At 39.5% G+C, this 60,948-nt stretch overlaps 1 long non-coding RNA gene across 1 annotated transcript; it reads right to left on the bottom strand.

The window, feature by feature from the left end:
* Positions 1-8,513: 8,513 nt before the first annotated feature.
* LOC132101939 (uncharacterized) lies at positions 8,514-44,689 on the bottom strand. The gene is made up of 3 exons (XR_009423246.1): positions 44,369-44,689; positions 8,890-9,030; positions 8,514-8,773 (listed from the first exon to the last, which is right to left on the bottom strand). It is a non-coding gene; the product is annotated as an uncharacterized LOC132101939 (long non-coding RNA).
* Positions 44,690-60,948: the final 16,259 nt, after the last annotated feature.

Below are 60,948 nucleotides of genomic sequence, written 5' to 3'. Positions count from 1 at the left end.
AGAGCTTCTAACAGCTTACACGCAGGCAGATGGCATCTCTGAAAGATTTAGTAACACATGTCTAGTGAGTTTCCCTTTGGGGAGCACCTTAGCCCATTTATAGCCTGTTCTTTTAGCACATTCTTCTCAGCTGTGTACTGAATACAGCTCACACTGCAGCAGTAAAACTTATTAAGCCATTGACAACATCAGTGTAAATCCATAAAAACGTGTGTCATAAATCATAATTGTCCACCGGGAGCTTGTCATTGTGTCATTTTTAATTTGTGAGCGGTGTCGAATCTACATTAGTCTTAGTGAATTTGTGTTTGTTTGTCTGAGAAAAATATGAAAGATGAAATGGTGCGTTTTTACAAGCTCACGGTGAACCCCTAAACTGTCTTTTTAGATTTTACACCATTCAGTCACTTGGAAACAAACACCCTGTAATGTTACATCCATCACACCATCCTACAGTAGACTTCTGCTTCTGTTTTAAAACCCTGAGGTTATATTTGAAGTTTCTAGATGAGTAGAGGTGTTACTCTAAAACCAACTTTCAATTTGTATCCATTCTTGATGAGATAAGCCCGGCAACAGTCTCAGAGGTGTGAACGGAGGCGCTGTGAAAGTAAATCAACATTTAGCTCTCATCGCATCGATTGCTGGCTGTGAATCTGCTTTGTTTATGACATTGAAGCCCATTGATTGCAAACAACCGACTCTACGCATGCAGACCAAAACCCTCCAGTACAGCGTAGGCAAGAACTGTTGAGCCAGAGGGGAGCACTTATTGATGGGCCGGCAAATGCTAAAGTCATTTTAATTGATCAGCCTCGGAGCACAGCAGCCCATCCTTCGATGGGAGATGTGTTGGTCCGGGGGGGTGGAACTTGAGAGCCATTAGGGTCTAAGGGAGTGTGAACAGATTACTGTGGCTGGTTAAGCTTTAAAAGAACACTGATCGCTGTGATTAGCTCTTCACTGGGAACACTGTGAGATCACTGACACTTGCCAAACTCGTGGAAGGGTGAAACGCCATACTGCTGGTTCCTCGGAGCACAACAGATCAATGTGCCACTGTCTGTTTCCTGTAACGCTGCTTGTTGTTCTGACAATGGGTCACAAGACTAATTTTGTTAATAGCCATTTACTGTAGTATACTGAGAAAGAGGCTTTAGCATAGTGTCAAAATATTATTGATAGAGCAATCACTGGCAACATTGGCAATAAGTTAATTTATTTTAACAAATTGTAACATTGTAAGACACACTTTCCAAAAAAAATATAAACATGTAGCAGGCAAGCCTAATTTCTGACTCAGAAAGATTCTGTAATTTTTTTTTCCTATCATTTACCGAATTAAAAAACTAAAAAGGAACAGATCGAATATTGTCAGTTTGGACTGAAGTCAATATCCTTATGGTGATGGCCTTGGGTAATACATGTAACCATAGCGACAAATAATTTTCATAATATAAAGTCTTTAAGGTGTTAATTTTTATTCATAACCATTTCAGAAAGCTCATACTGCTTTAAAGTCAGCATGAAAATTGTTCTAAATGCATGTTATTAATTTTATTGTAAACGATTCATCCAAATGTTTCATTTTTTATAATTATTTTTGACCTCATCATTTTAACCAAAATGATATAACTTGATCTTCTGGTGAAATGACAGCCTTCTCAAATTATTTCATCAGCATAAACTGGTCCTTTCTACTTCTACAAATAATTTACCCACAATGAAAATTCTGCCATCATTTATTCATTCTCATGTCTTTCGGAACCTCTATGACTTTTTCTTCACATTCGTCAAAGTAAGATTTTTACGGCATAATGACTTTCGCATTTTAGTATGCTATAGTATGGCTTAAGACCACTTATGGAAGACTTATTTGTTGTAGAATTTGATTCTATTGAAGAATTTGATTCTATTGGAGAATTTGATATTGAAGACGTCTGATAATCATCAAGTTATGCAAGTGTTGGGGAGTAAATAAAAACAGGATTTTAATTGAAAGGTGAACTACTGCTATATCACACGCAAAAAGCGCTGTCAACTGTATTCTAAGTCAGTCAGAAAAGTCTATTTTAAGTCAGAATAAGACAAAATATCAGGAAACTTTTCAACGGAACAAAAGGAACTATTTGACTAAGTCTGATAATTCTGATGTTATTTATGGAAAACAGAACCATTAGGGAATCTGTCACGCTCTACCTATCTTTGGTTTTATTTCAATGCATTTCATTCTTCATAATACTTCATGAATGACAGAATGCTACAAGATGTCCAAGCTGCTGAGGACTTTTCAAGTTGACTGAAAAATTTGGAGTGGGAACAAGACAGTGACTGAAATGCCAAGCAGTTACCTTCAGTAACAAGGGCCTCAATCATAATGTGCGTGACTCACTTTCAAGTAGCTGTTGAAAGAGCAAATGGATATGAGGAGAGAGTAAAAAGAATGTTTCCTCTAATTTCCTGTCCTTTACCTCCATAACTGTAGCTTTCTGCTCTCTCACTTTTTATAATAATGAGCTCACCTTGATACCCTGCCATTGGATCACAATAGTTATATGGAAGAAAAAAAGAGACAGTCTAAGTTTGTATGAGACAAAGAGAAAAATATCATGTCTATACTTCTCTGAGCCGATTCTGAGCTGTCTGAGAGTTGTCAGGATACAATTGATTCATGTGCAAATGTTCTCCATTCCCCAGTTCACAGTCAGAGTATATAAAACTCACTTTTCCCTCGACGAGAATGACAGCGTGCAGCCAGCGAAGGCAACAAAGCTGTCAAGTACAGCTGTCTGCACAGTGAAGGATCATATTTATTTACTGACGATACGTTAACAGACTAAACACTGGGGTATCCAGTCAGTTTGGAGAGAGGATGCTAATGAAGTTATGCGAGATACTCAGCAGGAGTAATCATTTATTGCTTGTGTTGTGAGCACTTACTCAATTAAAACTGTCACATAACTCCTAAAGGGAAATGGAGAATTGAGTTTTAAATTAGCAAAAAGCTTGCTTCAAATAGTAGAAAAAAAAGAAATTCACATTTATTTGTAAAAACTGATTTGATTTTAATTCTAGAATGAATAAATAGAGTATAAAAAAAAAATAATTATATATATATATATATATATATATATATATATATATATATCTCATGGGTGACAATGACATTTACCATTTCTTTGGGTTCAGATTTCATGTATGTGATTATTTATTTATTATTTATTTAATTAATTACTATGTAAATGTCAAAATTACCTATATAAATCATTATTTTGCTCTTTTTCAAACACAAAGTTTTATATATTATAACAAAAAAAAGTTATATTATATATTTTCTACTAAATTATATTATATTATTATAATTAAGATTATTTCTATTATATTAACAAACCATGTATTTCCGAAAAAAAGGTTTTGTGATGATTTCAGTTAAAAGAAAAGACAATTATAAAAATACACATTTTAAGTAATCAATTTATTTTCTATCACATATTAGCCCTCTTACAAAGTGTAAACAACTGAATTAATGTTTTAAATAATCCAGGAGTTGGCGTCCCAAACTTTAGACTATGGTTTTCACTACCTCAAAAGAATGTGGTGTAAATTCTGCATAAAAGTCTCAAATAGGAAACATTAGACAAACTTTATCCATTCATGTAGGTTTTTTGAGGTCATGCGTTTAAGTGATCTGTCTGTAACAATAAAACACACACACACACACACACACACATACATATATACACATACATACTGTACATACATACATATATATATGTATTCATGACTATGAAAATTGTAGAGTCACACTGAAGGCATCAAGGGCTATTAGAAGGAGAGTGATGGGGTGCTGCGCCAGATGACCTGGCCTCCACAGTCACCGGACCTGAACCCAATCGAGATGGTTTAGGGGTGAGCTGGACCGCAGACAGAAGGCAAAAGGGCCAACAAGTGCTAAGCATCTCTCTGGGAACTCCTTCAAGACTGTTGGAAGACCAGAATATGACATATTTTCAGTTTTTTCACACTTGTATATAATTCCATATATAATTCCACATGTGTTAATTCATAGTTTTGATGCCTTCAGTGTGAATCTACAATTTTCATGTATGTATATATATATATATATAAACATATATACACACACACACACACACACACACTGATACCTTTATAAAAGAACACACTAAACCATAGACATCAAATCAGACCATAACCTGTATAAGTCACTTGCCATCAAAAGAAGCAGAAGCAACAGCTTGGATGATCTTCTAACACAGAGTGCACAACCCCTAGAGTGACAACTATCCTCCCAGATAGAAAACTAGTGCCCTGTGGTTAATGTAATAATCTCTCTGGATCAGGCCCTCTTAAATGGTGGGAGTAATAACACTTGTAACTGTATTTGAGCACTGAAGAGCAGGAACAGCATGATGCTTGGCATTTGAGAGGCACAAGAGTTTAATCTTACTCTGAAAGAAAAAAAAAACATCTTCCTATCTTCTTCATATCATACTGAATTAGTGTACTTCCCCACTGGCATCCATTAGAGAAGGTGACCACAGTGTTTGTTCCAGGCTATTAGATCTTATCCATTTAGCGGACCCTACCGGGAGGAGTCCGTTTGGAGATGAGGATACACACAGAGAGGTGGCCGCTCCCCTGCTCTGATCGAGGCAGAGAGGACAAGAGACCACCAGCTGACATGGGTAACAGCTTTCACAGAACAGCTTACACTGTGTATAGACTCAGATATAATGAGAATGGTGAGGGGTCAGATAATCTTAGAGGAAGCAGATTAAATAGTGATTATTTGCTGAAAAGTCTTCTGTTAGAACCAAACCACAGCACGAGGAAGATTCATGCTGTGCAGATGATAAGAGCCATCATACTGCAGTTCATTTTATGTGCAATTAAGAAATGTTAATTCTTGTTTGTTCATTATGTGTACAGCACAGAGTTATTTGTCTAATTAGGTTCTTTGTATTGAGGCAAAGTCAAAATCGTACAACTGGATCCATTGGTGATACATTAAATATGCATTGATAATTGAATTAAAGCTAATATTTTACAGTTAACCTTACACAATAGTTCAGTGTCTTAAAATAAAATGAGCCATGAATATGACCTCCTTCAGCAAACTCAAATAAAATAAGGAATTAATAAAGAAAATAAAGAATGTGAACATCTTTGTGTCCACGTTCTCCGATGCCAGGGGATTCTGAACTTCCTTGTGATATGATTTAGCTAGATCACTGAAATCCAAGATCTCATATTGTGATCTTTGAAATGAAGGGCTTTTTCCCCCAATTGTATCTGAACCACTCATTCTGGCCCCCAAAGATCAGAGGCTGCGTTTCAGAGATTGTGCACACATCAAAGGCCTTTTGGACAAGATAATCCACCTAACTAGGTAATAATGCTATTTTCTCCTCGCAAAACATGTTTTCAATGAAATTATCACCACTGGATTTCAAGCAAAGGGCTTTGGAGCTTCCGTTTCTGATAGCAGTTAGTGTTCAGGAAGAGTGCAAAGCTCTCTTTCAAGTAATTTAAGACAAAAAATATCTCAGTACCTTGTTGAGCCATCCAAATGTATTAGAAGAGGAAGGAAAGCAGCAAAGCTGCCACTCCATAAAGCAATTATCCCCTTTCTTTACTCCATTTCAGATTTAGATGCAAAAATTATGATTACAATTGTTCAACGGGGTAGTGTTTCACAAAGATTACCAGAAAAAAAAAGCAAATGGATGTTTGTGCCAATTTACTCCTATTTCCTGGAACAAAAAAAAAAATGTATCACTTTGAGTCTTACAGTAAATAAGCACCTCAAGGAGACTCTCCTTCGGCCAGCTGAAACATATAAGTGATGAATAACTATTGTCAGTTAAGAGCTATAGCGGCAAGGCCAAAAAGTAGGACAGTTTTGTGTTGTGTGCGGGTGAAGATATGCCAAATGACCCCAGCAGGACCTTCTATTCTCTCATTTCACTCCCATATTTGCCATCACTTCCTCCACAATGCTGTGCAAATAATACCCAAAATTAGGTGACACATGTTCATACCCCTTCCTAGCATATTAGAAACTAGTCAAACACTGTGAGTGATGAGATGGCCTTTCATTTCCTTATTCAAATCAGGGAAATTGATTGCTTGGGACACCGACAACATGACTGTTGGAAAGGAAGCCGTTTAGATTCACAGTCCATGTTCTCATATTTATAGAAATGTGTTAATTGAAATGAGGAATGGCATTTTGGCATTTACCATTTCTCACAATATTGTAAATATAAAAGTTTATTTGAAGGAACACTCTACTGTGCAAATGTTTCTCGCGTGCTGAACCGCAGGTTATGTAAGGAGTAGGAGACCGTGTCTAGAAAAGTTCACAGACCGTTCTCTATATTTCATGTCAAGATCTAAACAACACTCCCACTCCAATCAAGCTCTTATTTTTAGACATGATCCTGTCCATCATTTCCTGTTACAGTCATCATTAGCACCTCTCTATTCCAGCATGATGACTGCCAACTGTTCTCTTCCGCAAGCCTCCAAACAGAAGCTCTGACCCACGACTACACATGTCAGCCACAAACAAACACATGCACAAAATGTGTGTGGCCCAGACTACATACTGTACATGCCACCTCAGACATGTTTAGTACATGCTAGACAAAAATGGCTTTGATCAACATAAAAAAAGGTTCACATAAAGGGTGAAGAAACTAATATGCATAGCATTAAGGGGAAGAAACTGATATCTGCAGAGCTTGTAAGCAAAAAAAACATGTCATTGCCACCCCACTGAGCATGTACTGTAACAAATAAACACTGAACATATCTAATATTTCATATGCATCACATTCATTAATAGCATACATAGCCAGTCAAGAATCCAAAGAAATGACAGAGCACCCACAAAAAAATACCACAATATATCCTCCATTTAACCAACCAAACTCTCTGATTGGTGGATGATAATAAAACACACAAATGCCTGTTTAGAGTGGCTAGTTAAATTAAACAACAATGATTTAGCAACACTTGTAAGTGGTAAAGCTACACTATTATAAAATTACCATTATTCTACTTATTTTACCAGCTTTTAGATAGTATCATCTGAACAAGAATATTAGACACTCTAGAGTAAAGCAAAACCTTTCAGCTGTTATGAAACAGCCTCTCATGCAAACAACTCTCAATTAGAGACCTCGACCACATTTCAAAGTACAACTCTGAAAAGTTCATGATAGTGACATTCAGGAAGCCGGCCCGGCTTTCAATCACTGCACTCGAGTGCCTATTTTCCTGCTTCCATATAGATCGGTAAACAAATCATTCTAAAATTATGCCGGGATGGCTCATTTTCTTATTGACTCCTGTGTGCAGCTATTTTAATCATTACCTAATTGTCTAGCTGCTCTATCGACAGCGTGGCGGCCCTGCCCTAGTGATTTGTGCTGACACTGCCAGGGGCCCATTGGATCTGGGTTAACCTTTTGATGTCCATCGACGCTCTGTGCACTGATGATGATTGATCGAGGTGGCCCTTGCCTTTAGATAATACCTAATCAGCGTTCGGAGTAATTTGTGTAAATGAGACCTCATTATTGATGATGGCAACTTCAGAAGCATTCATGCACACTAATGCCGGGTCACCAATGGATCTGCAAGAAAACTTTGTTCCAGAACGTCAAAAGAATGTAGAGGCGAAACGTTCAGGTTGTCCATGTTCAGACTGCAATGAACCAGGCTGATTTCTCTCTGCTTGAAAGTTACAAAGGTACAAATTCTCTCAAATCACATGATGCACGCAAATCACACATACAGAAATCTAATGAGCTCTTTATGGGCAAATACTTTTTTTTACAGCAACCACACAAAGAAAGATTCAACTCAACATTATTCATTTTATAAAACCACTTAATCACCACACGCATTTTGCTGGCCATCATCTCCATATTCCTCTCAATATGCCTTAAAATTCACTCCATTATGTGACTCCCTTATCTTTTTGAAGTTATCGGCTGGTGAACTGTGGCATAAATGACTTTCTCTTTCCTAAGACTACTTATTTAAGAAATCATTTTGTCAGCAGCCAGATTGAAATAAGTGTGGTGAAGTATTAAAATGATAATAGGTAGTACATGTTCTTTTGCTGTATAGTCATTCGCTAAAACCTGGATAATAAAAAGCTACTATTTAATATATCCTTTCTCGAAAGCAAGTCAATCTCCAGGTAACAATGACGAGAGAGAGCTTTTAGAGATAATGAATTAATCTGATTTCTTAAAGGGACAGTTCAACCAAATATGTAAACTTTTGTCATCATTACTCACCCTCATGTTGTTTCAGAACTATTACTTTTTTTTTCTTTGCATAATACAAAAGAAATTATGAAGAATGCTGGTAACCAAAACGTTTTAGTGACCCTTGATCTTCATTGTATGAAAATCATATCGGGTATCATTGTCGGGTGAACTACTCTTTTATGAGCGATCCATGCACTTATTGAGGGCAAGAATGCACTGATGACAATAACAGAAGATAACAAACTTGCCTTAGTGAGATGACAAAGGTGGAAGTCTGCCATATATGATATGATCTCTGTGTGCTGGGCAGCATCTGAGGTTCGACTGTAATCTCATAAAGGATGTTCACATGTGTTCGTATGCTGGAGGGCTCTTGTATCCGCTCCAGTCTGGCTCCTGAAGATGGAGCTCTGCTCCAGCAATTTGGGTGCAGGGCTCGGCCACCACCCCAATGCTCTCAGGACCTGATGATGATTGATCATGTTGTTTTCTTCATTACTTTAAACCCAATCAGTGCTTGCTGTAATTTGAGTAATGATAGCTCATTATTGCCAGTTGCACATTTAAGGGCTTAATTTACCCTTCTCTGTTGCACCTTTGGGACATCTGCATACGGCGGACACCTTCGGGATAAGGGATCGATAATTCTCCACCTTCCTCTTTTTAACTAGAATCCCCCCTCCCCCCATTTAAGAATCCTTTTTGAAATTTGCAGCTTGGACTGTTGGACTGTGTAAAGACAAAAAGAAAATGCATATTTTCATTTTGAGTTCTGTACAAATTTGAAGTAGTTAAGTATAGTTTGTGGAAAGGCTGAAATGACAGGAAAAACCACAAACTTTCAATCACAATAAATACACATTAGCCTACCTTTCAGACTTTTGGGGTAAGAATTTTTTTTTTAGATAAATTAATACTTTTATTTAGCAAGGATACATGTTGATCAAAAGTGACAGTTAAAACATTTATACTGTAACAATATATTTCAGTGAAATAATGTATGTCAAATAAATGCAGTTTTTTAGAAATTTCTATTTATCCAAAAATCCCGGGAAAAAAAAAATCAGTTTCCACAAAAATATTAAGCAGCACAAATGTTTTCAACATTGATAATAATGAGAAAAATTCACATTTATTTATTTGGGCACATAAATAATAAATACACAACATTTTATAGCATTTTGTAAATCTGAAATGGTCAAAGGCAATTTCAGTTCGGATATTTTAATGAGCAATGTGTTATACACAACCTGTTAAACAATTACACTGATCAAGCATGCAGATGTTCGGTGTTGTTAATTAATGATGAAAAGTAATTGGATTATGGAGTCCATAACACTGTTTATCAGCCTTTGTGCAAACTCCATAATGTATGTTAAATATCACAGCACATGACCTCCACCTTACATTCAATGGCAGACAAACTAAGGGGACAGCACATACTGTAAATCCACAAGCATTAACATTTTCATCAGTTTCCTGGCAAGGTATCAACTTGTTCACACATTCATGTATTTCAAGAGCTACTGAAAAAGTATTCATGCAGGTATCTACATTTCAGCTCCTTCAATTCAAAGACTAACACAGTAAATCATTTAGCAAAAGCTTGGAACTGCGTTTCCTGCAAACTGAGGCTCGGATGCAGTAGAAAAGAGTGTGTCAGCGAGGTGGGAAAAGAGGGGTCATGCGTTACACACCAGGATCAGAATCAACAGAAGATTTGGTATCAGAGGAACCCTTCATCATCCAGGAATCTTTGTGAGATTGGGGTGACTCATCATGCTAAAGCATTATTGCTGCCCTGATTTTGCTTTGAGATCCTAGTGTTTTGGCACCCAAGCACACTTTCAGGCATAATAAATCACAAAGAATAGGGGAAAAAAGGTGAAAACACAATAGGGAAGCAAAATTATCTCCCTATCTATTTACATATAACTGCTGTTTAAGCTATGTAAAGAATTTCATGTTGAATATGCCTGTGGTGGAATAATAGTCTGTGGCAAAACAAACCATCCTGAAAAAGAAATATCATAGTTCTTTAAAGAAATAGTTCACTCAAACATTTAACATCATTTACTCCAGTCATTCCAAACCAATATACTAAACAAAACATGAATTAACATGCTGGTCACTTAATGCACTATGATGAAGGTGAATAAGGGCTGGGGCTGTTACAGTATGCTACAAAATGAAAAAATAAATAAATAAAACGTGGTCCATACAACTTGTGTGCTACTTGATTTACTAACCAAACTGATTTGGTTTTTCCATCCAAAAATGAAAATTGATAATTTACTTCATTGATTCATCAACTGGGATCGTATATTGCTCCTTCAGGTTTGTTTTGCACGGTTTCTGAAGAGTCAACTTCTAGGTAACTATCCACTTTCATTATATGGACTCACAGAGATGGGTTCTTTTTAATAAATAAATTCTAATTCAACAAATTCTCTGTTCGTGTTCCCCCCCCAAAAAAACAACTGGTCATACAACCGGGATAGCATGAGGGTTATTAAATGAGGAGGAAAATTTTTTGGTCTGTGTCAGATGTTGGCTTCAGAAGACTTAGAACATAAAGCAAAAATTGTATGGATAATTTTAATGATTGAAGCCGGGTTTGGAATCGCATGAAGGTTAGTAAATAACATCAGAATTTTCATTTTTGGGCAAACTCCTTTAATGATTTGTACTGTTGAAGCTGCACCATGATATAAACACCACTCACCAAATTATTTATGTCAAAAAAGAAAGGGCTTCAAAGTGCTTAACACGGGTACAGGTGTCTTAAACAAACAATGGTCTCTTTGAAAGTACTCAAAACAACTGTGATCCTGTGGGGCGCTGATGTCCTAAATTGCAGCAGAAGAATGGAGCTTTCTATCCGTGCTCGGGTAACTATGATACCATTCTCTGCATACAGTCATTGCTGCCCTTTTCATCTTCCTGCCTTCAGAGAATTCCTCTAGAAAATGTTGCCTCCTTTCTTCTGCTGAAAATTTCAGTTCATCAAAAGAGAGGTGTATCTAAGTCCTGATATTGTGGCCACGGCCATGTACAGTATCATTAAAGGGTAAAATGCGGAGGGCCTACAGATAGGGCATGTCCAAGGACACGCACAAACACATTCAAATACACACTCAACACATACACAGAGGGGCATTTGATGTTATCATTTGTCAATGTTTGAAGCCAGATCCTTGTTATCAGAGTGCTGTTCTGGGCTCCATTTCTTAGCTTTTTGAGAGCAGGTCAGGGGCTTTCATGTGAGAGGCATCTCTGCAGACGCCTGCCGAGAATGACCACAGCTTCAGTGCTGCATATCTTCCCCAAACGCCCATGTTCACAGATAATATAAATATATAACCATGTGGCAACCGTAGCAAGTGCACAAGAACACCACTGTATTTGTACTTGACAAGACGTTTTGACACATTCTGAAGATTAAAATTGGAAGATTAAATGTGTCAGTTTAATGAAACCAACTGAACTATGCAGACAGCTAAATACCTTTTTATTGAAGAAAATTATTTCAGATAGTATCACATTCTTCACATTGTAGAAGCCAGACTGCATTTATTTGACCAAAATACAGTAAAAAAAAATGTAAGATTATAAATTATAAAAATGTGCATTTACGAAACAAAATCTCATTTTCTTTTAAAAATGTATTTTATTTCTGTAACGGTAAAGCTTAATTTTCAATTCCAATATGCGGATTAAATTTCTTATTATTATCAGTGACAAAAACATTGTCATTCCACCTACTATTTATCTTAATATCTTGCTTAAAAGCTGAAAAAAGAAATATTAAACCAAAAAAAAAAAAAATGTTTTCTCTTTAACACTTTTCCTTAATGTTTGCATAATACTGAAATGCTTAATACTGAATTATTTAATACTAAACTTTTTTATGCTTTAGAAGACTTAGAACTTAGAAGAATCAGAGATGCACCGATTACAATTTTCTTGGCCGATTCCGCCCGATTTCTTTTGTTAGTGTGATCTGCCGATACCGATTTTTTTGCAGATTCAGATTTTTTTCCCCTAAGAGATATAATTGACAGCATATACAAACAAAAATCTACTTTTCTTTAACGCAAAGTTTCATAAAAAAAAAAAAAAAAAAAAAAAAAACACATAATGCTCAGTGGTAGAGCATTGCGTTAGCAGTACAAAAGGTCATGGGTTCATTTGCCAGGGAACAAACTACTGGTAAAAAATATATATAATTATGTATAGCCTGAATGCACTGTAAGTCGCTTTGGATAAAAGCGTCTGCTAAATACATAAATGTAAATGTAAAAAAGGAAACACAAGTAAAAAGAGTTGCCAAGAACCTTTTATGGAAAACTTTAAATGTGATTTTCTTAATATTAAGATTTTTTCGCACCCTCAGAATCCAGATATTCAAATAGTTGTATCCGGGCCAAATATTGTCCTATCCTAACAAACCATACATCAATAGAAAGCTTATTAATTCAGTAAATGTATAAATCCTATTGGAAAAATTTACCCTTACGACTGGTTTTGTGATCCGGAGTCAGTTATGGCTGCTACTTTGCAGAAATCATAGATATTTTATATTTATAATATATCCTTTTGTGGTCAACAAAAGCAAGTCAATCATATGGGTTTGGTGAGTAAATCTTGACAGAATTTACATTTTGGGAACTATACCCTTAAATCTACCATTTCAAATCTAACAAAACTTCATCCAAACAGAATTTAAACTGTGATACAGGGGTAAAAGTTATCGAAAAGCATAAAAGATTAGTGCATGTATTTTTCTGCCTATAAGTCGCATCAGTCCAAAAATACGTCATGAGGAAAAAAACATATATAAGTCGCACTGGACTATAAGTCGCATTTATTTAGTACCAAGAGAAAGCCCTCTCGTGGCTGTAGACGGTAATGTTTTCTCTTGGTTCATGTCAAATTAATTTTGATAAATAAGTCCACCAGTCAAACTATGAAAAAAAGTGTGACTTATAGTTAGCATTATGCTCTTATTTAAACCTCGCCGCTCAACTTTCACATTTCACAGGCCTCAGAAATCAACCAATTACAGGCTATGAAAGTAGTCATGTGACCCCCCTCCATACTGATGTGGTTATTTCTTGTTTTAGATTAGCCTTGCAAAGCTAGAAGAGCCATGGCTGGGGAGGGCCTGCAATGACACAGCACTATAAAAGCACAGGGCTGGAATAAAGGGGAACTGAAATAACTCAGACATAAAAGTCTGCAATAAAATATATTTTTTATTTCCCTTTTTACGCACAAGAAAACTTAAGCAAGGCTAATCTACGGTAAGAAGTTACAAGCTTGAAAATCTTTCCCCTGTGTTTGTACCATAAAATAATTGGTGTTTAGGCCTATTTCACACTAGGAATTTGAACCATATGTGCCTTCAACGAGTCCCCTGAGAAAGGCAAGAGAGGGAGAAAAGGGGGGGGGGGGGGAAGAAAGAGAGCGAGGAAGGAAAAAAAGAGAAAGTTTATGGGTTGGATTTTCTATTTGACTGTAATCACTTCTCTGGAGGCCCATTGGAGTCCCCAGGCCAAAGAAAACAGTTATGATTGGAAAGTGATACAGCATGCTCACATGCTGATATGATGGCTAGAATGTTCTTTTCCTAAGCTGTACTCTTCTTTTACATCTCCTGTAACTTTGTGCTCCAACTTCTCTTCCATGAGGGAGTAGATGCAGAGGAAAAGGAAAAGAAAGAGGGGGGTCGAGTTAAAAAGTCTGGTCTCTTAAACCCTTGAGCTGCCCCGGGCTGTTTTCTCTCTTGTTAATGACCACCTATCACCCCCTCACTCCTTTCACAAAGATTTACAAGATAAGTGAAGGTCAAATTACCATGAAATGATTTGGGTTCCTCCAGAATGTCAGGTGGTATTAGTGTGAGGAACGTGCATCTATAATCTTTCAACTATTTTCTGACTACAAAACAGAAACACAGAGTCGACTCCAGGGGGAACTGGTATAGGTAAGGAAGCACCCGCGTTTTCCAGCCAAATACTAGTCAGAGTATAACAAGTAAATCTCCTACATGTGTGAGTCAAGACAGAGAGAGCGAGACAGAGCAGTCCAAACACAATATGCATTTTTGCTTATAAAAAAACTATTCTGACTTGAAATGTGAAACCAGATTTTCAGAAGTTCACCTCTTTCTTCCAGCCACATGAGGAACAGACTCTTTCGTTCAACCCTGAAATGATTCCATGTGCTTCTCTCATTGGCCCAGCACAGCCATCTGCCAGCCATACCAGTCCTAGCTGCAGGACCCCACTGAACATTAACTTTTTTTATTTATTTTTTATAACATTGGTTATTTCACAGTGTTACAGGTGGATGTTAGCTACTTCACATTTGCACTACTGTTCAAAACACTTTTTAAAAGAAATGAATACCTTTATTTAACAAAGTTAAATTAATTTGATCAAAAGTGACAGTTAAAACTTTTAAATTGTAACAAAAAATTATGTTCTTTTGAAGTTTGATTCATCAAAGCATCCTGCAAAATAGCCTATATCCTAGTTTCCACAAAAAATAAATAAAATTAAAAAGCACAAGTTTAAAGCACAGTGTTTCTCTTGTTTGGCTTTAAACTAGTTTAAATCACTGCGTCATATGTGTTCATCACTGAATTTAAGCACTGGATCTCACAGCGCTGTTTAGTGCTCGCTTGACCAAGTAAATTATTATTTTCTAGTGAGCTCACGCCGCGCGGCAGTTTGAACTTTGATCCGAGCGAATAAACAGTCCGTGTGACTCGCTTCAAATGAGTCGCGCTGTTTCGTTCCACTTTTGGTGCATAAACTTTATATCGAACATTTATCAAACTCTTCATATAGATTTATCAAGGAAAATTATATTGTGATAATTATAGTTACCGAATTATCGCCCAGCCCAACGTAAATATATCAAAACTTAATTTTTGATTAGTAATATGTTTTTAAAGAAATTAAAACCTTTATTTAGCAAAGTTAAATTAAATTGATCAAAAGTGACAGTAAAAACTTTTATATTGTTACAAAAAAATAGTTTTTTTGAAGTTCTATTCATCAAAGTATCCTGCAAAATAGCTTTATTTCCACAATAGTTTCCAAAAAAAGTAAGATAAAAAAAATAAGCAGAATTGTGCATATTTAATTTATGTCTGTGATAAAAATGTATTAAGATAGAAAACTGTTGTTTTAATTTGTAATAATATTTCACAATTTTTATTCAATTTTTCATCTTATTGCTGTTTTACCTATATTTTTGAGCCTTGGGGAGCATAAGAGGCTTCTTTCAAAAACACCAAACTTTTAAACAATTTTGGCAGATGCATTTGGCAGATGCTTTTCTTTCAGGCGACTTAGCGTTCAAAGTACATATTTTATCAGCTGCATTAGAGTTACAGCTCATTAGAGTACAAAACTCAAATTAATTGAGAACTCCAATTGAATTGGGTTTGAATACAAGGAAGCAGAATTAAAAGTTACATTCAACTAAATTAATAAAAAATAAAAATCCAAGAATACATTTTATAGTGTCTAACTAGACAACTAAACCCTGTCATGCAGGCCCTGGGCAGGGGCGGACTGGCCATCTGTGTGATCTGGAGAATCATGGAACGGCCGGTACTCCAGGACGACCGGCGGGCCGGCCCACCACCCACCACGCACGCAGTCATCACCTCATTCAGACTATAAGTCGCAACTTAGTATAAGTCGCATAAGTCCAAAAATACGTCATGATGAGGAAAAAAACATATAAATCGCACTGGATTGTAAGTCGCATTTATTTAAAAGCAAGAACCAAGAGAAAACATTACCGTCTACAGCCGCAAGAGGGCTCTCTATGTTTTCAGTGTATACAGGAGCACTGAGCAGCATATAGCGCCCTCTCGCGGCTGGAGACGGTAATGTTTTCTCTTGGTTCATTTCTCTTAGTTCACGTCAAATTAATTTTGATAAATAAGTCGCACCTGACTATAAGTCGCAAGACCAGCTAAACTATGAAAAAAAAGTGTGACTTATAGTCAGGGAAATACAGTAAGTATGGAACATGAGAGGAGAAAGAGTTACTTGCTAGGGATGATGTTAGGAAGTGATATTCAGGTTGCTACATTTTTAATGATTACAGTAGTTAAAACAGCTAAACCTCAACATTTTAGCTGTAAAATGCCACATGCAGTAGCTACTATTAAGAAATATGTTGTGCTTTTACTTTTAAAAATGTTGGTAACGTTACAGTTAATTCTTACAAAAGATTTTGAATCCAGAAGTTACATTTGTAATGGTGTATTTTCATTTAGATGTGGTATTATTTGTGCAGTAAGAATAATTACTGCATAAATTAAGATTATTAAGTAATAAATTCATTTTAAGACAGCATGGAATAGATTGTATAATATGCTGTTAAAATCTATTCCATGCTATCTGGGAATAAAACCTGTTTTTTTTTTATCCATTTCATCATTTGTTTATTCAGGTTGAGATTAAACCAAGAGCAGAGAAAGACACTCATTCCAGCTCAACTTTAAATTACTTTTAAGCGCCCCAAGTCAGATATTCACATCCTAGAGGTTTTTTTTTTTTTTTTTTGTCAAACCACCCTCATAAGAAGACAAAATACCTGACAGTAAAAAGAGTGTTTAAATTGAGTGTTTAAATCAACAGTACACAAAGATGGCGCAGACAGACTGTTGTCGAGTTTCTCCGCGCCGATTGCTTTGGGCCGGTTTTAGTCAAAGTCCAGGGCCGTTTTTTATTCCCAGTCCATCCCTGGCCCTGGGAATCGAACCCATGACTCTATTGATAGAACATGAGGAACACTCAACATGGAATGCTTTCACAACCTGAGCATATATTTCTTCACTGCTAATTATATTTCATTTTCTCTAAATTATTTCTCCTCACAGACCAAAAACAGCAAATTGTGCTTAAAAGATCTCCAACACATGAATTATTTACTCTCGCAGCAGTTCGGTTCAGCACGGATCCAGACTACGAAAGCAGGTCACCACAAGGTAATTGGAGTTAACAGATGCTTCAATTCCCACACACTGAAATCATTAATACACAATTGCAACCAGAAGGACATGCATTCTCTAAGTATAGATTCATTACGGTGAGAACGAGGGATGAAATTATATTCACACGCTCTTCCCCTCCCAAAACCCTCCAAAAGAGGTCTACGCTATAAATACATGGATGCACAAGCAAATGCAGTGTAACAAAGTGTAATGGCGATAATCAAAGGGGCCTTCTGAACGTCACATCGCCTGCAGTACAGTACCTCACAAAGTCCTGTACTGCTGAAACCTAGTTCTTCTAGGTGTATGAAAGCACTCTTGACAGACTTGAACTGACAGAACCTACCTAACAGCTTGTATAAAGGCCAACCGTGTGTTGGCAGTCTGCCGCTAAGTGAGTACCATCTAACGTGCTCGATGCCTCATATCTCTCGCTGCCTGCTCTGTGCCATCACTGTGAGTAAACATACAGTAATGGTGATATAGCCTGCGTGCCCGCTGATGTACAGTAGTTCAGGCACAGACGGATAGCAACAATTACAGGCCCACATGCTACGTTTAAGCGCAACTTAAAACGTTAGGATGGGAGAGCAGAGAGAAAAAGGACCGGTATGGGCTTTTTCATACATGTAAGGCATAAATTATGTCCAATGGTGCGAGCGCAATGCCACTGTTGAACAGCCAGTCAATGGAGAGGGCAGGGAGAGGCAATGGAGCGCGGTAATGTGTAATCTTACTACTCAATGGGCTGTGCCCAGCAACGGGGCTCCGAATGCTGGAAGTGTCAGAGAGATAAATAGCAGAGTGTCCCCCTCGAAAAACATGATTAATACCCTAGCTAGTGACGCTGCAGAAGATGAAGTGGGAGCAGCTGGCTCAAGCAGCGCAGGCACGCAGGGAGAAGTGGGGGAGAGAGACGGGAGCGAGCGCAGCGGAGCAGAGAGGGCAAAGAGGAGGACACACCGGCAGCCAGGGGGAGGGAGGAGAGGCAAGGGCACCCCAGGCCGCGGAGTGAGGAGAGACCCCTTCGTAGCCCCGGCAGAGGCACCAGAACCGTCTCATCCGCCGCCAATCTCCATTCATTATACACCTATAGAGGTGCAGATATAAAGGAATATTTCGGCCACAAACACAAATTCTGTCATCATTTACTCACACACAGTCGCTTCCAAACCTGTATGACTGACTTTCTTCTGTTGAGAACTGAAGAAGATGCTTTGAACAATGTTTCAGTTGTTGCTGTCCACACATTGAAAGTCAATGCAGAGCAAAACAACCTCAATGACATTCATTGTATGTATTCAAACGGGTTTGAATGAACATGCGGGGGAAAATATGGGTGAACTATCCCTTTAATTCAAGAGCATTTATAAACACTTTTAAACTTCTATGCCACTGCAGCTGTAGGGGTCATTCAGACAAAAATGTGAAAATGAAGGCAGTGGAATGAAAAGATATGCAAGGTCTAGCAGATACATTTTTTAAGCTGAACTTTTAACTTTTCCATTTTGAATGAAGTGTCGTGCCAGATTCAGCTAAAGACGCAAGATGCGAATGCAACAGTAAAACACGTTCCTCTAACACGTTTTTAATAGACGAAAATGAAAAAGCAGCAAAGTGAATTCAAAAAGGCAAGGTCTATTTTTTTTTTTTAAGTTTAACTTCTTTTAACTTGAAAACCAAATTTTTAGAAAGGTGTGTCATGTGCAGATATTAAAAAAAAAAACCTGAAAACAACAGTATAACCCATCCGTCTAGCATATGGTTACATAGAAACGCAGCGCAGTGAAAAAAACAAACAAACAATGCAATGGGTATATAGCCTATAGAAAAGTTTTTTTGGGGGGGGATTAAGAGTTGAATATCCTAATTTGAGTGCCACATTTTTATAAAGGTCTGTCATGCATAAAACACTGCAAAAGACGTGAATGCAACAGTAAACCATGTCTGTCTAGGGCATTTTTCAATAAGTGATTAAAACCTGAGTAGTGAAACACAAGGAAAAATGCTACAAACATATTGTTTTTTAAAAGTAGAATATCTTTTAACTTAAATGCCATGTTTTTAGAAAGGTGTGTGGGAAGGGAAGCAAGGGGGGGAAAAGTGTTTAGTGCATGATTATATCAGAAAACAGCATGAAAAACAGCACAGTGGACTGCAAAAAAGCAATCTCTAGAAAGGCTTTGCTTTTTATTAAGTTTAACAACTTTTAACTTGAGTGCCACATTTTTAGAAAGACACGCATGATGCAAAAAAAAAAAAAAAAAGCGCAGGAGTCAAAAGTTTGACTAGTGCATTTACATAAAAAAAATGTAAAAAGCAACGTTCACAAAAACGTTCTGTATGAACAGCTAATATTGCAGGAGAGTAAATTACGGAGCACAAGAAGATGCTTTTACATGCAGACCATTATGTTACCTCAACATTTGAGTGACATAAAAACACACAGAGTGATTTCATATGCCGTACCCCTGAGCCTGATGTGGACTCTCTCACAGATAAACAAGTTGAGTTCCCAGTTCTGTCCTGTTGTAAGTAAACATGTCGAGGGGCGGGCCACTTTTTCATGGTTCAGGGACCCCCACCCTCCCCGCAGACAATTAACTTTTGCGGTGTAATGAGATGATTGATAAGCTGGAAGTTTGCGCTTTAAGAAGATATTAATCATTCCCTCTGGTAATTTTAATCCTGCGTTCCATCAACCCCAGATGCTGAGGATCACCTTCCTGGCAAACAAAGGGCGGCCGCAGTGCTAGTGCAGTCATTTTGTTCTAGTTTAACTTTATTTTGCGCTGGTTTGTTCCTCCCATCTGTTCGCGCCAGCCTCGCCAGCCCACGTTGCACGTCGATAAACCGAGGAAGCAGCATGTGGGAGTGCGCTTGTGAGTGTGTGTGTGTAAACTTTAGAAAAAAACAGGCGTCTTTGAAATGGTAAACCGAATCCTCTAGGTTTGTGACTATCTGTTGTGCTGACACCAGCCCACCGTATAAGCGCAAACATGCATACACACAAACAGTGATGTTACCACATGGTGTGGGCAATATGTCTCAGAAAAGCACAGTTTGGCATTTGAACTGCTCTTTAGAATAGGGAGCATGTAGTTCCACTGCAGGGTAGAGTTGGACGGGGGAAGCCTGCATCCTTGACATCCCTTTTAAAGCCTGAGAGAGAAAAACAATCTCTGATTTGTTCATGTTCGCTGCCTTCATTAAGTGTCAATGTTAGATCAACTGACCTGAGGGAACACCACATTTTGGAGTGAATTCCAAAAGTGGAGTAGCTGCGAACTGCTTTAATAGCATAATATGGACAAAAATAGCCATAAGGATATTTACTTTAGCCTTGAATCGTACAGTCCAACTGCATACAAATTACATTTATGCTAAAACCTCCATTCAGTTCAAATGAAAATATCTCAGGTAAAGCACTCAGAACGATGCAAATAATTCAGTAATACAGTATAATGTCTAAGGGGGAAAAACCAACACTGAGTAAATTGCTGTAATGTAGCGCCATCATGTTAAAGAGCCGTCAATCTAGATTCTAGAAGACTAGTTTAATTGAACAGCCAGACACAGAGAGACACGATCACTCGAAATTAAATTAACATGAACAACATCAGCTGCAGAGAAATCATATCGAAGACTTTAAATGTCCTACAGCTAATTATTCTTAAAAAAAAAAAACTTGATTTTAGGCCCTAATCACATATACCCCACTAAGTGCTTTGTACACTTACCCCCTAAAGTTGTGTTTTGACAAGTGTCAAGCAGACCTGCTTAATCAGGTGCAAAATTAATAGCAACAAAATGACAGACATTTCCTCATCTTGTTTAAAGTTTTTCTTCCAAAGTTACTGAAAAGGTCTCTGGGAACAAGAACAGATCCAAATTACTAGTCTGGACGCAGGGGCCTTCATTTGATAGGGCCATCCCTGGAGGGGATGATAGGAGACATACCTAAAAAGCAGTGGGACTGCACTGCCTTTTACCACCATTAATTGCAACCAGTATATAAAAAAAAAGCAATTTAATTTTACACGAGGCTGGCCTCATCTGTTATCAGTCCTGCACTTGCGCAGAGTACAGAGAGGTAATAGAGGTTTTCAGGGGCTATTCCCTGCATATTATCTAATAATGATGAATGAACAGCCCTGGAAGTGACAGCTGTTTGGATGCTTTGTTTGCAGTGGAGCATCTATTTGTAACTTTCCTCAGAAAACATCCATTTGACTTTGAGAACAAGGTGCTAGACTACAGTAGATTCACTAAGACAGGCTGTTAAAAGGGTCAATGATATGTACTGTCAAGAGAATCTATGATAAAATAAAAATAAAAAAATACAAATAAAAAAGTTTACAGAATAATACAGAATAAGTAACATCCTAAATTTTACATGTGACATAATAACGACAAGGGCCTGAAAATAGCATAAACGTAACTCATGAGTCCATCTACCCAAATTCCTCATTTATGTTTGTTTGAACAGTCCAGGTGCACGCTGTTATGTGGAGCATAAGATCCGTGACTGTAAAACCCCTATAATCCCTCCTGAGCAATCCTGGACAAAAGACGGTGAAATATTTCACTCTGTCGCTCATGAATCTCTGTCAAGATTCGACTTCATGGGCAATCAAAGCCTGGCGCATAAGGGATCAGGCTGTTAAGATAATCAAGGATGATGACGTGTAGGAGGTCAAGAAGAACGTATTGAACTGCAGAGGTCACGTTATTTCATGGCTGCCACGACTGTGCCAGGTGTTCGGATGGGGGGTGGGTGGCAGAAAAGCCATTTCAAAATTATAGTTATGGCATCATCTTAAACTACCAGTGATCCCTTAAGTTATGCATGTATGCTTACACATTTGAGAATGACTGTGCTTCTACAGCCCACTGTCATATTCACAGGCTTGTTTTTCTTTGGCACTGACTGCAAAGTCGAAGGAGTGCAATTTCAGCGGCATTGACAGGGCTTTTAAAACATGCCTCTGTTGAAGTGTGGTTTAAGAGAAAACAATAAGCCCCCTCAACGGCCCTCATTATCTGTGACTGCCTCTGCTATGGCCAACATGCTCTGACACACTACTAAAAGACAATTAATCCTAATAATCACGGCACCACAGCATCATTCCTCATTCTGGCAGGCCTCTTTCCTCCGAAGGGTTGACTGGGGAGGTGTTGAACCTTGGATTGGTGGCACACAGATGAACCCACCGCAGATGCTGGGAGAACAAGCTGGCCGGATGAAAAATTTCAAACGAAATGTGTGTCATCATGAATGCCTTTGTTCTGCTGAATCATTCATGGCTGTGAACAGACTCAACAGTGAATCAGTACTCTTAGCTGTAATGATGACACGTGTTTGTAAAGTGCAATCAATCTGGTTTATTCGATGTGAAAGGGTTATTCGTTATTTTGACTTTGAGATGATAGGCCGAAGTCACTTATTGCAGGTGATGTGCCCAAATGGGTTAAAGCAGGTAAAGCTACCCTGTACATATTTAAAAACTCACAGTTTCTCATTCCGTGTCATGGTGGTGTACAAAACGTTCAAACGTATTTTCAAAATATATTTAAATATTAATAAAATGAAGAGATCAAATCATAGGACCGTGACGTCACCCGGTATGGCGCAGCCGGGGCCCCACCCTGGAGCCAGGCCCGGGGTTGGGGCTCGTATGCGAGCGCCTGGTGGCCGGGCCTCCCCCCACGGGGTCCGGCCGGGCTCAGCCCGAAGGAGCGAAGTGGGGCCGCCTTCCCGTGGGCTCACCACCTACAGGAGGGACCGTAAGGGGCCGGTGCTTAGAAAATCGGGCAGCAGTCAAAGGCGGGGGCCTCGACAGCCCGATCCCTGGACACGGAAACTAGCTCTAGGGACGTGGAACGTCACCTCACTGGCGGGGAAGGAGCCCGAGATTGTGCGTGAGGTTGAGAGGTTCCGACTAGCGATAGTCGGGCTCACCTCTACGCACAGCTTGGGCTCTGGAACCACACTCCTCGAGAGAGGATGGACTCTTCACCACTCTGGAGTTGCCCATGGTGAGAGGCGGCGGGCTGGTGTGGGTTTGCTTATAGCCCCCCAGCTCAGCTGCCATGTGTTGGAGTTTACCCCGGTGAACGAGAGGGTCGCTTCCCTGCGCCTTAGGGTCGGGGATAGGTCTCTCACTGTTGTTTGTGCCTACGGGCCGAACGGCAGTGCAGAGTACCCGGCCTTCTTGGAGTCTCTGGTAGGGGTGCTGGAAAGTGCTCCGACTGGGGATTCCGTCGTTTTACTGGGGGACTTCAACGCCCACGTGGGCAACGACAGTGATACCTGGAGGGGCGTGATTGGGAGGAACGGCCCCCCTGATCTGAACCCGAGCGGTGTTCAGTTATTGGACTTCTGTGCTAGTTACAGCTTGTCCATAACGAACACCATGTTCAAGCATAAGGGTGTCCATCAGTACACGTGGCACCAGGACACCCTAGGCCGTAGGTCGATGATCGACTTTGTGGTCATTTCATCTGACCTCCGGCCGTATGTCTTGGACATTTGGGTGAAGAGAGGGGCGGAGCTGTCAACTGATCACCACCTGGTGGTGAGTTGGATCCGATGGCGGGGGAGGAAGCTGGACAGACTCGGCAGACCCAAACGTACTGTGAGGGTCTGCTGGGAATGTTTGGCCGAGTCTCCTGTCAGAGAGATCTTCAACTCCCACCTCCGGCAGAGCTTCGACCGGATCCCAAGGGAGGCTGGAGATATTGAGTCTGAGTGGACCATGTTCTCCACCTCCATTGTCGAAGCGGCCGCTCGGAGCTGTAGCCGTAAGGTCTCCGGTGCCTGTCGAGGCGGCAATCCCCGAACCCGGTGGTGGACACCGGAAGTAAGGGATGCTGTCAAGCTGAAGAAGGAGTCCTATCGGGCCTGGTTGGCTTGTGGGACTCCTGAGGCAGCTGACAGGTACCGGCAGGCCAAGCTGACTGCAGCCCGGGTGGTTGTGGAGGCAAAAACTCGGGCCTGGGAGGAGTTCGATGAGGTCATGGAGAAGGACTATCGGTCGGCCTCGAAGAGATTCTGGCAAACCGTCCGGCGCCTCAGGAGAGGGAAGCAGTGCCCTACCAACGCTGTTTACAGTAGAGGTGGGGAGCTGTTGACCTCAACTGGGGATGTCGTTGGACGGTGGAAGGAATACTTCGAGGATCTCCTCAATCCCGCTGTCACGTCTTCCATTGAGGAAGCAGAGGCTGAGGGCTCAGATGTGGACTCGTCCATCACCCAAGCTGAAGTCACCGAGGTAGTCAAGAAACTCCTCGGTGGCAAGGCACCGGGGGTGGATGAGATCCGCCCTGAGTACCTCAAGTCTCTGGATGTTGTGGGGCTGTCTTGGCTGACACGCCTCTGCAGCATCGCGTGGCAGTCGGGGACGGTGCCTCTGGGATGGCAGACCGGGGTGGTGGTCCCTCTTTTTAAGAAGGGGGACCGGAGGGTGTGTTCCAACTACAGGGGGATCACACTTCTCAGCCTCCCTGGGAAAGTCTATGCCAGGGTACTGGAGAGGAGAATCCGGCCGATAGTAGAACCTCAGATTCAGGAGGAACAGTGTGGTTTTCGTCCAGGCCGTGGAACACTGGACCAGCTCTATACCCTCTACAGCAGCGGTTCTCAATTGCAGTCCTCGCGCCCCACTGCTCTGCACATTTTGAACGTTTCTCTTAGAGCTTCAGACATTTGTTCTATTCGAAAATAAGTGCCCTGCGAAGTGGTCATCACAGGATATTCAGCCATGATTCCAGTTCGAAGTGAACGTAGCTATATGTTCCAATCAAAGTGCATTGAAGTGTGACGTGAATTTAAATTGTATTGATTTACAGAGGTATATGATGTCACAGTTGTCCATGTTTAAAGACGCTGCACAGCACAAATCAGTGAATGAATGTTTCGATGTGAGGTAAACTTCAACAGATTTCCCCTGCTCAGAGATTAGGGAGCAATGAACAATTAGAACACAGTTCATGCACGGAGTTCATTTCTAACGAGCTGATTATCTGAATCAGGTGTGTCAACAAAGAGAAACGTGCAAAATATGCAGAGCAGTGGGGCGCGAGGACTGGAATTGAGAACCGCTGCTCTACAGGGTGCTGGAGGGTTCATGGGAGTTTGCCCAACCAGTCCACATGTGCTTTGTGGATTTGGAGAAGGCATTCGACTGTGTCCCTCGCGGCGGCCTGTGGAGGGTGCTCCGGGAGTATGGGGTCCGGGGCCCTTTGCTAAGGGCTATCCGGTCCCTGTACGACCGGAGCAGGAGCTTGGTTCGTATTGCCAGCAGTAAGTCAGACTTGTTCCCGGTGCGTGTTGGACTCCGGCAGGGCTGCCCTTTGTCGCCGGTTCTGTTCATGATTTTTATGGACAGAATTTCTAGGCGCAGTCAGGGGCCGGAGGGGATCAGGTTTGGTGACAACACGATTTCGTCTCTGCTCTTTGCGGATGATGTTGTCGTGTTGGCCTCATCAAGCCAGGACCTTCAGCATGCACTGGGACGGTTTGCAGCCGAGTGTGAAGCAGCTGGGATGAGAATCAGCACCTCCAAATCCGAGGCCATGGTCCTCAGTCGGAAAAGGGTGGCTTGCCCTCTTCAGGTTGGTGGAGAGTTCTTGCCTCAAGTGGAGGAGTTTAAGTATCTTGGGGTCTTGTTCACGAGTGAGGGGAGGATGGAACGGGAGATTAACAGACGGATCGGTGCAGCTTCTGCAGTAATGCGGTCGATGTACCGGTCTGTCGTGGTGAAGAAAGAGCTGAGCCGCAAGGCGAAGCTCTCGATTTACCGGTCAATCTACGTTCCTACTCTCACCTATGGTCATGAGCTTTGGGTCATGACAGAAAGGACAAGATCCCGGATACAGGCGGCCGAAATGAGCTTTCTCCGCAGGGTGGCTGGGCGATCCCTTAGAGATAGGGTGAGAAGCTCAGTCACCCGGGAGGAGCTCAGAGTAGAGCCGCTGCTCCTCCACATCGAGAGGGGTCAGCTGAGGTGGCTCGGGCATCTGTTTCGGATGCCTCCTGGACGCCTTCCCGGGAAGGTGTTCCGGGCGCGTCCCACTGGGAAGAGACCACAGGGAAGACCTAGGACACGCTGGAGAGACTATGTCTCCCGGCTGGCCTGGGAACACCTCGGTGTCCCCCCAGAAGAGCTGGAGGAAGTGCATTCACACATACAGTGTGTGTTTATAAATTAGGGCATGCTACTAGTCAATCCGACTAGTCAAATATAATGCTCTGCCACGACGCTTTAAGCTTGAAATCAACTAGTTGCTGGTACTATAGAGGGCGCAACAGGATAAGAATGAATGACTTCCACATTTACGCTCTGTTTCCAAACAGTTAAAATGACAAATAAATGCATACTCTGAAAGCACTCCACAAGACCTTTGATTATATTACTGGATGCTCGAAATTGAGCTGGAGAATACATGTTTTAAACAGCATATTGTACAGATAAGTTAATCGCCATTCTAATCTAATGCGCTGCTGCACTCTAACAAACACACATAGGCTACAGACAGTAGCTAGTACATCACGCGAAGATCGCGGCATTGCACGCACAGAATCATTCAGCATGGAAATGTACTGTCAACACAGTTCTGATTTCTGAATAAAATAGCTTAGAAAGGTTCTTGCATATATTTCTTAACTAAATCCCACAGCTTCACTACTAGTAGAGAGACTCTGCCAGGTAGAATTAGTTCACACACGCAATCGCTCTCACTAATGCATTCATATAAATGTAATCTTTACTGTGCTACTTTATCTATATCAGATTTAGAACGAGCAGAAATCTGTGAGAAATATAATGACCCAAAGAGAAAAGAACTGATAAAAAATGAGCTGTTATAGGAGAAACAGCCACGTGGGCAGCGCTGTTTCACATACCATAGCTGTGCACAAGGGGTTTGAGCTCCAGGTTCAGGCTTATTAGTTCATTAATGACATTATTAGTGACTAGTCAACTTTGTGTGTATATATATATATATATATATATATATTTAGAATTATCAATGTTGGCAACAGTTGTGCTGCCAAATATATTTCTGGAACTGCAATACTTTCTTTTAGGATTCTTTGATGAATAAAAAGTAAAACAACAACAACAGCAACAACTTTTATTCAAAATATAAATATTTTCTAAAAATATAAATCTTTGCTATCACTTCTTAACAATTTAACACATTCTGAATACAAGTTTTAATTTATAAAAATCTATAAAAATAAAAACAAATTTACTGACCCCAAACTTTTGAACTGTACAACATACTGTGTATGTTGTTAGAAAACATTTCTATTTGAAATAAATGCTATTCTTTTTAACTTTTAGAGTAGCACATCAGTTCCAGTACTAATAATAAATCAGCATATTAGAATGTTTTCTGAAGGATCACAGGAATAAATTAGATTTAAATGTTCATTAAAATAGAAAAACTTTATTTTACATCATAATAATATTTCACAATATTATTTTTTCCCTGTATTTTTGATCAAATAAATACAGCCTATCAAATAAATAAGAAACTCCTATAAAAAAAAACATTCAAAATTGTTCTATATGATATTTAAACTGTATGTGTGCGTGATTGATGAGAGTCAATGATGATAAAAGAATCAAGATTTTTGGTTGAAATATTCCCTTAATGTTTTGTCTTCACTAGTTTATTTTAAATTGTCCCGTGGTGTGACATATATTTTTTTATTAATAAAAAAATAAAAATATACATACATAATAATTTAATCCTGTCTATCCACACCTCTGTCTGTCTATCTTTCCATCCATCTATCTGTCTACCCATCTATCCATCTAATCATCTATAAACCAAATTATTAGCAAAACACTTTAAAAAAAATGGCATTAGGTACCACATTATAGGAGTTGTCAGCTTCCCAAAAGTAACTCATGTTAACTATCCAATTGCTTGCAGGATTTACTACAGCTAAATTAAGTTTATATATATATATATATTAATTTGTATAGGTAATCAGCATGTTTTTTGTCCAGTTTTAGGAACTGCGCTACAGCATCTCAGATAATTAAAAACTTATTTTAAAACAAGTTTATTTTAATACATCACTACAGGGATTATTGCATCTGAGTTATTGTCTATGGAATGGCACAACAGCTTGTGGCTGAGTACAGCTCTCACTGTTTAAGGAGCATTGTGTGTTAGCAGGGGACTGGCATTGTGAGTTGTAACAATCAAGCAGATGCTGGGGGCTTCGAAAACGAAAAAAATAAAAATAAAAATCATCATCATAGTGTAGCAATTATGTGTGAGCAGCTCTGCAACATAGTCTCAGTCGCTGTCTCTCTCAGCAACCCACACAACAAGCTCATTAAGGCCTGCTTACATAGTCAGTCTTATTTAGGCTTGAAAAATTTATGTACTCGCACCTGGAATCACACAGCCATTCATTCTGCCTCAGCGGCCCGCATGCCCCATCTAGGCACTCTCGGCTTTAAAATAGAGGGCGATATATAGTCACCTCTGTTTAGTTTTTAAGCAACACGCATCTCGCTCTGCCTCTCCCTCTCTCTCACTCTTTTTTTCCTGAAGAGTTACAGCAGGAGCTAGCATATTAATCACACTCACAGTCGCTAATGCTAACAATCAGTCAATGTGCTTGGCCAGGCTCTCCATCTCCTGTGACAGCGAGTTTTGTCCTGAGGCCTACCGATTCGTCCTGCCATAGTTGCCTGTAGGACAAAATACACAAGCGCAGTCTCAACGTCAGTACTCTGTGGATCTAAGCACAGACTTACATTTTATTCGAATATTCGTCGCCTTAGCTTAAAGACTAAACTCTCAATGGGGCTGTGCTGGGAATTTTACTGATAATAGCACGCAGAGAAAAACGTGTTATCATTTGTTCCTTTAAATGTGCATTTTGGATAATCTTCGCTCATGTCTTGTGCCTTTTTACGAAATGTGTTTTGCTCCGAGGAAGCCTCTTCTATCCGTCTTTATAGTTTAGGCACAGCTCAACACATCAAAGATTCAACCATTGTCTTTGAACAATATATTTCCAGACCCCAACAGCTGTCTGGTTACAGAGGAAGAAAAGCACATGCTGAGATATTCCTAGACTGCCATCCAAGTGTCTCGTATGAGGCAGGACTGGCATGTTTGCATTCGCACAGGAAGAACGCGGCTCTTTTCTGACAGCTTCAAGCTGACAACTGTAACAGTGACACAAATCATATGAAATCAGTGCCTGGCTCTTTCCTCTCACAGAGAGAAAGAGAGGGAGACTAACAGAGGGAGGGAGCTGTGGATGGGGTACAGCCATGGACGACAGCCTGTGGTGAGCACTGTAATGGATGGAAGCATGTATGTGTGCATATTTGGCACTGATTTTTTTTCTCTCTCTCCCGCCTTCCCTCGCTTAAATCTGGGTGCTAATTATTGGGCTTCACATAGCGTAAAATGTACAGCTGTGGTGACTGTCAGTGCTCCATGGGCTGTTAAGTTTGTGTGCATTTTGACAGTGGGTGGGTTTACCCCCCACCCACAACCTCCACCGCCACTGCCTCCCTTTCCCTCTCCATCACTCAGTGCAGAAAAACTACAGAATTTCACCGGCATGCCAGCCTCAATCAGCCGGATTTTTCCCCTCCTTTCTCTCTTCTGTGAGTATCTCACAGTTGCATATAAACCAAAGGACAGCTCAGGCAGGAGCAATATGGAAAGTGAGAGAACTTGCCTGAAGGGAAAAGAGAGGAGCTCAGAGATAACAGCGATCAATTACAACTTTTTTACAACATATCTGGCTGTGCAGAACAGCTCCAGTAGGGAAAAAAAGAAAGACATCCAGGGTTATGATAACCCAGCAAGGAAACTGTCACAGCGCACCGTCAATCTGAATTCGTAGAACTTTTGAGCCAAGCACTAGATTCACCGAAGACAGATGCATGCTGAAATAAATGATCATATAGCATGGAAAACTGCTATAGGATTTGAGCCAGATTGCTCACTCTGGGGAATAAACTTCATAGAGCAGCTTGACGTTGATTTTGATTACTTTATTTCTGAGGTGTTCCAGATGTTCTGATTTGTGATTGGGTAATCTTGCTAGGGGAAAACTGGGGGTGGGTTCCAAAAGAGGCCTGAGTGTTTGCATTTGGAACCAATTATGAAGCCACCTAAGTCTAAATATCAGCTTTCAGTATTCACATAACATCATTACACACTTAACACCTTTATTTCATTATTTAGAGGGGCCTGGAATACCAATGGCTTACAAATGACTAATGTTTTTTGTAGATGGCAAATAAAAGTGTCATGATATAATTTGCAGCCCAGGAAAGGTGGAATATTGCTGCATTTTCTCTCTACGGTCTTTTTTTTTTAGTGAAAAAGCATTTCTGTTCAAGCCATATATATAGATTCCTAATTGTACTTGCAAATCCTTATTCCGTAATTATTGCATGATTGCATTTCAAATAAAAGAAGTGTATAATTATAAAACACCAAAAAAAAAAAAAAAATAGATGGAGTTCCACACCATAGGCCATACCATTTACAAAATCCATATTCCAAGTCAGCTCAACAAATCTTTTGCGCAGAATTAAAAAAAAAGGTGTATGAAAATAGATATCACAGCTTATTAAATTGTAGCGACATTCTATCCATTTATCAACTCCTTTTAGTTAAGCTGGCCAATGTTCTAATTTGTTTCCTTGTTTTAATTTTTTTCAAAATTCGTCTATATTGGGTTTTATTGATAGCTTCTTAGGTTTTAAGCTTAAGCACTTCAACGTAAACCAAATTTCACTTTATTTTAAAAATTGTTTTGAAATGTTTAATGGTTTTTAATTAATAAGTGATACGCCTGCAATCAAAAAAAGACTTTTTTTTCCACACAATTTAATACATAGTAAAATTCCAGCAATTGTATTCTCAATCAATTATACCAGTGGTTCCCAATCCTGATCCTAGAGAACCCCCAACACTGCAGATTTTAGATGTCTCCCTACTCAAACACACGATTCAACTCATCAACTCATTAGTGAAGACATTTTTATTTATTTATTTTTTGAATGAGTGAGAAATTCTACTCAGCAGACCTAAACAACAAAGTTAAAATCGCATTTTCCAGAGACTTTGACACACTCCATCTTCTCATTTTGTGGAGCATCACAGTTGTCTTAACTTCAACTAACGTTTTTTGAACAGGGTAGGGAGGCATGTTAGCAGTTACTACAATTGCGGTTGGAACAATGACAAACATCACACAGGCCTCGGAAAATGGTTTGAGGGCAGCATGCGGTTGCGTGCCGCCTGTTGAACTATGCTGCTCTGAAAGATCATGTTTGAGAGCTGTGAATAACATCCTAGATCCTAGACTAGACTGAAGCAAATGTATATACACTGTGTACATTCCCCCTCTGTGTGCACAAGCACAAAGTGTGCAGTTCATACTAGAGTGACGCTATTGATCATGCAGAGTCAGAGTGCAAAAAACTGAGAATGTAGCTTTAGCATGCACATGCTTTAAAGACACTTGGGTGATTTCATAGCCCCAGGGAACCCGAGAAACACTAGCACTGAAATGCTCTTTGACCATGAAATGGCCTGAGCTGGTAATAGTGGTTAATGGGTACGTGGAGCAGCGGTGCAGGGGAACAGCAGAGCTCAGCAATGGGCAGGAGGTAGACTGACTCAGGGGATTCTGGCTGTTAGCAGGGTTCCTGTACAATGCAGGGGACTGTGAGGTTAGCCCAGAGATGATAGCATTCTCCTTGACGTTCTAAATGGCAGCCCACTGCAATGTAGGGGCATCAGTGGGTTAAGACAGAGGTTTTGACTTGGTCAGAGTAATTATACCTGCATAAAAGGGATGGGACTGGAACACCCACTGTTATCCCTCAAGTAGATAAAAATCATTATAATGGCATCTGGTTATGTGTGTGTGGCAGAGGCGTATGAATGAATGGGCCTCTTTTAGAAGGCCAATGGATTTATGTAAAACATAATGCAAAGTGACACTGCAACACTCCAGCATCATTATACATGTATACAATATATATATTTAGTATTATGTTTTACATTTGCATTCATGCATACATATATATATACACTGCGTATACAGTGCCAATGTAGAAATATGAACAGGAAATGTGTGCGTCCTAATAGACTGGAATTTCTCTTTAGCTCAAGATCACAAATGCACAAAATGTGTGGTACATCATGCAGACTTTTTGTTGCTAATGGTAGATCTGCGCTGATCTTTCACATAGGCCACCTGCCTAGATAAAAAATGAGGGGGTGTCATTTAAACTGGCCAAATCACAGTGGGCCGCTCAATCATATGTATCGATTACCTGACCTTTGAGGTCACCAATAGGGTAAACATGCTTTTGATCAGGTGACTTAAATTGGCAACCACTGGGCCAGAGAGATGACCAAAAGAACCGCTCCCTGTGCGGTTTCATTAGTAAAAGCCTTTCATGAACCATAAATCATCCTCATTTAAAAAGATTGTGCATGCTACATTTCTTAAATGTAAACAGTTAGCTAATAAAATAAAACAATCAGCTCGGTCAGAGACTTTTTTTTTTTTTACATTTAATCAACTTAATTTATTTAAAAAGTGATATAGAACTGTAAAAAAAAAAAAATCCGTTTTTTCTCATTTGAATGCATTTGGTATTGAGAAAGGTTAAAAAAAAAATGGTCTTTACGGAATCTTTTCTAACCAGCCACAGCTAATTAAATATTTTCCCCCAAATGATTTCTCATTCTATCTACAGCTGATGTTACACTAATTACAGTTTTAAAATAAATCCACACATTCGAAATGCCTCTGAGTGACACACTGCCCTCATCTTTTGAAGGTCTCATCATCCTGTCCTCCAGCTAAATTCTGCAAAGGGCAAAAATGAAACCATTTGTCCCTTCACATGACAAGGGGCCGTGTCAGAGGCCAAGGGTGGCCAAAAGAGGCCGTTTTTGATAACCATCTCACCATATTGCCAGTGACAATTCAGAGGTATCACAAGTCCTCCATTTACTGATGTCTCCATCTAAAGGTCATTACAGTGATGGGGAATGAAACATGACTAGACAATGGGGTGACTTTTCACCTCTGACCTAAGGCTGGGTCTTTCAGGATAATGTCTGTGTTTTGGCCAAGCTAAGAATTTTGTGTTAAGCTACACTTTTAATATCAGTCTACATTATACAAACTTTTAAAATGTGCAACTCTTTCTTATTTTTGTGTAGGTTCAAACTTAACTTAAGCATTTCATGCCATACATCCTCACAAAAGTTTCTTTAAAGTGTACTATTAAATCTCTAATGATTTATGGACAGTGACCACAGAAACTATGACTTAGAAGAGTAACGTATTGACAACAAATAACAATTGTCTAAAATAGTGATGCTCACCTGACTGGCACATTGCTGTGATGCCTGCTAGTAACTAGGGTTGCACGATAAATCGCATGCTATATTTAATGTGCATCTTGTCAGTAAAGCCCATTATGTAATCAGCGGTAAATCTCCATCACCTGCGCGCTTTCACATGGAGCTGAATTATCTACTCAGAGCCGTTGTTTACTGACAAGCTGCGCAAAGCCATGATCATATTCTGCGGATGTTTTGCGCAGCTTCTCAGTGAATAACAGCTCTGTGTAGTTAATTCTTCTCCATGTGAAAGTGTTCAGATGATAGAAATTTACCGCTGATTACAGAACCGGATTTACTGATAGTAAATTTCAGTATTAACATATATTCATTACACACTTAACACCTTTATATCATTATTTAGAGGGGCCTGGAATACCAATGGGTTACAAATAACTAATGTTTTCTGTAGATGGCAAATAAAAGTGTCATGATATAATTTCCTGCCCAGGAAAGGTGGAATATTGCTGCACTGGTGTCACTTTAATGTATGTGCCCCTGCGTTTAAAACCGAAAGGGAAATACCACATAAAGGCACACCAGGTTTCCCCAAGCGCTTCATAAAAGTGAATTCCCATGACTTAAAATACAAGAGCTGACGCTACATCTTTTCATTCAGTGCGGGAAATGAGTCAAAATCCTGCCCGAGTCAAACACTCTCCATTGTGTGCTCTGTTATGTATACGGCTACTGCGGTAGTTGTAGGTATCCTCTTTCCCGGACCGTCTGATTCCCCTGAAGAACTGTTGTCAAATGTCTCAGACACACCCTATTAACTCTGTTTGTCCCAAAACAGCAGAGAGGATGGAAGTGGATGGACCAGGATGTTCACATTCTCAAAGCCTGAAGTGCTACTTTAAACACTCGGCTGCGGTATAGCAGTTCAAGTCTGATCTGAGCCTTTGATCCATGTGAGTCGATGGTATAATGCGTCCTTCGTGCATGACAGTTACCTCTTTGCCCTTTCCTGACCTCAGGTCTCCAATCCTGAAGACAATTCAGTGTCAGTTTACACACAATGGAGCCTAGCTATATCAGTTTACCGCCATCCCCTGCTGGGACACGGGCTACAGGGGCAGGGAGATCACCACAGTGCTGGATGTAATCTAAATCGAATAGTTTATACAAGCGACATATCATTATGATCTCACTACAAGGTAATGCCAATAAACTCTCTAAACCCAAAAGAATCTGATGACTACAAGCATAATACGATCAGCTTTGGGTTACAAAAGCCATTACGATGAATAATAACAAATTAGCAACAATAACACCAACTCGCAAGTCCTCGCAAGCGAATGGCTGAGCACAAAGCTGCGACGCGGCTCTCACCATACCTCCCGCCAGTCTAAAGTTTGCACATATTCAGATGGATTATGTTTTCTGGCAGTTAATTTCTTTCTTTGAAGCGCTTAAACAGGAGGTCAGCCTGGATCTCCATATCAAAGACGTACGAATTAAGCCATTTTCCCCCTACTCTTATTTTAAGGGAATACAGAGAAAAGTAGCCTGCAGTGATATGCTATTGTCAGCTTCTACAGAGGCTCTCTTTAAAGCAAGGGATACATCGCGACGGAGAGAATCAGCAGCATTCTAGTGAAGCGGAGAATGAGATCACTGAGCTTTTTCAGCAGGGTCAATGGGAAGGCGAGGCACTGTCACATTTAAAATTCAGCCCTTTACCTCACACACTGGGCCCGACACAAAACCTGCATGCCTTTATGTAAAGAGAGGCCGCCTTTAAGCCAATATGTTAGCTTTAATGAATGCACTGATCTCGGGTGAGAGAGAGAGTATGTTTGTGTATGTGTGTGTTTTTGGGAGCTAGTGCGCATGGGCTTGTGTCTTTTGCGCCAGTCAAGCAGGGACAGGGTCAAAATCACAGAGGGAGTAATCCTATGTGTCAACATGAGGACTGTTAGCTCCCACCATCACAACCTGCAGCTAAATTTACAGTGAAGAGAAGCCTGGCTTTGATGGGCTTAATCTATGCACAAATGAAGTATGAGACTGCACACTAATGCCTGCACTCAGCAGTGAAACTCGTGTGAGCCAACAATGTCCTACACTGTCTTACTGCATCTATACATGATGTGCCTGTCCCTGCAGGTGAATACGACCGAACATGGGGTACGACTGAATGCTAATAGCACTCGACATTATATTTATTGAAATAAAGACGGTTGTGTGGCACAGTGGGTAAAGCTCTAGGCTCTAGGCTCAAAGAGTGTCCTCAAACTTGAGTGTGGCACTAGCAAAGTCAAGGTCATGGGTTTAATTCCCAGGAAACACACATACTAAAAAAAAAAAGAAAACAATAAATTAGTCTGCATTGCCAGTAACTTACAGTAAATGGTTAAGCAACAGAAAGGAATGGAAAAGTATAAGGTGAAAAAAATGTATACAATTCCATTGTCAAATGACAACATCATTTGAAAAAAATAAATAAATAAAAATGCATTTAAAACTGTGATTACACCAGTGGTTCTCGACCAGGAGGGTAAACTAGAATTTAACTATTTGACTTTTAATTGTAATCATTTTAGTTAATTTAATGACAAATTTTGTAAAAATAAAAATAAAAAAAATAAAATAAATAAATAAAAGGCAGGGGATGTAATTTACAGACCAAAAAAAATATAATAATTTTGTTATTAATGAATTTTTAAAAATCACAACTTCATCTGACATTTAACTATGTCAGTCTTGTTGAATACTCAGCATTTCTACATGGTCCTTTGTTTCCTTTCCTCTTTGTTTGCCCTTCAACATAGGCCTGACTTGATCCCAAAGTTCAGAAGTAAAAGCACTAGGACAGCCCTAGTATGACATGTCACAGTCTGTAGGTCTGGCCGCGGGCCTGCAGTCCCGCTGGCTGTGTCCTCTGCCTTCCCCGTTTGCTCTGGGTGACCGCAGGGACACGAGGCCTGACACAGCAATACTGCAGCTCAGACTGGTGCCCTCTTTCATTCCTACTATCACACAGCCCAGTCCCATAGAGACGTGGCCACACAGAGACACAACCCTACCGGCTTTGACTGGGCCAAGATCCGATCAAGCCTGAAGGGAAGGGTCATCCTCCTCCCTGACTTCAACTTGCTATGATCTTTGAGCCGAGTCTAAAAAGGGCCCCTGACTTGATTTGAGCAGACAGTGCCTTTGAAAGCTTCTTTGGATTGGGCCACTGTAGCCTGGAAAAGGAAAGAGAGGGGTCAGGCTGCACACAGGCAGGAAAAAGCAAGGATGGGGGAATGCAGCCGAAAACCACGCTTGGAGTGCAGATGGCAAGATGTTTTATGTGTGGCCTCAATGGATCATGTCAGCCTGGCCACTACACAAACAGCGGCACAAAAAAAAAACATGTAAACACGGGTGCTTATGAGAGTGTCCAACAAATATCTTTAGTTTAACAAGATATGAAACGTAAAATACATGAGCAAAAACACACGTTTTTAAGATACAGGCTACATTTCCAATATTTTCAGTAACACTATAGTATAGGGACTAATTCTCACTATTAACTAGTATATAGATTGCTTATCAGCATGCCTATTATTACACATATTGGCTTCTTATTAGTACTTATTAAGCACATATTCTGCATAACCATATTCTACATCCCTTATCCTATCCAATACCTAAACTTAACAACTGCCTTACTATTAATAAGCAGCAAATTGGGGGTTTAAGGAGGCAAAAGTCGTAATGGTTTGTTAATTGTGATAATTGGACCTTAAAATAAAGTGTGACCATATTTTACATTACAAAAACATATACACATACATTTACAAATAAATACACAAACACATACAGTAAATATACACACGCACACATGACTTCTAATTCAAACTCAGAATTTGCTTCTTATTAAAAGTCAGTAAGGTAGTTGTTGAGGTAGGATTAAGGGGTCTAAAATATGGTCATGCAGAATAAAGCATTAATGTGCTTTATAAGTTCTTTATTACAGTCAATATTCTAGTAAAATATGCATGCTAATAATTGGTCCCTAAAGTGCTGCCGAAAATATTGGAAATGTATATCTTAAATGTATATCTATCTATCTATCTATCTATCTAGTGTGTGTGTGTGTTTGTGTGTGTATACAGTATCTCACAAAAGTGAGTACACCCCTCACATTTCAGCAATCATATTAGTATATTTTCTCAAGGGACAATACTATAGAAATGAAACTTGGATTTATTTTGGAGTAGTCAGTGTGTTGTTTGTATAGCAGTATAGATTTACTATCCTCTGAAAATAACTTAACATACAACCATTATTGTCAATATAGCTGGCTAGTGCTGGTGTCAAAACTGTGTCCAAAGTGTCAACAATTTGTTTGAGCACCATTGTTATCTAGCACTGCCTTATCTTCCTCGGCTTGGAATTCACCAGAGCTGCACAGGTTTTTGCTGGGATCCTCTTCAACTTCTCCATAATGACGTTACGGAGCTGATGGATGTTAGACACATGGTGCTCCTCCACCTTCCGCTCAATAGGGTTCAGGTCTGGAGACATACTTGGCCATGCCATCACCTTCCCCAGCTAGGCAGTTGTCGTCTTGGCAGTGTTTGGGGTTGCTATCATGTTGGAAAACTGCCATTCTGCACAGTTTTTTAAGGGAGGGCATCATGTTCTGCTTCAGAATGTCACAGTACATGTTGGAATCTATGTTTCCCTCAAAGAAGTGCAGCTCCCCAACACCAACCGCATTCATGCAGGCCCAGACCATGATGCTACCACCACGACCATGTTTGATGTAGGAAAGACACAATTTTCTTGGTACTCCTCACCAGGGTGTCAACACACATGCTGGACACCATCTGAGCCAAACAAGTTTATCTTAGTCTCATCAGACCACAGGACATAGTTCCAGTAATTCTTGCTCTTGGACAGGTTGTCTTCAGCAAACTGTTTGCAGGCTTTCTTGTGAGCCAGCTTCAGAAGAGGCTTCCTTCTGGGATGACAGCCATGCAAACTGACTTGTTGCAGTGTGTGGCCTATGGTCAGAGCACTGACAAGCTGACCTTCCACTTCTGCAACCTCTAAAGCCATGCTGGCAGCACTCATGCATCTGTTTTTTGAAGCCAGCTTCTGCACCTGATGCACAGCACAAGTACTCGACTTCATTGATCGACCCTTGAAAGGCCTGTTCCAAGTGGAACCCATTTTGGAAAACATTTGTATGACCCTGGCCACTGTACTGTAGGGATGGTGTTCTTGGGGTCATAGTCAGCATCTCTTCCTCCAAACACGGCGAGTCAAGTTAATGCCAAAGAGCAAAATCTTATCTCATCTCCCAAGACTTCTCTGAATCATTTAGATTCTCTGTTCTTTGGCAAACTTTAAACAGGCCTGTATATGTGACTGTGGTCCCAACTGCCAAAAAGATCATTAACAAACTCCTCCTGTGTAGTTCGGGGTTTATCCCTCACCTTTCTCATGATCATCATTATCCCATGAGGCGAGATCTTGCACAGAGCTCCAGACACCAGAATCGCACTAACAGTTGTCTCCTCACCAAGCTTCTTGCTGATGGTCTTGTAGCTCATTCAAGCCTTGTGCAGAGCTACAATCTTGTCTCTGACATCCTTTGACAGCTCTTTGGTCTTGCCCATGTGTGTGGGAGAGGTTGGAATGGAAGATACAGGTTGTCTGGACAGGTGTCTTTTATAAATTTAAGCTAACATAAGGAGTAACTTCTTAAAGTGGCAGGACTAATCTGTGTTCCACATGGGCACAATTTTAATTAATAAATTTTTTTATTTGATATTCTGCCTCTATCTGTTAAAATAAACCTACCATAAAATTATAAACCCTTAATTTCTTTGTAAGTGGGCAAACTTACAAAATCAGCAGGGGATCAAATAAATATTTTCCCCATTGTGTGTGTGTGTGTGTGTTAGTATATATATATATATATATATATATATATATATATATATATATATATATATATATATATATATATATATATATATATATATATATTACACACACACACACTCACACAGTAGTCAACATTTGAAGTGGATCAAACAAGTTTGCCCACATTGTCCTAAAACAAGACCGCATTTCGGTTTTGGGACAAATTTGATAAAAGGTTTTGATCCACATCAAATGTATATATGTATCCACTGATGTATGGTTTGTCATGATAGGACAATATTTGTCAGAGATACAACTATTTGAAAATCTGGAATCTGAGGGTGCAAAAAAAATCTAAATACTGAGAAAATCACCTTTAAAGTTCAAATGATGTTCTTAGCAATGCATATTGCTTATCATCATGATATATTTACAGTGGGAAATTTACAAAATGGAACATGATCTTTACTCAGTATCCTAATAATGATTGTTGGCATAAAAAAAGAAAAATCTATAATTTTGACCCATACAATGTTTTTTGACTATTGCTTAAAACATATCACAGTGACTTAAGATTGGTTTTGTTGTCCAGGGTCACATATATACATATATACATACGTTATATATTTTATCATGTGGTAACAATTCTGCAATTTGTGATCTAATCAATGCAGACACTGCCTTGGAGGACTGGGAACCAGCGCAACCCTGAAAACCAGCCATGGTCATAGGTCAGCAGAGAGGAAGTAAAGATCCAAGTCCCATCCCGTAGTGTGACACGCTGCCTTCACCCGCTCGCCCCAGAGGCTTAGTATTCGCGTTAACACTTCAAACACTTGATATCTTCACTAGACACAAAGGACACTTCTGCCTGCCATCATCACCATTTCTTCCAGGGAAAAGAGATATGGATCCGTCCCAAAGGTAGCAGGCAGTTGAAGTCGCCTTGATTAAGTCCAAGGTTTTGTTGTCTGACTTTTCCCCTGCTGAAAGCAGGACTTTTCCATGCAAATGGCATATCCTGTCTTTAACAGAAGCCAATTCGAAACCAGCCTTTATAATAGGTCGGTAGATATTGTAAAGCACTGACAGGCATTTTCATGAAATTTAAATGAGTAGCTCTGAAATATGGCAGCTTTTTTTCCCAACATGTCTTCTTCTCATCTATTCTTATCAAGGCTTGTGACTTGACAAACTTCAATCTTTGCTGAAGTGCTTTGTTTGTTACAGCTAAAAGAGACAAGCTTTGGAGAATTAACAAACACTGTCATTTGTTTTGCTGTACATCCATCAATTTCAACCCAGAAAACCTTATAATAACCTCTGATGTATTACAGATAATACAGAGATGTTTGTGCACAGCAGTCTTCCGCAGCTCGATATCACAGAACAATGATGTGATCTGAATTTAAGTTCACAGGCGGTGCTGAAACAAAGAGGCTACACAACTCTACATTCAAAACAGGTTGTCAGAGTTGTGGCCAAGTGGTTAGCCTGCAACATACTGAGCTGTGGTGCTCTTGTGAGTAATCCAAGTTCAAATCAGGATAATGGCATTTCCTGATATTTATCTTGCTTGTCTATAAATCAAATGTGATAAATGTTCAGTGATAATAACAAAAAAGGCAGCAGTACAATCACTTTTGTCTGCAGCTCCACAACTGCTACGGTTTATTCATTTATAAAACAGCACTGCGAGATTGTTAAACCTCGTCTGAGATGTGCACCTGAGTCGAGGGAGGTGAGAAAACACCTTATTTTACGGTTCACTTGATTCCGCCTGCACTAGGTGTATGCATTTTCTCTAATCTTTTAACAGCCCAAAACCACAAGGCCGCCCACATTCTTACTGCAGCTTAGAAGCTCTTCCATTTTAGCCCACTTCAGCTACCAAAATCAGGTAAACAATAGAAGTGGAGAAGGGGGAGAAAAATCATCAAAGGAATTGATAATAAATATATAACTGTGTGGTCAAAGAGTGTGTTTTCTCTCTGTGTGAGACCTCCCGAATGCTGCACAGAGTAGAACGCGCTGCAGGCAATCTTTTGATGGAAGGTCTCATTTTCAGCCTCCCGCCGTGCAATATTCAAGCCAGTCTAAAATAATACAGGACTCATTTCGGGACTTAGGACCTCTCGAATATGCTGACAATAACCAACGGCTGGAGCATCAAATGAAAAACAGCTTTTCACAGGGAGGGCTTGAGTGGCACCCGAAACCCGGGGAGCAAAGATCCTGGATCCATGCTTGGAGATGTCACATAACGCCACATCTGCGTTATTACCAGGCTGTCGCGATGGAGAGATTCGCAAACGGAGCAGTCTAGCTTGTGCTAGATGCTGCGAGTAGTCTGTGTTCATTAGGCATAGTGAGTTTACAATGGCCTAATCATGAAGCACAATTTTGGCAACGGTTCTGTTGAGTGACAAAAAGCATCTATCATAACATCATCAGCATACTTGCCAAATTGATCAATCGCACACTTAAATGAATTCCATTTTGCCTTTGATATGAATTAATGCTGAACAAACCAGATGTTGCATGTCCAACATTAGCCAGTTGGCAAACCACTGCCTGATGATGCTGGAATATTTTTGGTTATAGCGTTGAATGTTGGCAGACGACTAATAACATTATGCATGTAATAATATTGAAATTTCAATATGCAAAATGCAATTATTATTGACAAACATAATTTTAAGGTGAAAACAAGACGATTCGAACCATGCAATCACAAAATGTGAGTGAGAAAACTAGAAAGGAGGAGTGCTACATCTTATGTTACGCTAGACAACTTTAGTGTGAGATTTTTAGAACTTAACAATCCTTTTCTCTCATCTTGGATAATCAAGCTTGGCCACATACTCTCCTTTTGGGCGAGGAAAGAAAGCAATTCGCCTGTTCTTCCTTCACACATCCTGAAGACTGCCAATCTCCAGCCCTCCTCTGTTGCACTTAGAGCTTCAAACACGTTGCTGAGCCTTTTTAAACAGACTGTTATCCCTTTAAAGGCAAATCTTTTCAGAGCCATGTTAGATAAAGGACACTGATCTAATACAAAGCAAGCCCAGAGAAACCAGGCCACATGCACTGTGATGCCCAAGAATGTCTGAAATGTTATTTAGTGGCAACTATGAAGAGGAGACACCACCAAATTATAAAATGTAATTTTACATATCAATCAATCAAAAAAATATTTGGCCTAAGTCTAAATAATCAAGCATTAATAACCAAAACTATATGCATACTTGCAAACATTTGCTAAAATTACCAAATCAAAAGCTAAAATTTAATTCAAGGCTTTTATTTTAGTAAGCAGGTACACACACCATGCTATTCAACATATGGCTTTAAGAAACCATTAAATCTGTGCGGCCTCGTCCTGTATGACGAGGTGTCAGAGAGAGGTGATATCAGGCGGACGTGTTGCGACAGGCTGCTTCAAAGAGCAGGAGGCCACTCTCTCTTTTCTCTTGCTTTCTCTCCATTTCTCCTAAAGCACCCGGCCACCCAGCTGCACACAATTACAACCCCAGCAAGCATTCAAGCAACCCCCCACCCTAACACAGGCCCAGTAATCAGTTAGATCTCAGCATGCATGTTCAATGATCTGTTATTAATTAATCAATCAAAGCTAATCAAGGTAAACCTCACTTTTCATGCAGGTCAGAACAGACACACTGTTCTACTTCAGAAGACTTTTCCTCTTGCACCTTCTTAAAAACAATCAGATTTACGGTATATAAATAAATATCCAAGTTTTATGGGATTTCAAAACATGTATGTAACATTTTTATGTTAGTTTAGCATTGAGTGGCCAAATTGGCAATTCACAAGAGAGTTTTAAGCATCCTGCACCAGTAGCCTCAATTTACGGCTGATTTTACTGCCAAAATGAGCAGTAAAAATAAAAACGCAGCACTTCATAAGTTATCGCGTTTATCCACCTTAACCGTGTAAAATAAATCCTACACAATTGAGCAGAAACAATAAAATGCATGCCTTTCCATCTCATTAGTGTCAGATTTGTGAAAGTTGCCATATGTGCATAAATATGTCTTTAAAACTACTCCTTTTTTCTTAAATGTACAGTAAAAACATTCACCTATGATTGCCAGAATATTACTGTAAAAAAAAAAACGCAATGATCCTTTTACAAGCATTATAAGATGGCGTTTTGGAGACTATGCATTTTACATCATATACACAATTTAAGATTTTTAAACTCAAAATAAGTATTCAGTTTATACTTATAATAAAACTGATGGCACAATCAACCCAAAAAAAAAAGAATCAAAATTGGAAACTAAAACACAACACTAGAATAATGAAGTAACGTCTTACCAACCTGTTGTAGCATGTATCATAAAACACTCCTATATAGATATAATTATAATAACATAAGAAAAAAAATAACTTTAAATAAAATCAAAATAAATGTAATGGCAAAGGAAATTATGTTAATACCCATTTTAACCACAAATTATATAGCAAGATATCACACCATATATAATAGGCTTTTACAATTCTTTCTCATTAAAATTATTAGCATCTGCATATAGTAAGTTATTAACATTTTAACTAGCATGCGAGGCCCAAAAATTGGCAAGCTGTCTGGACACTCACACAGCTCACAGTTTGTAAACATCCGAGGTTCCGTAGCATCAAACCGATTTTTGTTCTGATATCATTTTCGGACAGGATAGAAACACGTGTTACAAGTGTTTGAACTCACCTGATTTTTCAACTATATTACTTGTATCTCGTCAGTAAGCACCGCATGGTCTGCGTATGGCGTAAACATAACGCGTAATGACATTTATTAGGGCCATTATAGTTGCTTGACATAATGACTATTACAGATGCAGACATTTAAACAACAAAAGAAACGACCAAAGGACAGGACGTTTCTGTTTGTCCTCCAAGGTCCTCATAAACTATGTAACCGAGTAAAGAGGAATCAGATATATCCACTGAGCGGCGCTATAGCCCATGAAAATGATGTGTGTTAGCGCGCGCGCGCGCGCGCGGGAAAGGTGACAGGAGAGCGAGGCACTTCACTGCTTCCACGAATAGAGAACTGCATCTGTCACCCCATGAAATTCAGGTAGGAATACTGTGAACATTTGAAGTTAAAATATAAGCCGTCATTTCACACCATTGACTTTTTCAGTGGCATGTAATTTTAATAGAGTGTTTGCTTTCCCCCCTTTTCTATTAAATACATAATATATAATTAAATACATTAAAATAGCGAATGCAATTATATATATATATTAATATATATATAATTGTATTCTGTATAATTGTAAAACTGTATTCTGTAATTAAAAATATATAATGCCATAGGATTGCGAGCTTTAGACTTCTGGTGAACACCACATAAAGTCTTTTGGCATCTTTTGGTTTAGTACAGTAGAATGTTTTAGCCTTCAACAAAGCTTGTCTCTATAATATTCTTATAATGTTCAGATTCATTGTGGCTTAGATAAGTGATCCTATAATGGTTTTGTTTAAGGACCCAAAACTATTTATTGAAAAAAAAAAATGAATTTCAGTAGTTTAATGCAATAATGCACACACAAAATACATTGTAGTTGTATTTTCTGTAGTCTGGATCACATTTCCTTTCACCTTGCACGGTAATTCATGGTTTTTGAGGATGAGGGCATCTGACCTTCTGGATTCTACCAAGTGACAGATGAATTTGTATTAAAATACTGTAGATGTTGATTTGCCGTCAAAAACAAAAAGGCATTGTAAGGTTTTCCTCCTTCCTTTTGAAAGTTGGTAAGCTTATTAACTGTGCTATATTCAGTTTATTTGCATTTGATTATTTGCTTGTTTTTCCCTGTTTTCAGTCTCACTTTTAGACCTGTGGCCTATCTTTGGGTCAACCACCACTCTGGAACCACAGGTTTAGATAGTGACTCAGTGATTATTTTATATTTTCTTTGAAATGTAAAAGACGAGCACAGGTTAGCAGAAATTAGAGCGAGAGGGATACAGGTTTAAACCCATAAGAGTGAATTCAAGATGGGCATACAAGCAGATGGGATGTACAGTCTGAGAAGGGCATAGGGTCAACTCTCGACTTAGTGGCAAAGCTGTGGGCATTGCTTGTAGCTGTGTTTTTGAAAGTCTACTTAAGAAAGCAGATTGTTTGGTCAAATCAAACCCTTAAGACCATATTGCTGCAGTTTTTGCTTAGTCTTTGTCCAGAGTGCTACAGGCAGTGGGAGCAGACACCAAATGGTCTAAAAATTGTTATCATTATGTGTGTCTGGGGATGGGAAGGGTGAGTTACTTAGGTTCCTGAAAGAACAGATTGTCCTCTTTTGTCCTGCTAGCGCTTTCCTTTCTAGTTGAACAGCTCTCACATTGGGGAGGTATAGAGAGGGTCAAATCTGCCCAGACACATGTAGGTCTTCAGTATATGATGAGGCAGTACTGCTCTTGTAATTTTTTTTATTACTCTGAAATTTATTTTTGCGTTTATTTATTGCTATTTTAAAAGGAGAACAGCCAGATACGTATGCAATCCCAAAGGTGTAAGCAAATGTTGCATTTTTTTTCAGCCCTCTAGTTAAAAAAAATAAAGAAAGAAAAAGGAAAATAAAGGAAACAAACGGCTCCTCTTGTCTCCATCCAGTTGTACTTACTGGGAACTGCTATGAAAACACTTGCTGTGGTTTGGTGGATTAACAGAGAGCCCCCTAATGGAGTAATTACAGAGAACCAAACATCTATTTTTCACCCATGCACCACCATTACTCTCAGTTTCTCCAGCCACTCCATTGGAAGTCACTTACACTCCTTACAATGAGTTATCATTGACTGCCATTTAGGCGTTATAGAGCAATTTGTCTTACTGGGGCCATGGGCTGGCCTCATTGCAGTGAACAATCATTCTCTCTCCAATATATCAAACATTCATGGGGAAAAAGGGAAGAAAATAGCCCACAAACAGATAGCAGTGAGCAGCTAATAGATACTTCCAAGGAGGGAGACAAGAAAAATTATTGTTAAAGATTAATGAGGCAGGGACATGGCTGCTCTCTGCGGCTGGGATGAAGAGGAAACACTGCCATCCAGATAGCCCCCCTCTCAGGAAGTCACGACCTGTCTGTCCTGTTGGCCACGTTGGGGTGACCATAGTTACAGGCGGTAGTTTTCAGCTTTTCTAAATATCATACTGGGAAATCTTATAGCTGATTCATATCATTATTGTCAGATAATGGATCTGAATTCAACTAAGGACTTGAGTTCTAAGTAAACCCTAAGCACCAAATCAGACTTCCTTTGTACGATAGCATCCTTTACAGTGAGAACGTATTAAAACATTTTTTTTATAAATATTTATTTTTATATTTATATGCATAAACAGAATCCGTCTTGCTGAAAGGAAATGTCTGATTGCAGTTACTGAATGCTGTATATATTTTGACAAACAGGCTACATTGGTAAACCCTGCTGATTTGTGAAATAAGTGCTCTTAAAGGATAATTTATAATGGAAATGTGCAATGTATTTCTAAAACATGAAATGAATAGATACATTTGGACATGTTCATATTTTTTTCATGTCCTTGGTTCCAAAATAGGCTTTTCATATGCTATATGCTTCAAGTAAACAAGATGAGATTATCTAGTGATGTCATTACATAATTCCTAATTTTGAATGGGTGCTAACCTTGGTAATTTTTTGGAGACTGAGATGACCATTTATCCTTTTTTTTAAGCCACACTACTGGCAACAATAGAAAAGAAACAGAGCCGTACACAAAGCAATCTGGGCATCCTCTTCCCCCACTAAATGTGTTCCCGATGAAGGGTTAATAGTGTACTTAACTTTGTGTTTTGTTAGATTACTCTTTCTTTCAGCCTAACACAATGACAAATAACCATTATTCTTTTTCCTTCACTGATAATCGGGACAACTTCAACATTTTTTTTACCAGCCCAAGTTAGACCATTAATCCTGGACGATTTTGCCGATAAGTGTTGACTGCCAAGTAATGGCCATGTCACTGAGGAAAAGAAAAAATATGTGCACAATTAAAAATAGACAGCTATTATCTAGAACATCCTCACTTCCCAATCACATATCATTGATGTTATTCAGAATGATCTTCACACAAACTACAAGTACAATTATGGAATCAATGACTCTGTCATTTAAAACAATGGAATCGTTTTGGGATGTATTGGGGTATGATATTACACAATCTGATCACAGTTTTGCAACCTAATGATATTACACAATCTGAGTACACAGTTTTGTAACCTAAATTAATTAATTATTATAACTGTACTCTGCCTGATTTATTTGTCCATTATATACACTTACACACTTAGAGAGAGGTTATGTAACAAATAAATCAAAATGTCTAAGAGATTAAAGTGCTTTTAAAAATGTAAATGGCCAAATTAATATTAACATGTGTAATCACATTCACTTTCAAGCTTGGGCTTATTCTAACAGAATCATAACCTTAACTGTTCTTTGTGCAAAATGTAAATCATTTCTTGTTGAAAAGGTGACTTTTGATTTAAACAATTACAGTGATCGAAATTTGTGTTCTTATAAAAAAACAAATACTGTAATTTTTTCTGTAATCAGATGTTGTTGGTGCAGCACTTTTTTTAATGTCCTTCACTGAGTGATCTTTCTGTCAATTACGAGTTAATAATATTCTTTTTGTTCACTTAGTTGCTCAATGACAATCAAAGGCTGGATAAAAATAAAAATGAAATAAATGAGTTTGCTCGGATTGTGAATTTCAGATAATTCAATTAAAATCAAATAAAATTACTAATTTAATCCAGCATTTTAAAATATTATTATTAATAACAATAGACCGTTCACTAATAATATGAGGAGCACTTCACTGTTATATATTATATCCTGGATAGAAGTGCACCATTAAAGACAGAATACTTCTTCTTAATGTAAGTTAATAATAAATAATGAAGTATATGAGCTCTTTTAAGATGCACACTTTAGAGCCAGTGCATTATACAAGCATCTTCTCTTCTCTTCTCTTCTCTTCTCTTCTCTTCTCTTCTCTTCTCTTCTCTTCTCTTCTCTTCTCTTCTCTTCTCTTCTCTTCTCTCTTTAATGCTATTAAAATGCCCCCCCAACCCAAATGTACCGCCGAAATAAGCTCATTATGTAAACACTATTGAGCATTCCATGGCTTCAACATACCAAACACAGCAAATGCGGGCCAAGTCACAGTTCTTAGCATTTGATATTCTGCATCATTGTGGCCTGAAACTCTATTTAGATCAAAGAGATTGAGAAGCCCAAGTTTCAAATCCTTCCCAAAGCCCATTCTGGCTACTCTTTATTTAGCTCATTGGCATTCTGACCCCATGCCTCAGAGACTTTGAACCCTCAAAGTCTGGAAAGCTGAATTGCTCCTTTAAACACATTATCAGTGGGCCAGATTAAAGAATATCACTAAGCATCTTAAGGTTTTAGTGCAGTGTGGTGGCATGGACCGGGCCTCCGGAGCCACTTACTGCCATATACTGTATTAGGAATGGCTGAAAAAACACACCAGAGGGGTTGGTGGGAAAAAAAAGCCTCACGCTCATGGTAAATTAAGTTTGGGTTAAATGAAATAGAATAGAAGGAATGATCTAGAAAAAAAGGAGTAAAGGTTAAAGGGAGACTGATTGCTGTGTTTATTGTTATTGCGGATTTCGCCGAATTCTACCGTCCCCGGTCATTACGGAGCACATGTGGATTTACAATATGGCATTTTATTTCCGGGATTGAGCCGTAAACGCAATATTATGTGTCCTAGAATGCCTAGAGTCTGTAGTCACGGTACATTCAAGTCCAGATTTTCAGGGTACTATCAGTTTCAGACAAAGCGCCATCTGCGAGGTGCATTGAGTCTAGAGCACTGTGGCGATTGTCGTGATGCGAGAGATACATTTTTCCCTCACTCTTATTTGTTTTCATTGGTATACCCGAACAACGGCAAATGCACAAAGGGGATTTTGAGTCGTAAATCCTTCTTTTTTGGGTTGGGGTGGGGTAGGGGGTTTGATAAGGTGCAAAGATGCACTGCATTGAATGTATGTGTTTGTTCTCCTGAGCAGCTCTCACACCCTCTCTCCCTCCCTCCCCTCTTTTCTTTCTCCTCTTCAGTCTCATCAGCCACCGTGATTAAGATTTGGCACCTTGGACCACATTGTCTTCATTTGGAAATATTTCAGCTGCATTTGTGCCACTCGGAGGGGAGAAAGAGATAAAGGAGGAGAAGGGGAAAAACACACCCTGTTGTGTGAATCGTAGAAAGGCCTTGAACCCTGCCATTCATCCTATTCACTTCATCAGCTGAGTCTAATTGCTAGAGAGGACAGGAGACCCAAGGCCTGATTGTTCCTTATCCTCTTTGGAGTCTTCTGAGGCATGAAAAGCGAAAGGCCTGCTTTTGATCTTTTTTTCTCTTCTCTATCCTCTCCTCTTCTGGATTTCTTTCTCTTCTCTGTCATCCCCTGCTATCCTTTCCCTCCAAATGACATTCTCCTTTCACACCCTTGCCCTCTTCTCCATCCACGCAAAATAATTATCAAGCTCTGCTTCATCAAATAATGCTGGGGATAGGAGGTCAAGGCAGGGAGAGCCAGAGGTCTGGAGGGGCGGCCCTGAACTGTGGAGAAGCTCCTATCTCATCTTAGCGGCATGCTCCTTAGCTCAGGGCACCTTTATCAACCTTGACCCCGTTTTTGGTTGCCTCTCTTAATGAGACCCTCTTACACAGCCAACGTGGTCCTGGCCCTGCCCTGTTAGGGGGCTCCGTGGTTGGGAGGCCAAAGTACAATAATACACAGAGGCCACGCTAAGACAAGGGTACATCTGTGCTGTCTTATTAAGCCCTGAAGAAGAGCTCATGCTTCTCAAAGTCCCACAGGCTTGGACACTCGATCTATTTACACCTACTTGTCCTCGTTGGTCAACGCCTTTCAGTGGAGGGCCAGCCAACGCCCACATGTTCTTATAAGAAGTAATTTCAGGCCGCTTATTTAGAGAGGCAAGTGCTTAGCTTGCTTTAGGTGACCATACAGGCCACAGTGGAAGTGGGTGAATTTAGCGCAAAAAAAAAATCTTTAGACTCAAAAGATGACAAAGGATGTCAAAGGCCAACCCTGTCAGGGGACGAAAATAGTTCTTCAGATGAAGAATTGTGAACAGCAAGTATGCGGACACTTATTCTCAAGCTTCAGCCACTCTCGCAAAGCACTTATTATGACAGTTGTTTAGAAGTGGAGTGGGCGAATTTTGTTGGACGACATCTCATTTCTGTGTACAAGAGGCCTGTTGAGTTTCCTTATTATTTTGAAAGTAGTTTGGGTAGATATTATTATTTATCATGCAAAAATTGTGACACCTTGTATGAGGGGGTCATTTACTTTTCTTTTATGATTTACAACTACTACATATTGTATATAGTAAATTCTATTCCAAGTATATGATGAAACAGAACTGCTTGATTCTATAGTTAAAAATTATGGTAAATTGCAGTCAATTAAAGTAACAAATTACATGAAAATTCTATTGACCCTTTTCTTTGCTCCGCCCCTCTTTGTTAGTGTTGCTAACTCAGATGAGCTTTGTAGAACATCACATGGTAATTAACTAGATTATTTTGGAAAATGTACTCCTAAAGTGCTAAAACTGATAGGATATTTGTCTTATAAGCAAGAATTATTTTTGACATAAATTAAGTACCTTTATCTGCCAAAATTTTTAAATTACGCAGTAACATGATTAAAAAATAGGCTGCTAACAGAGCTGTTGAGACTGCTAATAGAGCCAAATGCTTCTCAGAGTAAACTGAAAAAAGAAGTCTAATTTGAAAGTAATCACTTTAATGCACATGAACAGAACTGTTCATACCACATATTCACTATGGTACTGTGAACTTTCTAAACTCAAATTACCTAATTCAATACACAATTTGAAAGATTTATTGGAAAATCTGAAAATAACTAGCAAAAGCTGAGAAAATGGCAAATGGCAACAGTTGCTAAGGTTCAATGGGTCCATAACATTTTAAGGCAAGGTTTAGCAAAGGGTCAGTCGTGTATCACTATGACCAATACTGTTTGACATGTAGCACTGTGCTCAGATTTCCACTGGTTTACTATCCGAGAATACAAGCGCTCCTCATTGTTCTGTAGAGCCGTATATCTGAAGTCTTTTATTATAAAGAGGAAACCTGACAATAAAAACAATAACTAGTTGTAAACTCTGCTGTGTTAGCAAAGTGCATAATGAAGAATAAGCAGACAGAAAAAAAGTATGTAGCAAACAAACAAGACAGCAAACAAAAACCTTTAAGCAATCATGTAAAGCACGTCGAACATCTGAGCACTGTGTGAGAACAAAGCAGAGCCCTGTCAGCCCATCGATCTGCTCCTGAAGGCACTCGTACGCACACACATATCTACATGCACAAGACTCTGACTGCACCCCGTCTCTCAGAGAATGCCTGTATTGATCTGGCCCACTTCTGTAGAGTTAACTCACTGATAAAACCTGACCACAGGGCTTCCAAGGGCCCAAGAGCGCTCGGGATGCTGTTGAAAAAAACAACGGGATAGAAAAAAAGATGAAACACAAAGCGAGTGGAAAAAGATCGCTGTCTGTACGTCCCCTCAGTCTGGAGAGACGAAGCGCTTTGACAGTTGTGTCTTTTTGGCTGGCATTATTTATATATTTCTTCAACAGTGTGTGCTTAAAATGCTGTCGACTTTACCACGTGGACTGACAAGTGTTCAGAGATGCTGCGCATATTGTCATCTCCTCGAGTGCACCCACTGGAATTTCTCTTAGAAATTCAGAGGGATGTAAGGAAAAGCAGATTTTTTTTTCAATCCCGTATTAACGCGAAGGGTTGGTCAGTGTGTCTGTGTGCGTCTGCATCTCACAACGTGTTGCTTGTGTGAACTCTGGCGTGTGTGTGTGTGTGTGTTTGTGTGCTCGAGTGCATCCAACAGTATATGCCAGTGTGGATGTGTGTTTGTGTATGCATGTGAATGTGTATACGTGTTGCCATGTTAGAATGTGCAGCGTTGTCATGTTTGTTACATTCCATGTGGGAGGGTCTGCTGAGAGGCAGGCCATCTGTAGTGTTCTGAAGATCGACATGTTGTAAAATGCAATTGGAGAGTGTGGAGACTCAACTTGTCAAATCTTGGCACATAATGAGGCAGAAGGGAGTGAAGGCAGGAAAAAGATTCAGAGATAAACAATTAGATTAATCCCAGCGGTAAAGGGCAGAGACAATGGGAGGACTCAAAGAAAAAACAAAATCAATATGGCAACTGCTGAGGACACAATGGAGTACAGTGAGGAAGAGACTAACACTTATTTCTCAGATGAAAAGACATACAGACATGTGGCGGAGGAGTCACGGCTTGTTCGAATCAATACCGGTGTCAGCATCGGATGCGCTACCGCCTATTCATCACACGTGTTCCATAAAAGAAGCCACCAGACGTTGCGGAATATATGGTAGCGTTGCATTCCACAAAAGCACATCCCAAAAATCCCAAACAAAGACATGGGGATAATGAAGTAAATTAGGGGCTGCAATCGCCTCCAGCTACAGCCAACTGATGATCTTTTAGGAGGAGAGACGTTGGGGACCGTAATGCTTTCACACCCCCTGAGTCCAAACATAATGGAGCATGATCTGCAGCCACAGCCTGGGCCATCCCAACGCGCCGCCGCCCCTCTCAGGCCCTGCCCAGACTCGCAGGTCTGAACCGACATCTCAGGCGCCGTATCCTGGCAAATCTCACAGGGCTGCCCGTGCCAGGGCGCCGGGGCCGACTGAAGCCGGGATGTCCTATGTGCTAGCGGGAAAGGGGGGTGGATAGGCTGAGTGAGTGAGTGGTGCTGGCCCCGGCTTACTCCACAGGGATGCAGAAAGGCGTTGACCAGAAAGGTGTGAGTCGGCGACGCAGCACCGCGCCCATTGTCATGTCTCCAAGGAGGCTAGTACACCGTCGAGTCATCGGCAGGGTTCCAGTGAAAATACATGAGGAAGCCAGGAGTGCCGGGGACCTGTATGACTATCGGCCCAGTCCCAGGGAGAGAAGGGCCGCTGCTCCAATGACCTCCAGCAACCTGTCAGTCTGTCATCTGCGCCTGGGGAATTAAGAGGGGAGGGAAGAAATGGGGGTAAAAAAAAGAACACGTATTCTTGCTTGTTTTTTTTTAGGGCCGATGCACACTATCTTTACCTGCGGGAATGAGATGACTAGAAGAAAATCTGCCAAAGGAAGAACTTGTTAACATATGTTGAGTTGTAAATTAACATAAATGTGTTTAATGTGTTTAATGTGGGAATGCTTTTTGCTTTTCTTAATTATTGGTATTTTTTTAAATGCAACATGAATAATATAATGTGTTGCTTATTACAGGTATTATTTCAGTTGTCTGGTTCCCTATTTTTAAGAACCAAAAAATAAAAATAAAAAGTAAGGGAATGTAAGGGAAGAATCTTCAGCAAATGTTTTTTTTTTTTTTAATAAAATTCCAAAATAATTTGTAAATCTGACAAGAAATTATTACTTGCTTAACATAATCTCTTCTGTAAACAAAACATTGTAATAAAAATTGCAGGATGCTAAATATTAATTATTTAAATACAAATTATATGTTGACTCTTTACTGGTCAAGTATATAATAAAAAATTAAGCTTAATTGAATCTGTGTATTTTGCACAAGCTGCTGAAGTATTGATTGAAAATTCTCTATTGTCAAAGACAAAGAACGTTTGGTGTGAGTTCCACTGCATTTGGTTGCTTTCCCAAGGGACACTAACGATTCTGTTTCCCTTCTTTTTTTCTCTATTTCTCTTTCAAACCTCCTTTCCCTCTCTCTTTCTTTCAGCCAAAGAGAAAGAAGAGATATAAATGGTGTGGTTATTGCTTCTTTATGTTGAGAGCAGTGAACGTGACGCCTCCCAGAAGGGGAGACATGGCGAACCCTAATAATACCAACCCATACAATGGCTCTGACAGCCCAGCTATAAAGCAATCAGGGTCCCAGGCATTCCAAATCTCTTTAACGCCCACCCTGCAACAGTCTGGAAGATGGGTGGCTGACCTGAGAGCTGTCAATCATGCTGCCGTACCTGCTGGAGCCTGGGCGGAGTAGAGCCGGGGGCATGCGGTCCATCAGATCTGTTTTCACACTCCCCACACTAGCACTGCAAGCGTAACCAAAAAGACAAAAAAATAACCAACTGCCCTACTCTTAATTAGGGAGTGTGGGTAAGACTGAGGTTTGTTTGGTTTTAAATGGAGAATGGGAGGGCAAAACATACAGGGGAGCGCTGAATCCCGTGGAGACAGAGAATAACCTTTTCCCTTGATTTTGGAATAAGGCATTGATTTGTCATGCTGTTTTGTACAGGCGAGAGCTCTCCCAGTGGTGCGCTATAAGCTTGGAAGGAGGCAAAGAGACAGCTATGCAGAGAAAAGGAGAAATGTTAAGGCTAGTTCATTATCCGCTTGTAGCTCATCCATGCAAATAGATCACAGTGATACTGTGGTTATTAATGGCTTTCTCCTGTTTCCTCTAGGGTCTTCCCATCTGAATATCACCGGCTGAAAAGCTTCTCAGCTACTTTTCTTTTTTTCACCCATCTACCTTTTGACCAAAGCAGTGAGTCCTTCTTCCTGTACTCTTTCACCTGGTTATGTCCGAGATCAGCGCAGCCTCAAGGGCTTCGATCAGAGAGCTCTTTGCTCTTAATGGGCCACATCTCACATTCGCCTACAGATTGGACTATTTAGTCTTCTTTAATTCCCCACTGTTTAGGTTGAAAACATATGTATTTGCAAGGAATACCATAGTGTTTTGTAAAGTACAATTCCCAGTACACCAGAGAAAGGGAAAATTGTTTTACACTCAGTCAATGTATTGCAATGTAAAATCTGTGGTTTACAAGCAATATCTGAATAATGATCTATTGTGCATTTTAGTTACGCTGATATAATTGCCATATTAACATGAATTAACATTTACTCGACCTTTTTCCAATAACCTTCAATGTGACCTGACAGTGCTCGTTTAAACAACGGATACCTGGAGTTGCATACACTTAGAATGAAATTATGCCATGTAGCTTCTATATTTATGCATGTGTGTGTATTTGGTAAATATATTGGCTTGGTGTCTTATTTATTAAACCTTAGAATGAAATGACTAGATGTACAGTAATATTATGCATTTTATGAGTAGTATTTATTTAATACATGTGGGATTGTTAATTGACATGTATTAACAAAACGGCGACTTAACCGTTTGCTTGTAGCTATGGGTTTTCATACAAAGGGTTTTTAAATGTAAAAAAGGGTTAGGTTAGGTTAGGTTAAATGTTCCATAATATTAAAGGCAAGAAAATACATTTGCTGTCCATCATCTATTTTTCCTTCTCAAATATGTGTTATGACTTCTGATACTCTTAAGGTTTGGAGATAAAACATTAACGAGATTTGGCAGCCAGTGGGAGATGAGTTCTGCAGAAGTGTTGTTTATACAATCCCATGGAGACACTCCCCAGACTCTGCCCTTGTGTTTGGCTGACCAGACGTCACCTGGGGCCGGCTTAGGAGGCCTGCCTGTCGGGTCATGGATTGGCTTGTTGTCATGCAGGGTCCCTAGCGGTGTCTCTCACATGTTGTACGTCTGATCCTGTGCAGCTGGATGGAAGGTTCCACATGTACTTGGCTTCACCCTGAGGAACTGCAGGTCGGGGTTTCAAGGTGCAGCAGACCATCCAATGCTTCATGACTCGTTCTGACCTGTTTGGAAGCCCGAGCTGTTCTGATCTAAGAGTTTCATCCAAATTATGTATTTTCCATGTGTGTACTATAGCACATAAGCTCAATGTTTTTAGGGGTCTGGCGCAATGTGTATTCCAGACTTTTGTTCACTGTGCATAGATAAAGTATATGGTTTTTGGTAGGAATTAAATTGACTACCAAACTATTTAATTAAAAAGTTTATAACCAAAACAATATACACTACTGTTCAAAAGTATGGAGTTGGTAAGAATGTTTTTTGAAATAAGTCAAGTTTAATATTGGGAAAATACATTATTAATTAATATAACTTTACATTTTAATATATTTTAGATATATTTTTTTATTCCGCTAATGGCCAAGCTGCTGCTTAATGATTTTGTGGGAAACCTTGATATATTTTTTTCAGGATACTTTAATGAATAGAAAATTAAAAAAAACAGCTTATTTTTCTTTAATAGAAATGTTATGTAACATTGTAAATGTCTTTACTGACACTTTAATGCATCCTGGCTGAATAAAAGTATTCATTTCACTTTAAAAAAAAATCTTTAATCTAGTATTGTTTTTTGTTTTTCAGTTTTGAAAAAAAAGAAAGAAAAAAAGACTTGTCTAGAATCATTTATGTTTAAGGACATTAAGTGCTTAAAATGCAAATGTAAAATATTTTATATATTAAAGAGGTCATATGACGTTGCTAAAAAACACATTATTGTTGCTCCTCTATGCCCCGATTTTCTGAATCGTGTGGATTTAAACTAAGCTCATCATTCTGAAAACCGAGGTGTACACTGATTGGCCAGCTATCTAGTGTGTCTTGATTGGCCGAGTACTTCAAGCTTGTGACGGAAATGTGACATGCCTTAACATACTGTGATGCTGGGTCTCGGTGCAACTAGACAAAACTAATAAAACAAATTACAAACGAGTCATTTGTTGCATCCAGTGGGAACATAATTACTGATTATATTGACTTATACTGTCTTTTTATGCGTTGGATGTCTGCATTTGTGATCAAAGAAACGATAAACTCACATTTGAATCATCAGTGGCCAATTCTTAAAATACTGTATGAAAACAGAGGTTATGAGTCTGAACAGCTGGCATTGTAGGTTAAGGAAACAGTCCACGTATATTTAGTTTGAACTGTTCTGGAACAGTGTTATAAATACAATTAAACCACTGATTTCTTGTTGTGAACTCGTTTGGAAGGCTAAACAAAGAAGTTTCGCTTTCACATCAAAACTAAATTCTACAGTATTTATACTGTAGCAATACTACAACAACAATACTACAGCAAGAATCAAGGTTACTCCTTTCTTTGCATGAACATTTGGGCGGAGTTATCCTAATCTTCCCATATCGTGAAGTAGACATATGGGGACGTGTTTAAACGACGTGTTTTAGGAGGGTGTGGACAACTCTTAACTTTAATAAAGAATATCTCTTTAGGTTTGAAACTTTAGTCTTTGCAACTTTAGGGATCTTATCTATTCACGAACAGCTTGTAACACTCCAAATATAAAGGAAAACTTGAAATCGCATCAAATGACCCCTTTAACTATAATTCAACATTGTTCATAATTTTGTTTACCCATACCTTAACTAATTCACACACACAAAAAAAAAGGAAGAAAGAAAAATAAAACTGTTTGACTTAACTTGCTGCTGGTACATTGTCAGGAAGACTTAGGCGGAAAATAAACCCAGTGCGGAGTTGTTGTCAGACCTGTGTGACCAATGACACATCATTCTTCACTCTGTCATGTTTAACTAAAACCAATACCCATTCAAAGCAGCATCCATCAGTGTTAGTTCTCAACAATGACAGATTGCCTTTGCCTCTGTACCCGTAGCATCTGGATCCTCTATCTGCCCCCCTTTTTCTGTTCTTTATGGTAAACAGCCAGAACAACAGCTGGGCGATGGGAATTTACAAGTTAATCAATTGTTAGTTAGGAGCTACTGCTGTGCCCTATACCCAACCATCTGCAAGTTAATATTCATTTACCATGCTAATTTTCCCAAAGGTAACAGTCTATCCATTTCTACTTGGGGGATTTCTTCATTCTAAAGAACAGGCTAAATGACATGTAACACAAGCACCACATCGAGTATATAATTAGTAGGTTGTCAAAAACTGCACTACACTAAAACTATAAAAGAAATTACAAAATAAAATGTTCTTACAACAGGAGGTTAACAAGGGGTCTAATCAAGCCATATTCAGGAGGCTAGTTGAGGAAGACTTGATTTTGTTTGCCTCTCCGGCTGTCTTTTTCTATCTTTCTCTGTCTCCTTGGATCATTTGGGCCTTGGTGAATGTGATACCGCTCTTTATCTGGTTCTGTCCATGAACTACTGTACATACACGCAATGACCCAAATCATTCACCTCCCACAACTTATTTGCCTGTAGCCAAACAAATGAGCTTTGGACAACCTCTTCTGTGACTTAGCATTCCAACTGGGTTTCTCATGGAATGTAAAAACTACTCCCATGAGCCCGAGAACTAAACTACAACAAGGCCCTTTTTTCTTTGGATTACATTCCTTGTAAAACGCAACTATTGAAAAAATGAAATCTTTATTGCAAATAGCACCTTTAACATTTATCATGTATCAAATATCATTCTCGAAATTATTTTGGAGCACTTAGGGTTAGGAAGCCTACAGGACACGTTTTCGATACAGGCCTCTACTGGGTTTTTCTAGCACTGTATAGAGTAACATCCATCTCACATATTTTGCCTCGGTGCCTTGAGCCAAGGGTTTGGAGCAAGTGCGGGTGGGCTTTTACAACTCTGCTTCTAGCGCTGGCATTCACCTTTCTGGGTCTCCTCATTGCCATGGCAAAGAGATCAAGGTCGGCTTTATTTATAATCTGGCTAACCTCACGGCATGACCCCTGCACACACATCACACGGTAGGGTCACATCCCTCCTCTGCTGTTCTAACATTCCAACATGGCTCTAGGACAGCAGCCCCAGCAAAACTTCTACACTCTTCGCCTCACAAAGAAGCCCAGATCAGAGCAAAGCTGGCCCCGCTTTGGCCCTTCGCCAGGGCTGAGGCAGCTGGGGGCGTGCTCTAATAAGGAGACAATGAGAACACACTGACTTCCTGAGCCTTGCATTGTGGGTCATGAAAGTTCTACTTTTGAACTGCTTAACTAATGAATGTACTTTTGAAATGAGACATAACACCCACAATGCTATACAGCCTATATGCAAATTTTGACTTTGATTTTACAGTACATTTTCGTCACACTTCTTAATTCCTGAATGTCTGGAGAATATTGTTTTATTATTACTATTTATATAATCTAAAAGGGAAAGTTCACCAAAAAAAAATGGAAATTCTCTCATTAATTACTCACTCTCATGTCATGAGCTTTCTGAACCTTCATAGACAGCAACAAAACTTCCAAACTTCCAAGGCCCAGAAAGGTAGTAAGGACATAGTTAAAATAGTCCATGTGACATCAGAGGTTCAACCTTAATTTTATGAAACTACGATAATGTTTTTTTCAATATATTCTTTCTGACGTAGGTTCCACAATGCTTGCTGACCAGAGTTGGGTATAACGCGTTACACAGTCACTTTTCATGTTGCAGTAAAGTAATGCGTTACGTTTTAAAATTCTGTAATTTGGTAACAGTTAATTATGCCACTTATATAACGTTACTTAAGTTACAAAAGCAGTGTTAAAAATTATGAAGTAAAAATCATGTTTTGCGCGTCAGTATGCCCTTTAATAAATCAAAGAATGTGAGCTAAAATACAGACGAGTCCTACAACATTTCCAGATTTACAGCTACAATGAAAGTTCGTATTTCAATTCTTATTAATCATATTTCAAAATTTTGCGCTTGACATATTTTAGTCTGGCATTCTAGTTTGGGAAAATTTCAGCAAGTGAATGTGTACAAATTTATGTAGTAGGCTAACACCAGTGTTGGGGAGTAACTAGTTACATGTAACGGCGTTACGTAATTTAATTACAAAATTATAGTAACTGTAATTAGTTACAGTTACTACGAAAAAATGAGTAATTAAATTACAGTTACTTATGAAATTTTTAACGATTACAAAGGGGATTACATTTGAATATTTACACAGATCCACATACAGATTTAACTGATTTCTTTCCCAAATTGCACTGACTATTCTGAGACATACCGCCCTGATAATTTCCGGGATGCGGAAATACAGTCTGGTTCGTAGAATCCAGTCATAAAAACGGAATGCCTAACGCGGACGGAATATGCCACATTTTGGATGACTAAATCAAAAGTAGGTCAGTACACTTCAATCAAAACATGACATGGACTAGTGTCTGTGAATATAAAGCCCCAAAAATGCAATAGCCTATATGACTTGCACATTCTGCGTGTCTGTGGAAATCAGGCGCGGACTGGACACCGGGAGAACCGGGACAATTCCCGGTGGCCTGGCAGCCGATTTTGCCCCAC

This window comes from Carassius carassius, chromosome 23 (genome assembly GCF_963082965.1).
Source record: "Carassius carassius chromosome 23, fCarCar2.1, whole genome shotgun sequence".
NCBI classification, from domain to species: Eukaryota; Metazoa; Chordata; class Actinopteri; order Cypriniformes; family Cyprinidae; genus Carassius; species Carassius carassius.
Note: the sequence above shows the minus strand (reverse complement) of the source record. Positions and strands in the feature narration are given on the sequence as shown.